The 70,184-nt window shown below is 51.4% G+C and overlaps 1 protein-coding gene across 1 annotated transcript; it reads right to left on the reverse strand.

Moving 5' to 3' along the window:
* Positions 1-15,048: 15,048 nt before the first annotated feature.
* Positions 15,049-53,923, reverse strand: FAM155B (family with sequence similarity 155 member B). The gene is made up of 3 exons (XM_031944552.1): positions 52,290-53,923; positions 17,809-17,980; positions 15,049-17,472 (listed from the first exon to the last, which is right to left on the reverse strand). Exons 1-3 carry the CDS (start codon positions 53,361-53,363, stop codon positions 17,108-17,110), a joined length of 1,611 nt encoding a protein of 536 aa, XP_031800412.1. The 5' UTR covers positions 53,364-53,923; the 3' UTR covers positions 15,049-17,107.
* Between the last annotated feature and the right edge of the window lie 16,261 nt (positions 53,924-70,184).

Genomic DNA, 70,184 nt, shown 5'->3' on the forward strand with positions numbered 1-70,184 from the left:
TCTTTTATACTTCTTTTATGTGAGACAACTAACCCCTTCTCCAGAGTATCCCTCTTTCTCACCCCTTAATTTTATTTTTTGAAATCATTCCATCATCGTGGACTCATACCCATACCCTCTTTCTATTTATATGCCTTCCGACTGTGCTAATAATGATAAAATTCTTAAAAGTTACAAGTATAATTATCCCATGTAGGAACATAAACAGTCCAACCTTATTGAATCTCTTATTTCTCTTTCATCTTTGACTTTTTATGCTTCTCTTGAGTCTTGTATTTAAAAGTCAAATATTCTATTCAGCTCTGGTCTTTTCATCAGGAATGCTTGAAAGTCCACTATCTAATTAAATGCCCATCCCTCTCCCGCTCCCCCAAGGATTTTGCTGGGGGGGGGGATTCTTGGTTGTACTCCTAGCTCCTTCGCCCTCCAAAATATCCTATTCCAAGCCCTCCACTCCATTCATGTTTTTCTCAATGCGATGTCCCTGGAGGTCTCCAAGCAGAGGCTGGATAAGTCCTTCATAGGGATGTTAGAGAGGGTATTACTATCCAGGAATAGCTTGGAGTTGACACCCCCGTCTGAGATCTCTTTCATCTCTAAGCTTCTAGTCTAGTCAATGACTTAAAGGAAGTCAAGAGACAAGAGTTAGCTGTGGGGGAGGGAGGCCTCTTCTTCGGTAAGTGGAGAATAGCTGGGAATACCCCCCCCCCATATTCCCTGGATTCATTTAAAAGCATCAAGACCTTCCTTGTGCAAGCGGGGTCATGAATCATGACTTACACTAATGTTATAATGAGTCTCATATGGGGACTCTTGGAATGTTTGGACCTTCCAAAGAGGGTCCTCGTTCTTTAAAAAATGACCACTTATCCTCTGGTGAGCCCTGAATTTCTCATGCCTTATTCTATAATTCACTATGAGTCTGTGATTTCATTCAATTCATTCCCATTCACTAGGCGTCTATGAAGCATCCAGCCACTGGGGAGAGATCTCAAAGACCAAAGGGAGACAGCTTGAGAAGCTGATAAACATATGTGTGTGTGTGTGTGTGTGTGTGTGTGTGTATAAACACTAAAAAGCTTGTCACCTTAACTTTGGCAGCCATATTGCCTCAAAAGCCCAGATTTCTTTGCTGACCCTTTGGTGCGATCCCTCATCACCTGGCCCTTGGACTACTGTAATGGCTGCTGGAGGTCTGCCTGCCTCAAGCCTCTCTCCACTCCAGTCCGGTCCCCAATGGGTCCCCAAGGTCCTAAAGCTCAGGTCTGACCAGATAGCTGCTCTGCTCCAAATCTGTAAAATACCGTTTATTACTTAACTGTGCCGGGATCCCGCCCACGGGGCAGTTCCTAGCCACAGAAATGACTTCCGGGCCTCTCAGACCTCCTGTCTGCACTGGGCTCGACTCATAAAAGGATCCTTCCACAAATCTCTCAGTAACTCCTCATGGCCTGGAGGACAGAATCCACCCAGCCTGAGTGGCAGTTGGTCTGCTGGCTGGCTTCCACCCCTCTTTCTGATCTGATTTCCCATCAGTCCCCCTGCATGAAGTTGGCACTTGTCAAAATGACCTGCTAGCTGTCTCGGTCCTCCATCTTTTCCTCTTCTCCTTCCTCTCACACATCCCATCCTTCAGCCTGGAGGAAAGCCCCGAAGCCACTTATGACTAGTGAAAATCACTGGTTTCTTTCAAGCCTTAGTTCAGGTGCCACTTCCTGCAGGAACACCTCCTGGATTTCCCCAGTGAAGAGGGCTCAGCTCTCACTTTCTCCCTCTCTCTCTCTCTGCTGACTCCAACCTTGCACATCAACAAGGACATCTCTAGTAGTCTTTAACTCTAGTTAAACTAGAGTTAAAGTTAAACTTTAGTAGTCACATCTTGGACATTTCTAGTAGTCATTAACTCAATATGTCCAAAACAGAACTCTCTCTTTCCCCTTAAACACTCCCCTCCTTTTTTTTTCCTTTGATACAGAGGGCAACGCCGTCCTCCCAGTTGCTCTGGCTTGAAACTTAGGAGTCATCTTGAACTCCCTCCTTCATCTCAGCTTCCACGTCCAAGCACTTGCCAGGGTCTATGGATTTCACCTCTGGAGCATCCCTCAAGCATACTCTCTTCTCTTCTGTCACACTGCCCTCTCTGCCAACAGGGAGCTGCTGAGGGCAACGGGCCCTCATTACCTCCCGCCTGGATTATCGCCATAACTTCTGGGGCAATAACATGCCAGCCTCGGGTGCTCTCTCTCCTCCAATCCTTATTATGGCCAAAGTGATTTTTCTAAAGTTTAGGTCTATCTCATCCCCTACACACACACACACTCTCTCTCTCTCTCTCTCTCTGCTCCCTATTATCTCCTGGTCATATACAACATGCTCTCCTTGTCATTCAAAGCCCTTTATAACCCACCCCCTCCCATTTTCCCAGTCTTCTGATATTATTGTTTGATCCAATGACACCGTCCTCCTGGGTGTTCCACAAACAAGACTCCCCCCCCCCCCAATCTTACAGCTCACAGCATTTCATCTGTCACCCCTGCCTGGGATGTTCTTCCTCCTGCTCTGACTCCTGACCACATTGGCTTCCCTTAAGTCTCTGCCGGGTGAAAGATGAAATGACTGAGGGAACAAAGGTTTGGTCTTCCAAGTATATCACTTTATTAAAGCAATATTTGGCAATGACCCACCAAGGCAGGGCCAGGCCTCCTCAGCTTAGTCCCGGATCTGAACACGGGGAAACAGACTTTGATACACAAAGAAGACCAATTAATTCAAAGAAAACTATTAACTGGGATACCAAATTGGGTAATCTGATTTCTATTCGGTAGAAAGATTAGGCCCTTTCCCAGTTAGAAGGGGACAGGGAACAGGTGCAATTCCCTGAAATCCCAAAAGGAGAAGGCCCTTTCCCCCAGGTGTCTGGGAACATGGGATCAATGACCGGTGTGACTGATGAGGGCCAGTTTTCAGAAAGGACTTCAGGGTTGTTAGAGATGACAATTGTGAGGAAACTCCTTGCATCGATCATTGGGTCCAACCAGGCTTCTGGTCAGCACCAGGGGGCTCCTTGGTTAAAGGTCTCTAAGCAGCGGGGGAGGTGGTCCAGCTTCCCAGTCACACAACACAATAAGGTTTTCTCCCAATTCCCACAGGTCTCACAAGTTGTCTCACTAGACAAAAATTGAACTAAACCCATAATTAAATAGAAACTAGCTCCAGAAGTGTCACATGGAGTCAGTGTGGTTCACTTAATTCTCACAATTAACCACTTGCTGTCCTAATCCTCCCAATTTCTTGGAGTTGCAGTTAAAATCCCACCTTCCACAACTCTTAATTCGAGTGTCTTCCATTTGTTAATTATTTCCTATTGATCCTGTGTTTATCTCGCATCTGTCGCCCCGTTAGATTGTAAACTCCAGGGAAGGGAGTGGTACTTTTTGGATCCTCAGCACTTAGGCCAGTGCCTGGCATATGGCAAGAGCATAAGAAATGTTTACTGATTGATTTGGGAGAGACGAATGAATTCGAAGCTAAGCTTCCTACAAAATGGCACATTTTGTGTCATTTTTATTTGGAAGTAACATTTGAAATAGAGAACAGTTTTCTAGTCATCCAGACTAAATGAGTTTATGCCCTAATAATAACAACAATCACAACACTAATAATGCAATGGCTAAATGTCTAATGCAGCTACCTAACTCAGCTGGGTTAGAACACGGACAGGACAGGACATGGGGCAGTGTGAGAAGGAACTAGAGGAAAAGGGTCATAAAAAGTTACTGGAGGAGATGAGGAAAATGAGAGGGGCTTGGGGAATTGAGCCAGTTATTCCACAAGCATTTATTTCTGATAGATTTTTATTTATATCTTTTGGTTTGACAGAACCCAGATTTCCGTAACCCTTCTGCCACCCCAAGTTGTCCCTTATAATGAAGAATTTTTTTTAATCAATCAACAAGCAATGACTAAGCACTTACTATGTGCCAGGCATAGTGCCAAGTGCCGAAGGATACAAAGAGAGACAGAAACGTGATCCTTGTTCTCGAGTAGCTCCCATCCCGATGAAGGAGAGAACATGCAAACACACGATCCGCAGAGTACAAAGGGAAGCTCATCTTTGGCCAAAGTGGGGGCAGGAAAGATCTGTGCGCGTGGGGAGATCTGGGCTGGGTCTTGGAAGAAGCTAAAGTGACAATGCCCAGAATTCAGTGGAAAGGCAGAGAGTCGGCGGATGAGCATCAGAAAACCTGCAAAGAGGAGAGTGGAAGTCAGCTGGGAAGGTGGTTGGGAGGGGCTTGAAAATGCCAAGGAGAGACTCTTCTCTTTGATCCTGAATGCAATAGGGAGCCACTAGAGTTTACTGAGTTGAAGACCCCCAGAGTTTGACTCTGGGTGACTAGAAAGATGACAGTTGTCTAAACAATAATAGAAAAGTTAAGAAGAGAGGAGGGTTTGGGGAGAAAGAACTTTTCATCTTTGACATGTTGAGTTAGAGATACTTACAGGAAATCTGATTAGAGATGTCTACAAGGGAGTGATAGAATGAGAGGAGAAGAAAAGGGGGGCAATTTAGGAGGTTTTTTTCCAAAGTGTTTAGCCAGGAAAGTTGGGATAGCCATGGTTATATCAGGGGAGGAGGCTTAAAGATGGAGAACACTTAAGCATGTTTCTAGCTAAGAGGGAGGCAGCCAGTAGGGGGGAAAGATTTAAGATTAGTGAGAGAGTGGGGATGACAAGAGGAAAAATCTGTTGGAAAAGATGGGAAGAAGTAGGATGACTTTGCACGTAAAGGTGGTTTCCTTGGAAAGAAGGGCCACCTCATTATGTGAGAGAGGGACAATGAGAGATAGTGGCAAAATCATCTGAATAAAGGGAGATGAAAAAGAGGGAGCTCTTGGTAAATACTCATTTTTTTTTCAGTGAAATATAGAGCTAAGTTCTCTGCCAAGAGGGTGGGATATGGTCATAGGAGGTTCAAGGAAGGGTGAAAATGTTTGAAATACCCACAGTGATGAGTGAGATAATGAATAGATTAGAATGGGCCATAGAAAAAGTCTGCCTTGCTGCAGTGAGGACCCAGGAGAGATCATGGAGCAGAAATTTGTTGTGGACCCAGTCAGCAAGCTTGCAAGATTTTTCTCCAGATCTGTTTTGAAGAGAGTGAGGGCAGCGGATCGTGAAAATAATCCAAGATTGGGGCTTAGCAAGGCATGATAGCAAGAGGATAAAGGGATCAGGTACTCAAGAATAAATGATAATATAGAGATGAACTGGTTCTCTCAGGGATTGAGATAGAGAAGGGTAGAGAAGGAAGGAGGGAAGGAAGGAAGGAAGGAAGGAAAGAAGGAAGGAAGGAAGGAAGGAAGGAAGGGAGGGAGGGAAAGAAGGAGGAAGGGAGGAAAAAGGAAGGAATGAAAGAAAGAGGGAGGGAAGGATTTATTAAATGTTTATATATGCTAATTATATAATATGCTGATATATGCTATTATATATGCTAATGTTTATGTATATGCTAAGCATTAAAAATACAAATACAAGTCAAAACCAAAACCAGTCCCTGTTCTTGAGAAGCTTACATTCTAATGGGGGAAAGATATCACAGAAGAGACCTCAAAAGTGGAGCGTTTGTGTGTGTGAAGGTATCAAGAAGCCAGCAAAGGGCCAGGAGGGGAATTAAGGCTGTCCTGGTTCCAGGAGGAACTCACCTATAGGAGAAGAGGGGAGATCTTATCGTGGATTTTCCGTGTTGAAAAGGCAGGTGATGAGACTGTCCAAGGGCCTCCCTCAAGGCCCATCCTTCTCTCCGCTGGTGATGGTCCGTCCTTTGGGGGACAGAAGGACAACCTTCCTACGGGCAGGAGCAGGTGGCGGTGTGGCTGGAAGCCTCCGGTCAGGAAACAGCAGGGAGCAGTCCCAGGTGGGCCGGGCCTCCTGAAAAAGTCCTGGGGGAATCGGGCTGACCTCTGGCAACTGGAGAAAGTCCAGCTTGAAAATAGAGGCCGGGAGGTGGGTGAAGGGGTGAAAAAAAGAAAAGGAAGGAAAAAGAAGAGTGAGCAGGAGACAATGAGGGCTTGGCAGGGGAGAAAGGGAAGAGAGGGTGAATGAAGAGAAGATTGTGAGAGTCCTAGAGGGCAGGGAAACATTAGCCAGGGTGTAGATTTAGAACTGGAAGAAAGGGAAGGGAAGGGTGAGGGAGGGGGCCGAGGGAAGCGGTCTCCTGTCCCTCCCCTAGACTTGCCCTCACCTTTCTGCTACAAATGTTTGCTTATTGGTCACCCTGCCGCCGCCGCCACCCCCAGCTCATCCCTTCTGCCCCTTGACTTCCCTCCTGCGGGGTCTGGATTTGGGCACCCACATCTTTTCTCTCTTTCTATCACCAACTGAGGCCCTCTTATTCCTCTCGGAGGGGCAGAGAGAGGAGTCCCTGTAGCCCTGCCCACACACATCTGTTCCTGACCTTCTGGGGACCCCAACTCCACTCATCTCCCAGGAACCTGGCCAGGCTGCCTTAAATAGAGAGGGCTGCCCCACGCCGGTGGCCACATGACCCATGCTGGAGTCAGTTCCCTGCCTGCCTCTGTGTTGTCCTGCAGCAGGGTCCCGTACCTCAGTGGTCCTCCTCCTCCTCCTCCGTGACCTTAGCGCTCAGCTCCAGAACTGGTTGCCCCACCCCACTGGACTCTCCGAAAGCCTTCTCCTCTGGCCTTCCCTCGGTGACCCGGATTCTCTGGGCCTGGCCTGCCCACCACGAGAGGCCCGAGGAGGCCTGCGCTTCCCTGCCCTCGTGGGCGGCCCGGGCTTCCCCTCCTTCACAGGCCCCAGGCCCCGGCCTGGCTCCCCCCTTATGGGCCTCTCCTCCTGCAGCTGTTGTGCTGGGAATAAGCAGAGCAAGAAAATTATCACATGGATTAAAGGAAAGCTCAAGTTGGATGAGCACAACTTTCCCTGGGCAGGATTTCAGTTTCACTTTCTGCTCCGGAGCTGGAGCCCTTGCCCAGCGTGGCCATGGCCCACCTGTGGGGCTCAAGAGCCCTCTCCTTCCCGGTCCGGCCTGGAGCATTCCACTGGGGGCTCCATCTGTGGCACCACCTTTCGTGCCAGTAGAAGGAACCCAGGAAGCTCAGAAGGCACAGAAGAGGCAGCCAAATGGGGCAAGGAGTCCAGGGCTTAGCTTGGCCTGCCAGGAGTGAACGGTTCAGGCGAGGCAGCCAGGCCCAGAACCAGGAGCTGGGAACTGGGAGTCTGGAGGTTAGCCCAGTCTCCAGCCTCCTCCTTGCTGTAGCCTAGAGTCTCCCCCTTGCTGTAGCCTCCAGCTTCCCCTTTGCTAGAGCCTCTAACCTCTCCTTGCTGTAATCTCCAGCCTCCCCCTGGCAGTAGCCTCCAGCCTCCCCCTTGCTGTAGCCTCCAGCCTTCCCTGGCAGTAGCAGTCTTGTAAACAAACATATCAAGTTGAGCAGTTGTTGGGAAGGGCTTCCAGGGAGGCTGAAGAGTTCTACTGAACCTCCGCTCCAATCCCCAGAGCTTCCCCAGAACCCTGCTCAGGGATTGGGCCCCACATTGCCTGGGGAGGGTCCCGGGCCACAGAGTTCCTGCTCTGTTCCTGTGAGGAGTCTTCACCCTCAGACTTCTCCCGTCCCCGGTGGCCCCTTCTCCGGGGCCTCCCAGTTCCCAGATCTCCAGGCATCCCCATCTACTTCTCCTCTCCTTGCCCCATCGGGGCCTTTTCCTGTTCCCTGGTGGCTCCACCCTCTGCTGTCTCCTTTTCTACTGCCCTTCCCCAGCTTGTGTCTCTTCCTTTCGGGGGGCCTTTATTTGCTCCCCTCCCTCAGTGAAAACCCTTGGGTTTGGGCTTCTCAGGAAGCCTAGGCCCAGCCCAGGCTCCAGTTCCCTGGCTCAGCCTCTTGAAGCTCAGAGCAGCCGGCCCTCGCAGGTCAGCCGGTCTAATTCTTCTCATCCGAAGTGGGGAGAGGGGAGCTGACTAGCTGAAGATCAGACGAGGAGGAGGTGCAAGAGTGGGCACTGATGCACGCTGGGGTCTCTGTTTCTAAAGCCAGGCTCTTTCCACTATACCGGGGGTTCCTGGCCTCCACAGGGCCCAGGGACTTAAATGGGGGGGGGGGGAGCGGGAGGAAATGGCCTCTTGATTTTCACTAATGTCTTAGAGAAATCAAGTACTTCCTTCCATTATAGATTTAAAAACCCAAAATCTTGTTTGGAGGGAGGCTCCGTGGCCGCCAAAGGGATCCGGGATGCCCAAAAGGAGAAGAGCCCATGCAAAAGACCAGCACGTCTGCTTGGAAAATGGTGGCGATTTTTGGCAGCTAATGGTGGGGGTGGCCAGGCGGGTGCAAGGGGAGCACGGCATCAGCTCCACCGAGGAGTCTGCTGGACTTTTCTGGGCAGCCTGGTCACCTCCAGGCTGACTTTGTCAGGGTGGGCCCTGGAGGCAGGGAAGGAACACTGGCTTTGGAAGGGGCCCTGCTGCTTTTAAGGCCGCCTCCGCCAATTTGGGACCAGAGTGTGGGGGCCATTTTGACTCTCAGGTTGTTCCTCTGGAGAAATGGGGATGTTAATACCTGTTGTGAGGAGAGCCTTCTGTAACTCAGAGCACTCAAGACACGTGAGCTTAGACATGTGGGAAACGATGAAGAGCTAGTCCATCGGGAAGTCCAGGCCCTTCACTCTGCACTCTCCAGGGCTGGGGTGAGAATGGGAAGAATACTCACACTTGGATGGCTCCCAGGCATCCTCCTCTAGTGGGGAGGAGCTAGGATGAGTCTCTAAGTCTGACTCCAACAAAACTGGGTACCGCTGCTTCTTCACCAGGGCAAAACCACGAGGAGAACAGAGAAGGAGTCTGGGAAAGAGAGACTGGGAAAGGAGGTGAGTGGCTAATCCTAAATCCTGGCTGAGCCCGTCTGCCTGGGCATCTCTTCCCTGCCACACATCTAGGCAGAGCCACACAGTGCTGGTCCCGAGGCACCAGGGCCTTTCTGGAAACCCTAGCCAGAGCTAGGCTGAGGGTGGAGGCAGAGGGTTAGGCGAAGCTGAAAAAAGGAAGACAAAGCTCTCGACACCAGTTCCAACTGCAAAGCTGGGAGTGCCGGCTCCTTTCTTCAGTGGGGGATTGCCAGCGGTGCTTTTGCAGCGTGCTAGGCCCATGGCAGGCTCAAGCGACCGGCAGAGCAGACTTGATTAGGACACAATTTGAGACCAGATCCAAGGACAGAAGTGTGAGAGGGGATGTTCCGGTCCCCTGAGCTGGGGCCATCTGCCGCCCTTCCTCACTGGAGGCTTGAAGATCAAAGCCACAGACATTTACAAGGGCTCACTCCGGAGAGAGGGGTGCCCCATACAGGGAAGATACTCCCCCTGCTCTCACGGGCCCACCAAACACAAACCTTAATTAAGCCTTCAAGCTCCAAGTGTCACGTCCTATGTGTGGCAATACTCTGGAATTACTATCCCAATCCCACCTCCTCCATTCTTTCCTTCCTCCCCCCCCACCCTGTTTTTCAGGTCTCCAGAACTAGGCTGGGGATTCTAGGGTTCTAGGAGCTCCCCTGAGCTAATGGCTCTTTGGGTTATTGACTCAAGCCTCTATTCCACTGAGTTCTAGCCACTAGTGCTTAGGGGCCCAATTCGAATTAACTAATGAATATCAATTAGCTTTAATGAAGGGCTATTTCCACCCCCACCAAGGTCCAAGAAGCCCAGGAGCACAATTGCGCCTCCCTGCACCCGCTGACTCGCTGACTCTCCCCCAAGTTCACTTCAGAATTTGCCACACACAGCTTTTGGTCCAAATGTTCTAGCTGTCTCTTGTTTGCCTTTGTTCTCTGAGTCCAAGAGGCTGCTGGGACTTTGCTTCTCACTGTCCAGCTTCTGCCAAATCTCTGACTCCCAGACCTTTGAAGGTTTGTCGTTCTGACCTTTCCAAGGTCACGAGAGAGCGGAGCCATCTTCGATAGCCCACCTAAAAGTAGGAAGAACAGACAACACAGAGGCAGCAGCAAGAGAGGGCCCAGGTCCTCATGGGCCACAGAGCCTCAAGGGAGTAAGGAGGGGAGGAGACAAATGCTTGAGACCTCTCTGGCATCCCAGGGCTCAGTCCTTGCCTCTGGCCTTGAACTCAGCCAGTTAAGAAGGAGCACCCATCTCCCTTTGGCTACTTAGTGCTTTTTTAATGCTCCTTGGAGTTACATTGGCCCACATGGCCGACAGACAGTCCGTAGTTACAGAAAATCTGCTCGGGTTCTAACCTGGGGAGCATCGTGCCTTTTCAAAAGCCTCTTTCCTGTGGAAGACTGAAAAGCTCACCAGAGATTTGGAGCCAGAAAGGACCTTGGAGGTCATCTGGTCTAACATCTCCATTTTACAGAATGGGAAACTGAGGCAAAGAGAAACTTCTTCTGGGTTGCCCACTTGTTAAGCCCCCAAGCCTTTGGACTCCACCCCTCCACCCCTGTTAGTTGAATCCCCCTCCCAGATTGCGGGACCTTGAATCCCAGGTGAGGGAGTTTGCATTTCCTGTCCTAGGGAGCCAATAAGGATTTCTGAGCCAGGGATGCATTGTGAAGAGCCCTGATAACATCAGCCTAAAGATGGCCCAGATCCACAATTGCTTCGCTGGCTTCTAACTCCCATTTCCACATCTCCCGCCCCCCAAAGAGAAGAAAGGGCTGCAAGAGGGCATCCAGTCACAAGCTAAGGACCAGAAGCCAATGGGGGGAACAAAGTGGAGCCAGATAGGAGTGAGAGGGAACGGGACGGTAGCCATCTGCCTGAGCTGACTGGCCTTAGCAATCTGATCCGGAAGAGCCCTTAGTAAGGCCATTGAAGAAGAGCTGGAAGTAGGCAGGTCAGGAAGCATGGAGGGCCCTGTGTGGGGAGCACATGGGGACAGTCAGGGAGAGGCTGACTGACCTTGTGAATTTGGCAGCTTTAGGCTCCCCCAGAGAATTCTCACCCTCCCCCCCCCCCAGTTAAGTCACAGTGCCAGACCCGGCCATCTAGGAGTGCTGGGAGAATGAGAGCTGGATAGGAAACTGGGAGACAAGGAGCAAAATAGAACTCCACGTGTTGCACTGGGGACAAATGTCAGAAACAGTCCCTCTGGGAGGCTGACAAAGAGAAGCAATACAGAATGGCAGCGTGGGGAATTGGCTTTTTGTTGGTTTGCGATTAGTCGCAAACCGGGATTTGGGAAATGTTTTATTGGATTTTTACTCGGTGAGGTAGGTGAGGCAGGGATGACCAGAGGAGGGAACAGGCTAAGAGAAGGAGTGTGATTGACACTAACTGCATGAGACAGGGCTCCACCTTGGGGCTTCTGATTCCAGTGGGCTTTCCCCCATTTTCCCTTCTCTTCATCATATGTGAAATGCTGAAAGAGCTCATAGAGTCTCCTTTTCCAAGTCTTTAAAACCCAAATTAGTCTCTTGGTGAGAGATGTTGGACTTGGGGTCCTTAAGTCTACCCCGGCTATAGACCAATTTCCTGGAACTGGGTTTGAATACTTAACTTACTGTCTGTTCTGTCCTGGGCAAGTCAGTTCACCTCTCTCTGTCTCACTTTCTACATCTGTAAAACGGCAATAATAATTGCATCTAGCCCTCAGGGTTGATGCAAAGGCCAAATGAGATACTTCACATAAAGTGCTTGGCAAACTTTAAGGGCTCTACGATGACCACTGGGCTGACTTAGATGAGTGTGGACTAAATGACCCGGGGAAGGAGCTCCCAACCAGGAGCCTGATGCTCTGATGTGTAAGGAAGGAGGTGGGCCACAAGGCAGACTGAGTCTGCACCTGTTGACCGTGGTCCCGTCCGGGAAGAGTCTGGGTCAGCATCTCAACTCATCTGCTTTCAGGAGAGTCCCCAGGAGTGGTGGCTGCTGAAAGGAGAGGATTACAGAGGACTTCTCCAGGACCTGGAGCCCTCTGTGATCTCCTAGTCTCAGGGAAGATGGATGATCTAGACTAGAGTTTACTCCCATTCCCTATCCCTCCATGGGAGCTCTCCATGGCCTCAAATCGAGCCTTGGCTGCTTGACTGTGGGTCAGGGTCCAGAACTGGAAAGGAGCCAAAAGTCCACCTTGTCTGCACATTTCATTTTCTCTCCAGTCCTATGGAAAACTGGTAATTCAAATTTAGCACTCGGGGGTGGGGTGTGCAATGGATGGCAGGATCCACTTGTGAGTCTAATAAATATTCTTAACACTCCCCCCTCATCTTTCTTAAGTCTTGACAATTAACAATCAAGCAAGCATTGCTTTTGATGGAACCCCGATTCTGTTAGAACTGGAATTCTGAGGTGTAAATGTTTATCCCCCAAAATTAATAATTAGTCAACGGGAGCTGGTTCTGACAGCCCTGCTTCCATCCCCCTCCAGCACATCTTTCACAGGGCATCTCACCTTGCCTTAATCCCCCCACTATAGGAAAGTCCCAACTGGGACAATCCCAGCATTGACCTCTAGCCCATCTCTGGAGTTTCCAAAGAGTTCTCCCACAAGGCTGAGAAGTGGGCAGAGTTGGAGTGTGAAGGGATTTGTCTACCCTTGAAGCTCCCAAGTATCCCCGTCGGGCTGGACTTCAGCTCTCCTGACTCCAGGAATAGTCAATTTTCACTTCCAGAGAAAAAAGCCATGGTCCTGTAGGATGGGGCTGGGCCCAAGCCTTCCTGGGTCTGGTACAAAACCTAAACCTCTCTCTCCACCTTTCTCTAACCTCCATCAATCTCTAGTTGGGCCATTGGACCCACGGACCCTTGTCTTCTGGGAACAGGATGGAGCCCATTTTTAGGTAGAGGAGGGAGAAAGAAGCTCTGGGGAAGTGGGAACCTCCTAAGCCAGCTCACATCAGTCTGTGCCATGGAGTAGGCCCATTGTAGACTGAAGCATGAGTAACTGAGTCAGCAAGGAGAGTGGGACTCCTGACTGACTCCCCTGAACTGTCTCCCATGTCCCTTGCCCCCCAGGACTGGCCCTTTCCCTTGCTCTGCCTTGCCTTCCCTCCACTGCTCTGACCAGTCCCGACTCCCCCTTCCCCTGCTTTGTCCTCCCTCACAGACCTGGCTGCAGTCATTCACTCAGGGCTACACCGGCCTAGAAATTATTGCCCCAGGGGCTCCCTAACTTGATCAAGACAGGCCAATTATCTACAATTTATGAGGCTCGATTGGAGTGAGTTCAGAAAACAGCCATGTACACAATTAAGGGACTGGAGGACCCGGCTTCTGGGGAAAGATGAAAGGCAGCTAGGTTTTCAGTGGCAGCAAAGGCCAGAGCCAGGGCCAGGGAGGGCCCGAGCCGGTGCACAAACAGGAGAGCCAAGGGCCCCTCGTCAGCTCTCAGGCCCTCCTCAGAAATCAGCAAATGCAAAGCAGGGTGGAAGCTATTGTGTTGGTGATTGTTTATACTTAATAAGGTGATGGAGAAAGTGAGACAAGGACAACTTCAACCAAAAAAGGGTATTGTGGGTATATTTTTCTACTCCCCTCACTGCCTTTCCCAAGCTGGTTGTTAAACATTTAGCAAAGCACTGCTGGAGTCAGGGAGAAAGTCTGCCACTTAGGGAGCAGTGTAACAGTGGGGAACACTTTGGAGTCAGGGAGGGAAGGAAGGAAGGAAAGGAAGGAAGAAAGGCAAGGAGAGAGGGAGGCAGGAAAGGAGGGAGGGAAGAAGGAAGGCAGAGAGGGAGGGAGGGAGGAAAAAAGTCAGGCAGGAAGGAAGGAAAGGAGGGTGGGAAGGAGGGAGGGAGGGAGGGAGGGAGGAAGGAAGGAAGGAAGGGAAGGAGGGAGGAAGGAAGAAAAAAAGGAAGGAAGGGGAGACAGAGGGAAGAAGAAAGGAAGGAAGGAAGGGGAGGAGGAAGGAAGGGAGGAAGGGAAGGAGGGAGGAAGGAAGGAAAAAAGGAAGGAAGGGGAGAGAGAGGGAAGAAGGAAGGAAGGGGAAGAGGGAGGAAGAAAGGAAGGAAGGGAGGGAGGAAAGAAGTCAGGCAGGCAAGAAAGAAGGAAGGAAAGAAGGAAGGAAGGGAGGGAGGAAGGAAGGAAGGGAAGAAGGATTCCAATGGAGAAGCTGATCCATTGGATTCCAGGCCTCTCAGAATCAAGCCTGGCCCTGTGAGCCCAGAGTCCTCGGGCAGCAGATAGATGAAAGCCCAAAGACCCGGCCTGAATTCTGTACTGCAAGGGGGTGGGGGTGGGGGTGGGAGGGGGGGGGCAGGGTGGCCATGACGCTTCCCCCTGGGCCTCACTCGGGAGTCCCGGTCCTGATTAGCTCAGAAGGATCCTCAGGTCTGTTTGTCCAGCCCCAAGTTCTTTCCTGAGCTTCAACCTTACATTTCCCAGTGCTTATGAGCCAGCCTGAATAAAATAATGCGACAATCAAACAAGAAACATTTATTGGGCACATCTGGGGGCAGCCTAGAGAAGCCCCAAGCTCGGGGTTCCTTGAACCCATCGAGGAACAGGGAAGAGAGCTCCATGGCATTGGGGTGGAGGAAGGAGAGAAGGGGAAACTGTGGGATCAGAGGAGATCAGCGCTGGTGACCTCCTCAAGTGACAGACAAGGAAACAGAGAATCAGAGAAGGTAAGAGAGAAAGGCCGGTGCCTTGGCAAGCAGGTTCCGCAGGGCAGTCGGGACCAGAGAGCTGACGGGCTAATCCAATCCCCAGTGTGACAGTAGGAGTTTGAGGCTTGGAGGAGAGAAGCATCTTGGGAAGGCAGATCTTCTCCGGCCAAATGCAACGACCTGCTCTGCCTCCGGCTCGAGCTCTGGCTTTCTTCCCTCCCACCCCGGCCCGTGCCTCCCCGAACCGGTCCTTAGGGCCCCCTTCCCGAAGACTCTGGGGGCAGAAAGGGCCTCCCTCGGCCGTCTCCGGGGCATCCGCCCGGAATCCTCCCCATTCCCCAAGAACCCCGGAACGTCAGGGCACAGAGAGCCAAAGCCAGGAAGTTATCGTCAAGTTTGAGGATTTTATTTTTTTATGGGGTTAACAGGGAGCTGAGGAGCTTCTGTTCCCACCCCCCACCCCCCACCCCTCACCCCCACACAACAGAAACAACAGTACACAGGTACACACACACACGCACACACATACACACACGGACTGAACACAGAGTCACGATATAAGAGTGAGGAGACAACTGAATTTTTAGCAGGAGGGCAGAGGGCAGAGGGCGGAGGGCAGCGGGCAGGCAGCGGGCGGGGGTAGCTCTTCTTAACTGGCTCAGAAAATGAATATCACAGGGACTAGTGCAAAAAAGTCCTACTCATGAAGCACAGTGTAGAAAATGGCGTTGGAGTCTGGCCAGCTTGGGTTGGAGGGAATAAGCTGGGGACAGGGGGGAGGAAGGGCAGCTCACAAAGGAGGGGGGCAAGTACGAAGGGTGACATCGAGGTTGACTTTGGTGCCTCCTGGCCACCCCCACCCCACAATGGACAAGGACCTAGGCTAGTCTGAGCTGGGCATCTCCTGGGCACTTGGGGTGGGGGAGGAGGTGCTGTTGGTTTCCACAAGCCTATTGCCCTGGGGTCTGCCTGCAGAGGGCACTTGGGAGGGCCTCCTGTGTCCCAGAGCCCCACTCCATTCTCTCTCTCGGTTCTTTGAGAAAAGCATCTCTGAGAGCCCGGTGGTGGAGAGTGCCCAGGGCTGACCGAGCCCAGGGCTGACCGAGCCCAGGGCTGACCGAGCCCAGGGCCGAGCGAGCCCAGGGCCGAGCGAGCCCAGGGCTGAGCTACAGGATGTCGGAGCCTGTTGGGCATGGGGGAGGGGCAGCACTGTTGATGAGAAATGAAGGACCTAGAGCAAGGACCCAGGCGGGGCTTCACCAGGAGTCTGTTGGGGCTCCAACGCTGGGCTTCCCAGGTCACCCTTGAACACCCAAGCCTCCCTCAGCCTGAATTAGCTGAATCCAGTTCCAGACTTCCTTCACTCCTATCCACTCTACACTTTAGTTCATAGGCCCCCTTACCCATAATCCTTCTGCAATCCCCAGGCCCCCAACCAATGGCTCCCAGTATCAGCTCTGAGGGGTCCTGGGTGAGAGAGGCTTCACTGACTGGGAACTGACCCCCTGCTCTGAAGGCAGCTGGAGTCACCCCGCTCTCTAGCCCAGCCTCCTGGGCCTCCTTCCTCCTTCGCTACTGCTCTCCTGGCCACGTTCCGCTGGCCCTCATGTGCCCCTTGAGTTGGCAGTTGGCACAAAGCCCTATTGAATCTGGTCTTTGGTAGGTCAGGTGGGAGGCCCCCCCGGGCAGCTCTTAGGTGTCAGTGGTAGTGCCAGGCCCCCCCTCCCCTGAAGATTGGGATGGAGCTCAAGAGGGCTAGCCTGTGTGGCCCCGGGGCTGCCCTCCCCGGGCAGCTGGGTGGGAAATGCCCGGCTAAGTCTTGGAGTTCTCTGGGGAAGAGGAGAGAGACCGGGGGGAAGGGGTTCGGGCAGCTGTTGCCTTACAGCCATATAACCTCCCCCCCAGTATCTCGGGTTTGAGCTGGTGCTGGTTTCAATGCTGCTGGGAGGGGGACAGAGACCCCCCCACATGAGGGCAGGCCAGCCTCCCAGGCACCATGAATCCCAACCGCTCCTAGCCTCTTCCCCACGTCAAAGGGTCTCCTCCCCCAACCCTGTATCCGTCATGGCCCTGTTCCTGCTGCCCCTTCTCTACCTCCCTCCTCTCCCGGACTGGCTCCTACGGGAACTTCGCCCCTTGTCCCTCTTCAGCTCGGGCAGCAGGGTGCAGTTGAGCTAGAGGAGCTGTTGGAGTCCTCATTCTGGAAGGAGGGCGCCAGGCGTTGCCAGCGAACTCCGGGGAGTGCGGGCCGGGGGGTTGGCGATGCGGGGGAAAAAAGGGTTTCCTGGGAACAGAAACCCAGTAGGGGAAGGGCTGGCTGCAGGCCCTGGGGGGAGGCTTGGGGAGCAGCCAGCTCTGTTCCCCTCTTTTTGGCTTAGGCTCCGGGGAGGGCGCTGGCTGCTGCTCCCTGCCGCCTCCTCCTGGCAGAGCCCCCTCCCACTGGGCTCGGGGCAGGCTAAGGGGGCTGGGCGTCCCCCTGCCTCCCCTGGGAGGAGGGCCCCGGGCAGGTGTCTTCTCCCTCCCTCCCTCCGTGGAGGTCATTCTTCTCCGGATACGGCTTCTTCCAGGGCGGGCAGCACCTCTAGGCCCAGGTCGCCCGCCCTCTGGCTGCTGGAGAAGGTGGCCACGGTGTGCAGCAGCATGAGCACGAGGACGCAGAGGCGGATCCTGCTGGGGCTGAGGCAGGAGCCCCCCGAGACAGGCAGCAGTGGCGAGGAAGGCCTGTATGCTGAGGGAGCCAGCAGATGGTGGTGGGAGAGGGGCAGCTGCTGGTGCTGGGAGGAGTCGGGGAACATTTGACCCCCCCAGGAGGAGCCCTTGCTGGCCCCCAGAGAGGCACAGGGCTTCAAGTCCACCTCACAGCACTCGGCCTCCTCTGGGCCCTGCAGGCTCTCCGTCACCCCTGCCAACAGACAAGCGGGCGGCTGGGAAGCGTTTCCCGAAGCCCACGAGCCCTGTCCTCTGCCCTTAGCTCTCCCTTTGCCCCCTAGTGTAAGGTGGGGATGGGGCGGGAGCACGGGGTGGGAGCACGGGGTGGGGGGGGAGAGGACGCAGCCACCCAGTGAGTCCCTTGGTCGGGTCCCGGCCCTGCTCCCGTTCCGAGACTTTCCCTGCCTTTGCCCAGTTTTTCTCCCCCCAACCCCAAGTAGCCTCGGTCCCCACCTCCCGCCGGCACTCCGCGTGCCCTCTGCTCTCCCCTCCCGGCTACCTGGTGCCCTCCGCGCCCCTCCCCCCTGACCTGGACAGATGAAGCCGGGGAGCCCTCCATAGATCAGCTCATCATTGTCGGGGAGCATAAAGGGGCATTTGGTCTGCACCTCCAGGCAGTATTGCTTGCATGGCACCCGGGGATGGCAGTTCTGTTGGGTCACACTGAAGTACTCAGAGCAGAGCCAGGCCTTGTAGACAGCCTGGGGAGAGAGGAGACAGTAGCGCCCTCAGGGGCCATCCCTCCCCGGCCCGAGCCTGTCCCGCCCCGGACAGAGGCGCCCTCCCCAGCCTCCCATTTACCGGGGTTTGAATAAGGGGTCTGGGAAATGGCTTTCACAATTAGGGGGAGGGGAGGGACGGGGACCGATGTGCTGCAGCCCGGGTCCTTCTGGGCCCTCATTCAGAAGATAATGCGTGGTAGAGGCAGACATGTTAGGACTGAGAAGGACCTTAGAATGTCAGAGCTGGAAGGACAAGCTCGGTGACCTTGGGCAAGCGACTTTACCTCTCGGCCTCAGTTACCTTCTCTGTAACATGGAGGTTGAATCTAAGTCCCTTCCAGCTCCAAATCTCCAATCTAAGAAAAGACCCGCTCCCAATGACGACTGCTTTCCTCAACTGTACAATAACTTGCCCAAGGTCACCCAGCTAATTGTGGCAGAGTGGGCACCTGCAATCCTAGTCCCACCCCTGCGGGAGCCTTACCAGGAACCCAGCAGCCACACCCTATTGCCCCGGAAATGACAGTTTCCCAGGACGGTGACGCTTCCTTGGGGACAGCCCTTATTTCCTTTACTTGTCTTTGTAACCCCGGGGTCTCAGCCAGTACATGGCGCACAGTAGGCAGTAGGTTTTGTCGGGTAGACTCGAGCTGGCGTGTGTCAAGAGGCCGGGGAGGATGCATCGGGGAAACGGATCGCCAGTGGCACAGACCAAAAGGCTGGCGCGGCTTCCCGAGCCGGGCCATTGCGAACCTCCCCGGGCCAGAGAAGCAAGCCCAGAGCCCCTTGGAGAACAAGGGAGAAGAGAGCTCAGGATGGGGAAAGGAAAGCGAAAGGAACTGGAGAAGGAAGCAGGACTCCCCAACTACCCAGGAAGCAAGGGCTCAGATCCCAGGGCCTCACCTTGAGGAGCTCAGTGCTAGCCACGTGGTTAAAAGAGAGAAAAGGGAGAATCTTCAGGGTTTACCAAGGGAGCCCAAGGAGTATACTTAGCTGTGTGGAGGTGGATGCCCCCCTCCCCCTTCTGGCACCAATCAGGACAAAGATTTAGGCTTTATGTCCACATTAGTGGTGGTGTGTGTGCGTGTGTGTGTGTGACTTTTTTGCTGGAAACAAAAGAGACTAAGAAGGAGCAACCAGAGAGGGAGGAGGAGAAGCAGGTAAGCCAGCGAGGACAGAGCAGTCCACAGTGTCCAAGGCCACTGAGGGATCAAGTGTGGGGACCGAGAAAAGGCCACCGGATCAGCCATGACCAACCCATTGGTGCCTTTACGGAGCAGTTTCATTTGAATGATGAAGTTGAAGGCTGAGGACCAAGTGAAAAGGGAGAAAACGGAGGCCTGAAGTGGAGGCTCAGTAGCATTCTATGACCTACCACGACGCTATGAGCCAAAGCCAGTCAACCTGCGGCCCACATGGGAAAATACTCCGGGAATTGACAGAGCCGAGCAATGGGAAGGCCCCATTGTGCTCCGGCCTGGCCTGCTATGGCAAAGGAAGTCCACAATACCGGGAGGCAAGAGAGATCTGCCTCGGCCGTCACTTGTATTATGATGGCTAAAGAGCTGAACTTTCAAAGCATCTTTTTCCATATCTGTAAAATGGGAATGATAACATAGAAAGGAATACTCTAATACTATCTGCGGTGCCCCCAAAGAGCTTTAATGAGTTTGGATGGACGGTGCTTTGTGGTTTAGGGGACAAAAGTACTGTTAACTTGGGGTCAGAAAATCCCCTCCATGAGCAGGAGGGAAGGAAACATGTTTATTTAGCACCTGCTTTGTGACAGGCCCTGTGCCAAGCATTTTTGACTAATAGCTCACTTGATCTTCACAATAGTCCTTCAAGGGAGGTGCTCTTATTATTCCCAAACTGAGACAAAAAGAGTTTGAGTCAAAAAAAAAAAAAAAAAAAGAAAGAAAAAGAAAAAGAAAGGAAAAAAAAAAAAAAAAAAGAGCTTGAGTTACCCACGTCACACAGCTAGTAAAATGGTGAAGGCCAAATATGAACTCAGGCCTTCCTGAGGCAGCACTCTGTCTACTGTACCATCTGGCTGCCTTCAGGTAAAAGATCAAGAAAAATGGAGCATGGCTAGGAAGATCTGGGGATCTTAGTGGGCCACACAATGAATCTGGCAGCCAAGAAATCGATAGCTTGAACAGAGGCCTGGTGTCCAGAACTAGTGTGGTCATAACTCGTGGTCTGGGCACATCTGGGGTATTGTAGTCAGTTCTTGGCAGGCACCTGAGAAAGGACGTTGGCGAGCTGAGAAAATTGACAGGGATGTGACCAGAATGGTGAAGGGCCTTAAGACAAGGCCACAGGAGGACGGTCGATAACGTCCCGATGCGTTTAGCTTGGAGAAGAGAAGGGGAGGTAGTGCCAGAGAAAGGATGAGATCGTTGGCTTCAGGTACTTCAAGGGTCGGCCCGTGGAAGAGGACGGAAACTTGCTGAACTGAGGGAACCAGATGCCAGTTGCAAAGATACAGCTTCCAGCTTGGTGTTGGGACCAACCTCCTCCTACCAGTGGCAGCTTCCTCCCAGAGGCCTTTGCAGACAAGCGGTGCCCACTCCTCAATCCATCCTAGCAGGGATTCCCTTTGGGCCATGGTTGGACTAGAAAGCCAGCTCTGATGGTGTGAGGACCTTAGGCCCTCCATGGATGCCGGCTGTTCTTAAAAGAGGAAGGATCACAGCGGGAAGGCGTGGGACTCTGGAGGAAAAAACCATCTACCTCACTGCTTGGGCCCTCCCCACCTCCCCTGCGCCCCACTCCCCATCGGCGGTTCCTTTGTGCCATTTGGCCTAGGACCTCTTAACTAGGGAAGGGGTTGAAACCGAAAGCAATCCCATTCCTGGGGGGGCAGGGATAGAAGGGCAAAGAGCGCCCTCCTGTGGACTTTTGCTCATTGGCGTCAAAATAAGTTCAGGAAGCCAGGAAGCCAGGGGTGGGGGGTTACACTGTGAGGGCCTAGGATGAGAGCCCCCATTCCATTTCTAGCACATACAAGCACCTCATTCACATACCCACTCACTGCAGTAATACCTAGCATTTCTATAGCACCTACTATGTGCCAGGAACTGTACTGAGCGCTTTACTGATATCTCCTTTGATCCTCACAACAATCCTGGGAGGCAGGTGATATCATTAGCCTCGTTTTATAGTTGGGATGCAGACAGAGGTTACCTGACTTGCCCAAGGTCACACAGTTAGCCAATGTCTGAGGCTGGATTTGAACTCATCTCTAACTCCAGGCCCAGAGCTCTATCCATGGTACCACGTAGCTGCTTCATATTATCGTCATCCAATTTCTCCCCAAGTGTCTCCAGTGTTGGAGAACTCACCCTTTCCCAAAGCATTCTGTTCCACTTTGGAATTGCTCAGAAAGTTAGGCTAGGAATGAATGGGTCTCTGCCCCTTTCCCCCATCTGCTCCTGGTTCCGGCCTCCAGGACCAAGCAGAAGGAAGATCGGTCCTCCAAACACCTGAAATGCTCTAACCAATGGGGGTGCTTGCACTCCCTGCCTCTCAAGGCTGCTGGGAGAACTTTGCCGCCATAACCAGCTCTCAAAATTGGACGTTTTGTGTAACTGAAGAAAGACATCGTGTCTTCTCCCCCTCCCCCAAGTCTGCTCTTTTCCCCGGTTAAACATTCCCTGTCCCTTGGGCAGAGTCCAGCGGCTTGGTCTCCAGCACTCGCCCGCTCTGCGGAGCTCTTCCCAGACCAGGAACTTTCCAAGATCTCTGGACACCTGCTTTTCCAGGGCCGTTCTTTCTGTCTCTGACAGCTTTGCCCTCTTTTGCTTTGGCTCCAATTCCTTGCCGTTCTCTTCCTTCATTGTTCTTCTTTTCAAGGTATCCATGCCTTTATTCAAGTTTTCCAGCTACTGTTCATTCCAAATCATCTATTTCCCTTCCAGTTTTTCCTTCAAAATTTTAATTGCACTCTCATTTCTTCTTTTAGCTCTTTCATTAAGTCTTCTAATCAACAATTATCTGCCCTGGGTCAGGGGCTCGAGATACAAGACAAACAATCCAGAAGGAAGCTCATCTGGGGGGAGCACAGTTGGACTATCATTTCCCCCATTCTAGGAGGCCAAGGTGTCCCGGCACCTCACCGGGCTGCAGGATCCAGCCCCTCCTACCTCTTGCCCATTGCCAAGAGAGCTTGTTGGGATACAGACTGGGGTAATCCATCTCGGCAGAAAGACAGAGGGAAGAAGAGACTTAGCTCCCTTTAGGTGCCAGCTTCTAGAGGGAGCTGAATACCCATTGGAAGCTAGCATAACAGCAGTGGGAGCCACAGCGCCCCCTCTAGATTTAGGCTGGTGGGGGTGTGGTAGGGGGATTGCAGCCAAGAGAAGTTTGTGATCAACTGAACTGCAAATTTTCACTCTACCTACTTTTCTCTTTCCTTGGCATTTCCTGGGAAGGGGGAATGGGGGGGGGGGATAGTCTGAGCTTCTAGTCCATCTTGCAATGGAGGCTTTGGTATCGACTTGACAGTTAACCTCGGTCTGGGCAAATGGAGAATCCACGGGGATTCGGTTTTCGTGGGTCCTAAGGCAGTGACCTCTGGTTTTGGGGGAGCTCTACTGTGTTCCATTAAAATAAGTTTGGATACCTCTCTCTCTCTCTCTGTCTGTCTCTCTCTGTGTCTCTGTCTCTCTCTGTCTGTGTGTGTGTCTCTTTCTCTGTCTCTCTGTCTCTCTCTCTCTTTCTCTCTGTCTCTGTCTCTCTCTGTCTCTGTCTCTCTCCTTTTTTTCCTTCAGCAATTATATATACACATCCCATTGCACTAGTATATTATGGACATTATCGAACACGAGGCAAAGTAGACATTGAGATAAAGAAGAAATAACAGTCTCTTCAAGTGAGTTTTTGAGAGCACACAAACTTTTACAAAGAGGCCGGATTTTCACGAGGTCCGTGGGAACGGATGTTTCCCGATTTGTGAAACTTTGGCTTGGAATTAGCTTTACAGTTAGAGCCTTTCTAGCCCCAACCTTGTGACCTATTGATTGGAAGGGTTGATTCGAAGCGAGAAGCTGCATTTTCCAGGGCTCACTAATCAAGATGACTCTGTGCTAATATCCCAAGGCATAACTAAAACCCATCCAGGCGAGCTTCAAGCCTCCTATTTGTGGACGGAAATCGTTATTTCACATCCTCTTCCAGGTGATTGGGAATACTCGGGGTTGCTGCCTTGGCAGACGGCTTTGGGCCATATTCTTGGTTTTAGCCAATAAGTGACTGATCAAGAACTCATACGGAGCCGAAGTATCAGCCCTGAAGCTCCCGTGCTCCTTGCTTTGTCTTCCACCCACGGTTTGTTTCCGGTGGGCCCTGGTCTATTTTATGAAGGGGAGTCTAGGGCAAAGTAGATAAAGGCCAGGCTGTTTCCCCTTTCCAAGGTTAAATGAACTGGGAATGGTTAGCCTGGAAAAGAGATGACTTGGAGGTTGGAGAGTTGGCTCCAAGTCTTTCTAAACTGAGGAGCTGTTGCAGAGTGGAATTAGGTTACCCTGGCGGGGCAGCTGGGTGGCACAGTGGATAGAACACTGGCCCTGAAGTCAGGAGGACCTGAGTTCAAATTTGACTTCCGACACTTAACCCTTCCCAGCTGTGTGACTCTGGGCAAGTCACTTAACCCCTATTGCCTCAGGAAAAACAAAAAGGTTAGGCTGATTCCGCTGGCTCCTCCTTCCCTAAGGCAGAACTACCTCTCCTTGGCCAACATCCCCCTAGCTCTGGGAGCTCTTCAATGTGGAGTCGTGCTAGTGGCAGCCAAAGTTCTGGCCCCTGCCCATGTTCCTCCTGAAATTTTCCAGAGGGGAACCTACCAACCTGGAGATGTCCTTTTTCTCTCCCCACACTGGGAGGTTGGAGCATCGTTCCCTGTAACCTAAGCCAGAACTTGGGCTCGGCAGAATCCTTTGACCATGTCGGTCCTTCCTTGGGCCCCCCGTTACCTCCCTGGACCAGGAGCAATGGAGGGAAGGGGGTTTGCTGGGAGACAGATGCAAAGGCATTATGGGAATAACTTCCTCACAATCAGAACCGTTCCAAATGGAGGTGGCGAGCACTTGGCTACTGGAGACCTCCAAGCACGGGGCGCATGCCCACTTGTGGAGGATGTCCAGGGGTGATTCCTGCTCAGGTAGGGCCCCTCTGGATGCCCTCCCCACTCTGAGATCGTGTGCTCCCGCCTGCCGCCCAAGGTCAGCCAGGTCCTGGGGCTTGGGCCCCCACCTGGAGCCTCCGGGAGCTCAGACCGAGCCAGGGGCTCAGTTCCCCCTCCCTCCCCGGCAGCTGCAGGGAAGCCTAATAAGTTTGTTCATCTGCTAATGGGCAAGGGGAGGGGGTGGGGGGATTAGTGGCGGCCTGCAGAAGGATATATAGCCTTTCTCCTTAATTAGTCGACCCTCCCTCCTGTCTTGCCAAATCTTCACAACCCCCCCCCCCATCCTTGGTCTCCATGGCAACTGACTGGGAGAGCAGATTGCCTGGGGAGGACACCAGGTCTGTGGGTGGAGAAGCAGGAACAGGCAAGGAGCTAATGAGGGGACTGGAAGAAGCAGGCTGCCTTTGGGCCGGCTCCAATTCCCCAGCTTGCCGCCGCCACTGGTGCTCCCATGTCCACTGCCCCCATCGCCACTGCCGTCCCTGCCACCGGCACAGCTGGAAGCCTTCCCCTCCTGCAGCTGTGAGACGAGGGCTGAGTCTTTACTGGAATGCCCCGCCCCCCAGGAGGAAAGAAAGTGGTCTAGTGTAGAGTACCAGATTTGGGCATCCAAGGGCTTGGGGTTTCCATCTGGGTTCTGCTGCTTGCTGCCTGAGTCAACTTGGGCTAGCCCTTTCCCCATCGGCCTCAGTTTCTTTACCTGGAAAATGAGTGGGCTGAACAAGATGGCCTTCGAGGTTCCTTTTAGCCTGAAGTCTGTGATCCTATAAGAAGACTCAACCATCCCAAGGAAAGTCCCAGTTGCCAGGACTTGTTTCCATTGGGTGTAGACCGTCTGAGGGTCTTTTGCTCCCTAATACACAGTGTGCTGCGGGCTCTAGGCAACCACAGGGGAATCTTTCAGCGTGAGTCGGCAGTGGAAGGGGAAGTGGAGGCCAGATTGGGGAAGATGCTACGGGTGGGCCCGGGGTGGGAAGGCCGAGGTCAGCCAGCCTGCTCTCCTGAAATTCGCTAATGAGAGATGTCATGGTAAAACTTCGACATGGTCTAGTCCAGCTCCCTCATTTTACAGAGGGGGGAAACTGAGGCTCCAAGAGAGGAAGGGACTTGCCCAAAGTCCCATAGCTGTAAGCGATGGACCTGGGAACCCAGCTCTCTTTGGCTGGTTGGTGACTTCTGACCTCTTGGCATAAGAGTTTGGGTGATTACGAAGGCCCATGGCTAAGGGAAGGTGCTCTGAGGAGGAGGTAGGGAAGCTAAGCCTCTTTTTGGTGTCCCAGAAGCCATCATCGCCCAGGTGGAGGAGGAAGAGAGAAAGACGTTCTCTGGCCCTCCCCTCTCGGAGGTGAGCCCTGACTCCCGTGTGGGTACAGTGGTGGTAGTAATTGCGTGTGTGGGGGGGGGGTGTTCTGCTCTTAGCTGTCCATTTTCTGCAGAGCTCCTTCTCCAGTCCAGCCTAGGCCCTGGCTCCTACAGCCCTGTTGCTATGGGAACCAGGAAGTGGGAAAGCCGGGAGTAACTGGAAGAAACATCAATTAGCCCCAAAAGAAAGCTGAGAAGGCGATCTGGCCCTACCCCCACTCCTCCCTGCTGTGCCATTCCACCTCGGTCCCTATGTTCTTCTGAGCCGATCGGAGACGGCAGGAGGATCCCTTCCTTCTGCCCTCACCCCAAACTTCTTCCCAGCTGGACTTGGTCAAAGGGGACCTCTCCCCCGAGCTTAGAGCGGACACCATTAAATCCAACCTGACCCTCCTGTGACATACCTGACAAGCGGTCATCCGGCTTCTTCCCGAAGACCTCCAGCGATGGGGAAGCCCGAGGTGGCCCCCATGCCCAGAAAGTGCTCCCTCCTCATCTCCGACCCTCGCCACCGGCCAAGGGTCCCCTGAGGGCTGTCTCTCCCTCCCGCCCAAAGTATCCCCGTGCACTTATTGGGGTTGTTCCTCCCAAGAAGCTCCTTGAGGGCAGGGGCCGCTCTGATTGTATCTGCTCCAATCCTTGGCACATAATGAATAAAGACCTCTAAAGGAGGCCCGTTCCACTTTGGGAAACCCTGCCCTTCTCTGGAGTTCCTTCATGGCTCCTGGTTCCGCCCCCTGCGGCAACACGAATTTCTCTTCCACACGACTGTCCTTCACAAATGTGAAGGCAGGGATCACCCGCAAGATTCTCCTTTTTGGTTAGTTAGCCCATCGACATTAAGTGCCTACTATGTGCCAGACACTGTGCTCAGTGCCGGGAGCGCACGTGGAGGCAAAAGACGGTTCCTATTCTCAAGGAGCTCATGGCCTAAAATAAATAGATCATAAGCAAAGAAATATGTATGAACAAGCGCCAGACGGGAGAAATGGGCGTTAAATAAAGGAGGGAAAGCACTAGAATTTAGTGGGGCTGGGAAAGGCTTCATGGAGAAAATGAGATTTTAATTGGGACTTAAAGGCTGCCAGAGAAATCAAGGAGTGGAGATGAGGAGGGAGCACCATCCAGACATGGGGGACAGCTGGAGAAAGTGTCTGGGGTCAGGAGATGGAAGATCCTGTTTGTGGAACAGACAGGAGGCCAGTATCATTGGACTGAAGAGCCCGTGAGGGGAGCAAGGTGTTAGAAGACTGGGAAGGGGGCAGGGGGCAGGGCCTCTGAACGCCAAGCACAGGGTTCTCTCTTCTTACGTATTTTGTGCTCTTAGTGCAAGCAAAACACCCCCAGTTTCTGCAAGTGATCCTCTACGATCTGGCTTCCCGTCTCCACCCCCTGCCTGCGCACCTCCCATGGACACATCCGAGCTCCTCCGCCGCCAGTCCCTGCCACTACTCCTAACGTGGCCGCCATGTTTCCGGGCTCTAGGTGCCATACCCGCAGTCTGCCTGAACCCGTCCCATTCCTATGTGTACTCCCCTTTACGGCCCAGGATTTAATACGCTTATTCTCCACCAAGCCTGGCGCCCACTCTGCCTTGGAACATGGCCTTGATAGCCGCCAGATCCACAGGTAGAACTTTTGGAAAGAGCCGTTCACAGCTGTGGCAGGAGGTTATTGAGGAGCAGCACTCCTGGGAAGGACTCGAGTCCTAGCCAGTCAAGGAGCTTGTGGTTTCCTGTTGGTTTGCCGCCTACTTCCTGGAGCCCAACTCCTTTCTCACTGCAGGCCCTCTGTTTTCTCATCTGAAAAATGGGCACAATCACTCTCCTGGTAATCTGAAGACCTCAGACTTCTGATCAGTATCATTAATTGCATGGGCGGTGACGGCCCAACTGAGCAATATGCTTACACGGCCCTGCCTCCCATCCTTCTTCAGTTCATCCTCTGCATAGCTGGGAAATGCGGTGTTCCTAAAAGGGCCGGTTGGACCCTCTTGTTGCCCCGCGCCAAAAGCCACGACAGCAGGTCATAGAAAGGCCCTCCAGCTTGCCTACCCACAGTGCACCTTTTCAGGCTGATGACATCCCCTGGGTCCCCAAGCCAAATGGCCTACTAACTGATCTCTGTTCTTGACATCCCATGTTCCCCTTCCATGTTCTGCAACAGGTTATCCCTCCCCCTTCGTCTTGCTTACACTCTGAACTCTATTCAAAGCAATTCCTGGCTTTCCTCCTCTGCCCCCCTTTCCCCCACAGCCGGTCTTGATGGTATCTGATCATTTCTAAGGTGACTTTGAATTCTAGAATTTGATAAAATGGATGTCTCCTTCCACATTGCCTGATGTGCTCAAACAGCCAGAACACGGCAGCCTCCAGGCCCCTCCAAGCTGTACCCAGAAGCCCCAGAGCCACCTCTAGATCCTGCGGCTCTCTGAGGAGCCCCTCCTTGTAGTTGCCCCGCAGCAGCACAAGAGACTCCTGCCCTCCCCTCTCAGTGTTTCTCCTCCCACTTTCCCCATCCCTCAGCGTTCTTCCCTGTTCCATCTTTCCTCTAAAAAGCTGGGAAACTTCCCTGGAGGAAAGATGCGGCCCCTGTCCCGGGGTAAGAAATGAGGATGGCGTCCGGGTCAGGGTGGACGACAGCGGAAGACCCGGCACTGTGCAGCTAGGAGATAACGGCCCCTCTCACCGGAGTTGGGCCGGCTGAGCTGGGGACTCACAGAGGGGGGATTATCTCTGGAAGCATCACGGGTCTCGACACAGTCCGGCAAAAACGCAAGTGTGATGAGAACGGCCACGTCTCCAGGGGCAGCGGTCCGCAGCCCACCTGTGCCCTCCCAACTGTGCTTCTGAGGAGCCCTAACTTCCCGGCAGACATGAGCTGGAGGCAGCAGCGGACAGTATGAGTGGGAGCCCTCAGCCCCACAAGCGGAGGCCCCAAAGGCCAGAAGTGGGAGCCTCCGGTGCAAACATGCCCCTGCTGGAGAGGGCTAGGCACGTGCCCAATGGCAAACGCTGTGGTGGAGGCTCGGTGAAAGCCATATTCCCCGGAGCAGGACGTGCAGGGCAGGCCCTCTGCCAGGACGGGGAGGGCACAAGTCAGAGACAGAAGGATCGCGGGCCATAGATTTCGATGTTAGCTTACTACTCAGAATCTTCAACAGCTCTTTCCTGCTTCACAACAAAAGTCCTGGGCCTTGCATCCCAGGCCCCTCGCCACGCCTGTGTCTCCTGTTATCTACTCTGTGCTACTCTGCTTCAAATGCCACCCCCCCCTTCTCTGGGAGGATGTGATAATGACCTCTCCTCCTTAACCTCTCTGGAAGGCTATGATAATGACCCTTCCACCTTGACCTCACTGGGAGGCTGGTGATAACGAACTTCCCACCTTGACCTCACAGAATAATTTTGTCTGTATCTTTTCAATGTGTTTTCGTAATATTGTGTATCACACTTCCTCTGACCGTCCTATCTCCCTACCAAATGATAAGCTCTCTGAGGGCAGGGACAATGTCTTGTTTGAGGTTGAATTCCACCACACCCCCCAGAACTGAATCGACACTTGCTGAACAAATGAACTCCAAAGAAGGGGATTTGGGGATCGACTTCAAGGCCCGCTCCTTGCCACTAGGTGGGCTGGGGAGGGGGTGGCAGCCCAGATGCATTTGGGATCTATTCAATTTGTCTTGTGAGCCAGGATTAAGAGGAACCCGCCATCCAGGGGCTCATTGGTTGGGCCTCCTGAGAGTCCAAGAGAACCTCAGCCCCGGGGGCCAAAGTCAGCACTAAGGACAGCTGCCCCCCATACACACACGCGTCCTCACAATACATACACAGTGCAACACAATCCACAAACATGCACACATACCACACATACGTGTTCACCAACTTGCACACACACATGCAAGGCAACGATAAATAGCCATACACACAACACACACGCACACACACCTCATTTGCGGTGAAACACAGCACACACCACACACTTATTACACACACAGCACACACATGCACAGAGTATACAGACACGTGTGACACAATATATATGCATACACCACACACACGTGCTACACATGCACACAGATGACACCACACACACACACACACACACACACACACACACACTCTTTTCTCCATTTGATCTCCATTACGGGGGAGGGCAGTCGGGATCAAAGTCAGTCACGGCCGACGTGATGGGCTAGGTATAAACACTACTGGCGAAAGCAGCCAGATGATAGATAATTAAATGACAAAGAAATAATAGCCAGTGTGAGGCTCCTCAGCTAGGAAGTCATAAACTTGAGCCTGGCCTCGGTAGCTACAGACCTGGGGAGCCCAGTGCCCTGCCTCGGGGTCGGGCCCTCCCCTTCTCTGCTAATGTACTCGGCCTTAGCCCAGAAGGCGGGAGCCGGACAGACTCAAGATGGGTAGAGGCAGCCTGGCTAACCGAGAAAGCAACAGGTCCATGTCCCTCCTCGGTGAAATGAGGACATCAAGAGGGGCCTGGGAAGCAAGGATATGAGGAAGTGGTAGAGGTTGGCCAGGCACTGCTGAGTGCCACATCAAAGGCTCAGAAGAGATCAAAGTGTCAGCGCTGAGCTCTTAGAAATCACTAAATAACCTTTCTCTCCCGATGATCCAAGCTCAGGCCTGAGCACCATTACAATCGGATTCATTCCCACAGTGCACCTTTGCCCCAACAGCCTTGGCCATTATTAGCCCCGGCCTGGCTTATTGAAACAACCTCTGATTGGACTCGATTTCGATTCTCTCCCTTCTCCATCCATCTTCCCCCAAACTGCCCAAATCCCCCTTTTAAGGCAAGTCACCCCCTTGCCCGGGAAGCTTCAGGAGCTCCTTAGAATGAGCAGTAAAAGAAAACACAAAGTCCTCCATCCAGTATTCCTTCACAATCTGGCTCTCACCCACCACACATCATTTCCTCTCACACGTTCCAGCCAAATGATCCTGATGGCTGTTTTCCACTCCCAATATTCCATTTCTCACCTCAGTAAGCTTGGACAAGTCCTTCCTACTCCAAACGAATCCCTAATTTCATTCAAGGCCCAGTTGAAGTGCCGCTTCCTCTAGGAGACAGCCATGGCATGCCCTGCCCCCAGTCTTAGTGCCCTTCCCACCCCAAACTACTCGGTATGTGCAGGACACACGTGACACTTGCTTCACTTTGTCAATGTTTCACCCCGGTAAAACGTAAGCTCCCCACAGGGAAGGACGGCTTCGCTTCCATCTCCATCCCAGTTCCTGGCACGGTGTCTGCATAGTAGGGGTTTAATAAATGCTTGGTGGTATGTTTGATTGTACAGAGTGAAGGATTGCTCTGTTCCAGAGGGAAGATGAAACTCGTCCAGGGCCGAGACCGGGGTTGGGTATTCCTGCTGGCCAGTTCCCAGCTTGGGCTCGAATAGAAGAATTAGTATTAAAATCCTGAATGGGGGAGCTCCGGGATATTTTATTCCCTCTCTTTAACCTCTCTCAAACCTAGGCAGAGATTTTGATGATCACCTTAAACCTTGCCGTGAGCTGAGCCAGGCAAGACAGAACCTCTCAAGAGGTAGACTAGTGACTGGGCCAAGGTTTCTTGACCCTCGGGAACATAAGGAATCTCCCCTGGTTCCTTTCTGAGTAAGAGGCTATTTAGAGCAAGGATCCCGGGAATCTCCTTTGAGGTATAAATCTGGAGTTATGGCCACTGGTTCCAAGAATTTGGTACTTGTCTCTTGGTTCAGGGGACTTTCTACCTCTGTATCACCCTTTCACCTTACTTTGACCAATTAAGACTTCCCTATATCCCCCTCAGGGGATCCAAGTCCACAGGATGGCTGGTGGTCACGTGGAATAAATCATACGACTCAATCTTGTTTTCATTTGTGAAAAGCATCGCTAGTCAAGTAGACCTGGACAATGGAGTGAGAACAGTAATATCTAGAGTTCGGCAAAGTGGCCAAGAAAGACTCCCGTGGTATCATGGGACATATTGAGATCATTGAGGGATCCTTGGGAATCAGATGAAGATATGGGGCCTGGATGATGACCCCCAAGGGGTGTCTCTGAATGCCAGCAGGTCAGATCTCAGGCTGGGGGGAATCAGCTGACCATGTTCTGGGCCCCCTATTCAGGGACACTAATTGGCCTTTTAATCAGTGATTTGGATGACGCCAAGATGGTGTATATATGTATATACAAAACAAAGTCTGTAAACCTTGACAGGTTGTAATGATGAGGAGCTTGAAAGAGCTAGCGGAACATGAGTAAGCATGAGTATAAAGTCCTACACGTGAGTTAAAGGGACAAAACCCTTTGAAATCAAAAACATGGTGTAGGAGAGTGTTAGAATCCTAATGTTAACTCAATGGAATTGATACAATACTTATTGGTTCACACCTTAGAGCAAATCCTTACAAAGTGATAAATCAGTTGCCTAATTTAGCATGGTACTTAGCAAATTCTCTAACTCACTAAAGTATTTAAGTACTCATTGGAGTTCACAAGTATGGGAGATTCACAGAGTTAACTTTGTAACTTTGTGAATTCACAGGAGCACTCTGGGAGATTGAGAGCCAGAAGCCCTCTCTTGGAGGCAAGACAGATTCATTCCAACTTTCACCTTGGTGCTGGCTGGAAACATTTGGAGTTGAGCTGGAGGCAAAAGACTAGCAACAAGAGCTCTTGGAACCAAGGAAAGCTGAGGCCTCTAAGAAAGCTATCCGAGCCCAAGGAAGGAGAAAATAAACGTTTGAACATTTATCACCTGGCTGCGTTTGGAGTGATTAGTACTTGTAACTGAAACTGAGGCTGCCTCCAGAAAACCTCCCCGAGAAACCTGCTCTCCCCCAGAGAACCATTATATTTTAAAGAAGAGAATACCACATTTTGGCACCCAACGTGGGGCCAAAGAGAATAGAGGAGGAAGTTGAAAAGAATTAGGGAGATAGAAGTGAGCTACAAACAGTATATGACAAGGTATTCATAGTAGGCTACAATGACAGAAGAGTAGTGCCCCAAGGGAGAGGGGTGGTCATTTCCCTGTTCCCCTGTCCTGGCCAGATGGTGATCTGGTCTGGGAGCCCAGGAAGAAGACTGGCAAACTGGAGCACATCTGTGGTCAGAGGGGACTGGCTACCAGGCCATCTAAGGATCAGAAGGATCAAAGGATGAGAAGACTTACGGGAAGGATGATTCCATTCCTCATGGGAAAAATAAGATGAGGCTTCTTTGTCTTGGCCCTACAGGGAGGTGGATATTTGCTCAGTAGAAGGAAAACCCTAGTAATTGTTTGAGCAGTATCAAAATGGAGATTGTTCGTGTCCTTAGAGGGCTTTGAGCAGAAAGATGGTCACTGCTCAAGGATTGTAGATGAGATTCCTTGGTTTGAGGTTTAATGATCTGAGATGGACCTCTCGGCTCTGGGTTTAAGGGGCCAAGATGGACTTCTTTGACTCTGGGTTTCAGGAACTGAAATGGGTATTTATGCTCTAGATTTCCCACATCTCTGCTCTAAGTTTAAGGGGCTGAAATCAGCATCTTTGCTGTAGGTTTCCGGAGCTGAAATGGGCTTCCCTGCTCTAGATTTAAGGGACTGAAATAGACTTCTCGGCTCTAGGTTTAAGGGACTGAGATGGGCTTCTCGGCTCTAGGTTTAAGGGACTGAGATGGGCTTCTCGGCTCTAGATTTAACAATCTGAAATGGGCTTCTCTACTCCATGTTTAAAAGGCTGAGTAGGAGTCTCAGTTTGATTTACATAACTGAAATTTTTTTTTGCTCTAAGATTCAAGAGCTGCAATGGGCATTTCTGCTTTAGGTTTAAGGGGTTCAACTGGTGTCTATTTGAGGAGCTAACATCTATTTAATAGATGTTAGAAGGAGCTAACATCTCCTCAGCACTAGGCTTCAGGAGGTGAAACGGGCATCTCTGCTCTAGCTTTTGCGAGCAGAAATGAGCTTCTTGGTTCTAACCTTAATATCTGAAAGGGAATTCTCTGTCTGCTTCGGAGGAGTTGATATCAACTTCTCTGGTCTAGGTTTTAGTACTTGAAATGGACTGCTTGGCTCTAGGTTTAAGGATATGAGATGGGCTTTGGGGCTCTAGTTGAAGTAGCTGAAGAGGGCTTCTCTGGTCTAGGTTTAAGGGGCCAAAATGGGCTTCTCCACTCTAGATTTCTATAGATAAAATGGGTGCTCCTGTTCGAGGATTCAGGGGTAGAAAGAGGCTTCTCTGTTCCAGAAGCCAAAATGGGCTTCTCTACTCTAGGTTTGTGTGGCCAAATGGGATTTTTCTGCTCTAGGTTTAAAAGGCTGAATTAGCATCTCTGTTCAAGGTTTTGGGAGTGGAAATAGGCATTTTGGCTCCATTTTGGCTTCTCTGTTCTACATTTAAGGAGCTGAAATGAGCCTTTCTACTCCCAGTTGTAGGAACTAAAATGGACTTCTTGACTCCAGTTTTAAGCAGCTGAAGTAGGCTTCTCTACTCTAGGTTCAAAAGGCTGAATAGGCATCACCGTTTGACATTTAAGGACCTGAAATGGATTTCTCCAGTCTAGGTTTCAGGAAGTAAAATGGGGTTCTGTGCTTGAGGTTTCAGGAGCCGAACCGGGCTTTTCTGCTCTGTATTTAAGAGGCTGAATTGACCTCTCTGTTCAAGATTTCAGGAGTTAAAATCAGCATCTCTGCTCTATGTTTAAGGATATGGAATGGGCTTCTCCACCCTAGGCTTCAGGACTAGAAATGGGCTCTTGTGCTCTCCATTCTAGGAGCTCCTCCTCTAGACTTGAAGAGCTGAAATGGGCATCATTGTTCTAGGTTTAAGGAATTGAAATGAGCCTCTGCTCTGGGTTTAAGGGACCCGATATAGGCTTCTCTGCTCTAGGTTTAAAAGACAATCGTATCTCTGTTCAAGGTTTCAGGAGATGAAATTGGTGTTTCTACTGTATTTAAGGACCTAGAATCCCATTTTAGGTTTGAGAACCTAAAATGGGATTCTTTGCTGTATATTCCAGGAGCTGAAACGGGCTTCTCTCTTGCGGGTTTCCACGACTGAATCGGGATCTCTGTTCAAGAGTTCATGAGTTGAAATTGGCATCTCTGCTCTATTTTGAAGGATTAGAAATGGGTATCTCTGCACTAGGTTTATGCGGCTGACTGGATCTCTCTGTTCTAGGTTTATGGGGTTGATTGGGCTTCTCTGCTCTAGTTTTCAAGCGTTGAATCGGCATCTCTGTTGGATTCAGGAATTGAAATCGGCCTCTCTGCTGTATGTTTAAGGAGCTACAATGGGCTTCTCTGCTCTAGGCTTCAAGAACTGAAATGGGTCTCGATGTTCTAGACTGAAGGAGCTGAAATGGGTCTCTTTGCTCTAGATTGAAGGGCTGTTCTAGACTTCTCTGTTCTAAGGTTTAAAAGACTGAATCTGTTCAAAGTTCCAGGAGTTGAAATTAGTGTTTCTACTCTTATGTTTAAAGATCTCAACTGGGTCTCTGTGCTCTAGGTTTCAGGAATAAAAATGAGCTTCTCTGCTCTCTGTTCCAAGAAGTGAAATGGGTTTCTCTACTCTGGACTTAGGGGGCTGAATGGGCTTCTCAGTTCTAGGTTTAAAAGACTGAACCAGTCTCTTTAAGGTTTCAGGAGTAGAAACGAGCTTCTCTGCTCTCCATTCCAAGAAGTGAAATGGGTTTCTCTACTCTAGACTTAGGGGGCTGAATGGGCTTCTCTGTTCTACGTTTAAAAGATTGAACCAGCATCTCTTTAAGGTTTCAGAAGTTGAAATTCGTGTCTCTGCTCTTTGTTGAAAGATCTCAAATGGGCATCTTTCTTCAAGGCGTTATAAGCTCAAATGAGCTTCTCTGCTCTCCATTCCAAGAGGGGAAATGGGTTTCTCTACTCTAGACTTAGGGGGCTGAATGGGCTTCTCTGTTCTAGGTTTAAAAGATCAAACCAGCGTCTCTTTAAAGTTTCAGGAACCGAAGTCAGTGTCTCTCCTCTACATTTAAGCAGCTGAAATGAACTTCTCTGCTCTCCATGCCAGGAGCTTAATTGGGCATGTCATTCAGGAGCCACAATAGGCTTCTGAATTCTAGTTTTACGTAGCTGGAGTGGGCTTCTGTGTTCTAGGTTTAAAAGACTGAAACGGCATCCCTCTTCAGGCTGTAGGAATGGAAATCAGCGTCTCTGTTTTTTTTCTAAGGAGCTGAATTGGCGTCTCTACTCTGGGTTTCAAGAGCTGCAATGAACTTCTTGATTAGTTTTAAGTGGCTGAAGTGGGCTTCTGTGTTTTAGATTTAAAAGACTGAAGAAGTGTTGCTGTTTGATATCGAAGGACCTGAAGTGGGCTTCTCTGCTCTAGGTTTCAAGAGCTAAAATGGGCTTCTGTGCTGGAGGCTTCAAGAGCTGATACGTGCTTTGGGGCTGTAGGTTTAAGGAGGTGAACTAGGCTTTTCCGTTCTAGGCTTCAGGAGCTGAAATGGGTGTCACTGTTCTAGGTTTAAGGGTCTGAAATGGACCTCTCTGCTCTAGGTTTCAGGAGTCGAAATGGGCATCTCTGCTTTTGTTTTATGGATTTCAAATAGGCATCTGTTCTCTAGGTTTAAGGACCTGAAATGGGCCTCTCTAGGTTTAAGGGGCTGATAGAAATTTCTCTGCTCTCTGTATATTTGTGCTAAACAAGCTTCTCTGCTCTCCTCTTCAGGAGCTGAAATGGGCTTCTCTCCTCTAGGTTTCAGGAATTGAAATGGGCTTCTTGACTCTAGGTTCAAAGATCTAAAATGGGTTTCTCTGCTCTCCTTTCATGGTCCTGAAAATGAGCTTCTCGGCTAGTTTTCAGGAGCTGAAATGGACCTCTCTTCTCTCGATTTCAGGAGATGAAATGGGTACCTCTGCTCAGGTTTTATGGAGTTGAAATCGGCATTTCTTCTTTAGGTTTCAGGACCTGAAATGGGCTTCTTGAATCTAGTTTTAAGTATTGAAAGTGGGTTAGAAGGCCGACTAGGCCTTGCTGTTCAAGATTTAAGGACCTGAAATGGGCTTCTGAACTTGAGTTTTCAGGAGCTGAAATGGGCTTCTTGGCTCTAAATTTCAGGAGCTAAAATGGGCTTCTTGGCTCTAAGTTTAACAATCTGAAATGGACTTCTCTGCTTTAGGTTTAAGGGTCTGAAATGAGCTTCTCTGCTCTAGGTTTCAAGGGCTAAATCAGCATCTCTGTCCAAGGTTTAAGGAGCTAAAATAAAATATTCTTGGCACCAGGCTTTAGAAAGTAAAATGCGCATTTCTGTTCTAGCTTTCAGGAACTGACATGGGCTTCTCGGTTCTAGGTTTCAGGAGCCTAAATGGGCTTCTCTGCACTAGATTGAAAAGGCTGAATTGGCTTTGGCGTTCCAGGTTTCAGGAGCTGAAATCAATGTGTCTCTGTTCTGTGTTTAAGGATCTGAAACAGGCAATGCTGCTTGAGGTTTAAGGACTTGAAATAGGCTTTGGGGCTCTAGGTTTCAGGAGCTGAAATGGGCTTTTGGTCTCGGTTTATGGGGCTCAAATGGGCTTCTGAGCTCTAAGGTTAAGGGGCTTCTCTGCTCTAGGTTTAAAAGGATGAATAGGTTTCTCTGTCCAGAGAAATGGGATTCTTGGCTCTAGCTTTCAAGATTAGAAATGCAGCTCTCTGCTCTAGGCTTCGGGAGCTGACACGGCCTTCTCAGCTGTAGGTTTAAGGAGCTGAAATGGACTTTTTGACTCTAGGAGCTGACACGGGCAGCTCTGCTCTGGGTTTCAGGAGCTGAAATGAATTTCTCAGCTTGAGGTTTTAGGAGCTGAAATGGGCGTCTTGGGCACTAGGTTTCGAGGAGCTGATATGGGCTTTTTGGCTTTAGGCTTAAGGGTTTGACATGGCCTTGTCTGCTCTAGACTCCCAGAAGATTGCCCCTATTCTGAGCTGAAATGTGCCCGATGCAGCTCTTCCCTTGACTCTGAGTTCTGCCTTCTGAAGCCAAAGAAAGGGACCAATTCTCCCACATGACTGTCCGTCCGATACTTTCCCACAATCCCCATTTGATCTCTACAAACCTGTAATGACAAGTAGAGTTGGAACAGTCGAGTTGCACGAGAATTCCGAGTTTGCACGTGCCCTCACTTGCCAGTTGAAGACTTGGTCTGTTCTCCCCTAAAAGCTCTTTGCTGGGACTCAGAAGGTATGATTGGCAAGGCTGCCTTCCCGCTACTTAAGAGCTGAGACCATTTGACTCACCCCAGGCTCTCTTTCTCCCCCTCCCACCTCTCTCTTCCCACCCCCCCCCCAGAGGTGGGCACATTTCGTGGCTTCGGCCTGCCTTTGGCACAAACGTGCCCTTCGTCCACTCCGAGATCCCGGAGCCTTGGAAAACACCCCTCTGGGAGCGCCTACAAAGAAAGAAGGGACCTCCGGGGAACCTCACCAGCAGCGATTCAAATGGGAAGAATCTGTGGCAAGCCGAGCGCCATCTCAGAAACCGCAGATCTAGAAATTTAGCGTCCTAGTCCCTGGTGTGCCATCCTTTCTTGCCAGTCCTATTCACCAAACTTTCCACAACTCTACAGGTGGTAACGGGGGCGGGGTGCAGGGATGGGAGGAGGTTGATATATCTTGCATTTCTAGCCTCACAGCACTGCAAGAGCCACACCATTCACTTCACTAGAAAGGGAGCCTCTTGGTCTCTCAACTGCAGCAGAAATCCCCAATGCTTTCAGCCTCTACTTCTCTGATTGCCCCTTGGGATAGTGGTCAAGTCAATGCTAGCCAGATGGCCAAGTAAACTGCAGTAGGAGCCCTAACCCAGCCAGCCTCCTACAGTCCAGTGCCTCCTTGCTAGCTTAAGAGGTTGAAAGGCACAAAGCCTTGACCCTCTTTTCTGGTCAACTGGCAAGTTCTAGCACTGGCAAATGACATCCCAAGACACTTGGACCAAGGGAAGGACATTTACAGCCAGCTGCTTTTATATTTTCCCCTTACCTGGAATGGTTAACCTAAGGGATCCCTTTGGATCCTCCAATAACTGGCTAGTGCATTGGGAGCAGCACCAATGGCCTCAGTGAGGGCACTGGAGTCACATTCCCAAAGGGGATCCCCTTCATCCATCCATCCCTCCATCCCTCCACTGATCTACCCGCCTATCCGCCTATCCATTCATCCACCCACCTGTATCCATCCATTCATCTATTCATTTATTCAAATAGTATCTGATAAGTGACTATTATCGCAGGCCCTGGGGACACCGAGTCAAAGACAAAAATCAAGCCATCCCTAATCTTAAGGATTTCAATAGTTAGGAGACTATCACAGGCCAACAGCTAAATCACTGAAGAGAGAATGCAAATCGGAGGAGGAGTAAGGAAGGTGGGGAGGGAGAGGATCAGGGGGTGGGGTTAGCGTAGGGTTACCTGGACCTTGAGGGAAACTTGAGACTACAAGGTAGAGGTGAGGAGGAAGTCCAGCATTACAAAGGCTCAGGGATGGGGAGGATAGCTCCCTTTGCACACGGCTTGTCTCCCTCCATCCCCATCAAGGCGTCAGAGCTGCTGTTTGACAGCATCTTTTGGGCTTGTGAAACCTGGGCAATTTTGAGATTCTTTAGAATGAATCCAGCCCTCTGCTTCCATCGCAAGCATTTGGGGGTCTGCGAGTCAGGCTTCCCTGCCTGGAGGGAGCATTTGGCAGGAAGAAATGTGGGGAGGTGTCTATTGGATTCTGGGAGAATCCACACGCACATGCTTAAATCACCGTGGAAAGAACTGGAGAGAGTTTGAACTCGGGGTTCATAGAGTCAAGCCCAATGGCTTTATCTCCCAGCCAGGCAGCCAGCCAGACCTTCAGCAGTCATGGCCCACATGGATTGCTCGAGGGTAGCTACGCCGGCACATGTGATCATGGTTCCTGCCCTCCTGTGCAGATGGAAGTGGCCACCAAGACCTTGTAGGCTTCATTCTGCCCACTTCCCTACTTTCTCCTTCCAGGGAGAAACTTCTCTGCTCAGCCTAGAGTTCTCTTCACTGGGATTCATCTTTTGATGGAGGAGCTGCCGTTTCTGCCCTTCTGTACCTCTGGGGTCTCTAGTTGGTAAAGGCCAGAGTGGCCACGGGCAGCTTATTGTCTTCAGACCCCTTGCTTGTCCCTCCTAAGGTCTCTATCATTAGTAGGCCAGCAACGCCAACTTCCTGGGAGTTCCTCTGGCTTCCGATGACCCGTTTTCCTCACCAATCAGCTGAGGTGGCCTAAGGGGCAGAAGGTCTAAAGACTGACACCGAGGGAGAGCCCAGACTTGAATAATGGGTAACCTGCCACCTTAAATGCCACAAAAGCAAGCCGGGACCTCTCTGGTTCCTATACATCTCTAGTACCAGCCTATCCAGGCACCTGTGGAAAAACTGCCTCTGTCAACCTTCATGGCCCTCTCAAAGGCCTCAGCCCTCTCCCCACCTCTTTATGTTATCCTTTGTTCATTCAACAATCATTTCTCAAACTCTGGCTGGATTCCAGACACTCTGCTAGGTGCTGGGGATACAGAGACAAGGACAAGCCGGTCCCTGCCTGCAAGGAGCACGTCCATCTTCTTGGCGTCACCGGCTGAATACAAAACTCTAATTTCAATGCCTGTTTCTGCCAAATTTCCACTAGGAAGCCTTATATTCTAGCTTTAGAACTGTTTTTCTTGACAGGAGGGAAAGGCCTTAAGTGGCAGGGGAAACCTCTCTATGGTGGACCAGTACGGCTGGGGCAGGGGTGGGGGGAGGGGGAGGCAAGAAGAGTGTAGCTTTTCCTGGGGGGAGGGCTTTCCCTGGGATCTTTGAATCACTACTTCCCTGGGGAATACCTGTGTACCAGACTGGGCTATGAGTTGCCCAACGTCTTGGGCAACTGGGTCCCAGAGCCATTTGCAATACCACCTGGTCCCTTCTTTATTCTCAAAAGCTGGTTCAGAGGTCAAGGGAATCTTGTAATCCCAATTTCTGAGAAGCTGGAGAGGAAAATCTCTAAGATGAGGCTCCCCCTGCGTCCTCCATCCATCACTTTCCTGAGAGGGTATGGTTTCTATCTCTTCTCCAAGTTGCTCCTATTAAGCAGAAAGCTAGCTAACTGGTCACCTTGCCATCCAGTTCCCCTCGTGCTCAAGATTCTGGCCTCATATCACCCATGTCTTACCAGTGCCACGATTAGGGATCCAGTTTGTTGATCCAACTGTCCACCCTCTGGTTCCTCTTGTCCCTTGGCTTGTTGAAGAGCTGGCTGCCTCATGGCTTTCTCCACTGACCATCCAGGGGTTCTGCCCTCACAAGCCCCTCTGCTCCATTGAAAGGTGGTTCCTTCTTTTTGCTTTTGCGGAATGTTAAAGTTGAAGGATACTTCAGAAGCCATGAAGACTCACCTGGACCTAAACAAGTAACCCGGAACCCTCGACCACAACACACCCTCCAGGGCCTCGTCCGACCTCCGTGTGGGGAGCCCACTCGACCTCCCAAGTTCCCTCGGGCATGTCCATCGGGTGATCTGTAACTGCTAGTGATGCAGGCAGGGGGCAGACGAGGGGTGGAGAAGAGTAGGGAAGTACTGATTAAGAGATGACTGGAGAGGAACAATGATAGCAGGAGCTTGTGTTTATATAGTGCTTTAAGATTCGAAAAGTGCTTTACATCTGTAATCCCAATGGTTCCTCACAACAATCCTGTGAGGTAGGTAGGTGTTATCAACCTCCTTTGACAAAGGAGCAATCTGAGAGGCAGTGAGGTTTTGGTTTGCCTAAGGTCACGTTCTGCCCCTCCCCCTGTTCCCCTACTTCCTAAACATGTTTCTGGCCCAATGAGACACTTTTAGCAGCTCAGCTCTTGGCCCCTTGGGTTGCTTGATGAGCACTGGCCGATCTGACTTGGGTTTCACCTCCCATGGAGTGGTGAGCTCTTTGCTTCTCTTCCTTTCCATCCCACTGTGTCCCCCAAGCAGCCCTGAGGCCACTCCGGGGTCCAACTGGGCTGGCTGGCCCTACTACTTTGAGATAGGAGGGGGTTCAGGTTAGGAGCTGGCTCTGCCTGGCCTTTGGTAGATCTCTGGGGTAGACAGGCCTCCCACAGGGACCCTGGCAGTCCTTTTCTTACATAGCCCTTGGGGATGCAAACTTTCTCCTTTAGTCCCTTTAACTCTTATTTTGTACTCTACCGACCTCAAACTCCAGATTTCCAACCCTGTTCTTGTCTCTGGTCCCTGCTCACAGGGTTCATGACAAGGAAAACGCCTCGTCTGGGAGGCAGATGACCTGGATTCAAATCCTGCCTCCACTCCTGACTCAGTGCATTGCCTTCGACAACTCTCTCCCTTTTTCTGGCCTCAGAGGCACCTGAAAAGTGAGGGGCTTGAACCTGGTGATCTCCAAGGTCTCTCTGCCAGTTCTAAGCCCACGATATTCCACAGAGGCTCCTCAGCTGTAGCCCTTGGCCGAGGCTGCTCTGAGCCCAAGGGGAACAGTGGCTAAGGAGAGCTGTTTCAGCTGCTGAGCCCCGTCCTACTTTCTGAGGAAGGAAAACTCGGGCTCCCCTGCCTGTTAAGGTCTCTCCCATAACCTGGCAGAAGTCTCTCAGCATAGGCCCAGAGCTCTCTGAGCAGGAACAGAAGGCAACTGTTCTTTCTCAGCCTTGCTCAGTGGCCCTGGATTCAAGGGCCAGTCTAAGGAGCCCCACCTGCAAGCCTGCTTTTCCATCTGGGAGCATTTCCTGTCCCCCAGAACGTGGCCAACCCAGGCACCTCTTGGGAACTAAGCTAAGTGCCGGCCTCAAGTAGAACGCAAGAGGAGCCGAGTTTGGCTCTTGAGTTTGGCTCTTGCTCGCTAGTCCACCGCTGCTCAGACCCAACATCTGTGAGCTCATGATCATTGGTCGTCACGGCCACTTGGAGGGGAGCTCTCCATGGTCCCAACGCCAAAGTGCCCAATTTGGGCTCGGGCCTTGTCACAAATGTAAGAAATCCAGGAGAACAGGGGGCTGCCCATCAGAGCGGGAGAAAGGAGGGCAAGCAGCCCTTCCCACCCAAGGGAAAGTCGAGCCACGGAGGCCTTTAGGGCCTTCCCTCAAACCCGATATTCCAATTCAGCTCCCAGCCCTGCGTGGGCTCGGCCCATATGGCCACAGGGCCCCAGGAGCCGCTGCCAAGCCTGTTGCTCTACAAGTCTCTGAGGGCGCGAGAGCCATCACTGCTGACTTCTAGAAACCAGTTTCAGTCTGAAAATACCAGTGGCAGCGAGGGGCGTTGGGAACCATGTTCTAGGATGGCAGAAAAGTGAGAGCCAGAAAAAGTGCCCTCCAGAGATCGGGCCAGCCCCGCCCCAGTTCAATCTACAATAGCCTTAGCTCCCTCACAATCACATTCGGGTGTGGTACCCTAGAGGCTCCCCCCCACCCAGTAGAAGCCATTTTAGTTCCCTTGTCTACCTGCTCTCCCCTCCAGCCTCCGCTTCCTTCTCTCCCCTACTACCTTTTCCCACCTCTCTCCTCCTGCCTGCTCTTGCCTCTTCCCCTCTCTTCTTCTGTCCTCCTGCCTCCTCTTCCAGCCTCCTTTCTCTACCTGTCTCCTTTCATCTCCCTCCTCCTGCCTCTTCTTCTTTATCTCTTCTTCTCTCCCTCCTTTTTCTTCTTGCCTCTTCTCCTCTTCTGCCTCCTCTTCCCTCTCCTCTCTCCTCCTGCCTCTACTTTCTTCCTGCCTCTTCTCCCTGCCTGCCTCCTCTCACCTCCCTCCTCCTGCCTCTTATTTTATCTCCTCTCCCTTCCTGTCTCCTCTTCCTTCTTTTATCTCCTCCTGTCTCCTTTTGCCTCTTCCTCTTTCTTCTTCTGTCCTTTCTCCTTCAGCCTCCTCTTTCTTCTATCCTCCCTTCCTGACTCCTCTTCCAGCCTTCCCTACCTGCCTCCTTTCATCTCCCTCCTGCTTCTTTTCTCCTCCTGCCTCCTCTCCTACGTCTCCTCTCCTCTTGCCCTTTCCCTTCCTGCCTCTTTTCCCCACCTGTCTCCTTTCACCTCCCTCCTCCTACCTCTTATTTTATCTCCTTTTCTCCTGCCTTCACTGTCCTGCATCCTCTCTCCTCCTGCCTCTTCTAACTCTTCACCCTTCTTATCTCCTCCCTCCTTTCACCTTCCCTTACTCCTTCCTTTCCATCTCCTCTCTTCTGCCTTTGCTGTCTTCCTGCCTCCTCTTTCCTCTCTCCTCTCACCTCCTCGTCCCTCTGCCTCCTCTGTTTTCCTGCCTTCTCTTTCAGCTTCTCTCTCCTGCCTCTTCTTCTTTCTCTTCATCTCTCCTATGTCCTCCTGCCTCCTCTCTACTCCTGCCTTCTCTTCATCTTCTCCCTCATTCCTCTAATTCTATTTATTCTCTCGTCCTGCCTCCTCTCTCCTTCTTCTCCCCTCCTACCTCCCTTTCCATCTCCTCTCCTGCTTCCACTGTCCTCCTGTCTTTTCTCTCTTACTCCTTCCTCTTCTGTCCTCCTGCCTTCTCTCCCTTCCTGCCTCCTCTCACCTCCTTCCTCTGCTTCCTTTTTCCTCCTGCCTCCTCTTCCATTTCCACTCTCCTCTTGCCTCCTTTCCCTTCCTGCCTCCTCTCACCTCCTTTCCCCTGTCTCTCTTTCATCTCCACTCTCCTCTTGCCTCCTCTCCCTTCCTGCCTCCTCTCCCCTCCTTCTTCCTGCTTCCTTTTCTCTCCTGCCTTCTCTTTCATCTCCTCTTGCCTTTTTTCTCCTTGTGCCTCCTCTATCCGCCTGCATCTTTTTCTACCTCCTCTCCCCTCCTGCCTCCTCTTCCCTCTGACCTTTACTCATACTGGCCACTGTCAGAAAGGCACAACTAGCAGAGAGGTTAAAAAAAAATCCTTTAGAACAGGAATGGGGAACCTTTTTTTTTTTTTTTTTTTTTGCCAAGGGCCATTTGGATATTTATAAAGTCATTCAGGGCCATCCAAAATGATCAACTTAACATCTTGAACAGTAGGCGGTCGTTGCGCCTAGTTTTCAGCTCATCAGCAGGGCTGGCCCAAATGATCCTGCAATCGCCTGCCGACTGGACCTGCCCCAGCCCTGTCTTGGGGGAACGCCAGCTCAGTCCCTGTCTCGATTCATTCCGAGGAGGATTTATTGAGCGCCTTTGTGTGGGGAGCTCTAGAGACCCTAAGACCCAACTCCGGCAGCTAACTCTGTCCTGAAGGAGCTCGCGGGCCACTTGGGAACCCTGCCTGGAAACAGCCGTATGAACACAGGATCGTCGGAGGAGAGAAAACCCAGACCCATTGCCGGTAACTCTATAAGCTTCCTTGGGAAGGTGCCAGATGGACGGAACCTAGAGAAACTCAGAGTACTAAAAAGGGAAGGGCACAGAGACGGGCATTTGCCTCCCAGGAGACCTGGGACTGGCACTTGTGGACCTTGCAGAGTCGGGAGGCAGAAGGCCACAGAGAGGGGAGCAGCGGAGAGATCAGTTTGGCAGAAGGCAACATGGCGGAATGAGCAAAGATGCCATGTGAACAGAGGAGGGTGTCGGCCTATGAACGGACCAAAGTGCTCGCTGAGGAGTTGATAATGGACCCTAGAAGCTTCAGGGATCCACTAACTATCCTGGAGCAAGGGAGCGGCAATCAGACCTTGTCCTTTGGGCAGCTCTGGGGGGAACAGATGAGGGACAGGGCAGACTGGAAGCAGGGACGCCACTTCAGAGGATCTTGCAGTGGTCCAGGCTGCACGATGAGTGGAGTGAAAAAGAAGGGCAAGAGCCCCAGAGGGATGGGGGGGAGGTTTGAGCTGAGGATAACTGCAAGTGTGGGTGATGGCAGGGAGGGCCACATCCTCGCCAGGAAGAGGGTGATGTGGAATTGGGCCTGGACACAGAACTTGGGCTTGGAGGAAAGGCAAGTTCAGAGTTGGGTTTGGGGACATGCTGAGTTTTGGAGGCTTGCAGACCACCCAGAGGGAGATCTCCAAGAGGAGATTTGAGGATAAAATTCAGGAAAGAAATGAGAGCTGGATATATTGAGAGACAAGAGAAAGAAAGAAAGAAAGAAAGAAAGAAAGAAAGAAAGAAAGAAAGAAAGAAAGAAAGAAGAGAAAAGAAAGAAAAAAGAGACAGAGAAAAAGAGAGGGGGGGGAGAGGGAGGGGAGAGAGAGACAGAGAGAGACAAAGAGAGACAGACAGAGCAATGATACAAAGAGAAAGGGAGGAAAGAGTTTGCAGGCAGAGGCAGTCAGCAGGATCAAGAGCTGCAGCAAAGTCCATAAGGGATGAGGGCTAATCAAACGCCATCAGATTTCGCAGCTGAGGCATCTGTTGCTGGTCTCTGAGGGAGTGGCTCTATTTAAGTGCCCGGCTCAGCCGTCAGATGGCAAGGGGCTGAAACGCGAGTGGGGCAGTGTGCAAGGAGGGCCACGGGGTCGGATTTTGGTTTCGTTCTGTTGTTTTCCGGGAGTTTGGCTGTGCAAGGAGGGGGTGCACAAAGGATCACCCGGAGAAGGGCCGAGCGCGGTTCCCGGACCAGGCCCATCCGGGCACATTTGCAGGTGGCGGCGAAGAAGCCAGGACTATATAAGAGAAATTAGGGCACGATGGGGGAGGCTGCTGGCAGGGCTCGGGAGTCAAACATAGAGGGTTGGCGTGGTAAAGAAGAAGAGACATCCCTGCATCCGAGACCGGAACCAAAAGGGGAGGCTGGGGGAGCCGTTGTGCAGCTTGTCTCTGAGAATGCTCGGCTGCCTCCCCCCCAGGCAGCCCCTTTCTCTTTAGGACACTTCGAATGGGGAAGAAGTTTTTCCCCTGAACAAGATCACATGTGTTTGTCTCCTTCCAGTGGCTAGCTAATTGCCTCTAGTCCTGCTTTCTGGAGTCTAGTGGAACCCTTCTAATCCCTGCACCTCTCTAAGACTTGCTTTTCAAATCTGCAAAATAGAGATAGAAATACCTGGCCTCCATCCAAGGGCTGTTGTGAGGCCCAAATGAGATCATGGGCACGCAAGCGCTTCCTAACCCTCTGGTGTTCTAGAAGCAGAAAAGACTAATCCGTCATGTCCCTCGCTCTCTTAGTTCCATAAACAGCTTCTCTCCTTGAGCCTGTAGGGAAGCGCCCTCAGTTCTCTCCCTGGCTGGCGCTGAATTCTCATTCCAATTTCCATCCCCAATCCCGAAAAGAATGGCTCAGGGGGAGGAGGCCGAGCCGAGCTGCCATCTTGCCCCTACTACAAAGATTACTTAGGGGCTGGGGGTAAGAGGACAGGAAGTGGTCCCGGGTGGGATAAGACATGGAGGAAAACTGGCCCCCAAGGGCTAGAGGGATTTGGTAGCCGGGAAAGAGGCAAAAGATTTGGCTTTTCCAGGTCCCCACGTGCAGCTTGCTCAATGCAGGCAGTTGGGCCTCCCTCCTCTCTCCTTTCCTCTAAGGGGATGCCCAGGAGGCTGACACGTGTGGAAGGCAAAAGTGTGATGTGTCCAAGCTCCCCCCCTCCCCGCCCCAGGGGAACTGGGAGGCTGCCCAGAGCAGGGGGCTCTCTGACTCAAGCAGGTGGAAAAGAACTATAACAAGATGAGCCGAGGCCCACCGGGGCAATCTCACTCACTGCAGGCCGATTTCCCCAAAGCCCATCCATCGAGAGGAAATGACAAAACCCATTTGTTGGAGGAAACCTGAACGGGAGCCGCATACGGTTTGGGGAAGTCGGGTGTCCTCCTAGGCTGACAAGGGCCCGGGGGTTAAGGGAGGCCTACTGCAGAGCTCTGCTCATTGGTGCCTTGAAGCCTGTAGTGCAGCAGGAGGCTGATGGACAAGAGGACAGGGGTTAATCTCTGCAGGAAGCTGCCTTTGAAATTCTAATCAGAACATGTACTCCTGGTGCCCGGCAGGCGTGGTGCCAGGGCACTGCCACAGAGAAGATAGGCTTTGAAATCCCAGAGTCTCTTGATTGGGAGGGACCTCCAGTCCAACCAATACCTGAGCAGGAACCTCTCCCTACAGCATTCCCTAAAAGGGGCTATCCAGCCTTGTTTAGAATTGCCCAGACATTTGGGCAAGTTCTCCTTGTCCCCAGGGTCTCCCTCACATCAAGCCGAAATCTTGCCCTCTCTGGGCACTGACTGTTGCTCCTAGTTTTGCCCTCCAGGGGCCAAGCAGAACAAAACGAATCCCTTTTCCACAGAACAGCCCTTCGGCCTCAGAGAAAGCTTATTATGTCCCCAATCCCATCTCCAGTTTGTTCTCCTGGCTAAGTGTTCTCCGTTCCTTCCGCGGGCCTTCCTATGACAGGGTTCTGGGTCTCTATAACCAGCCTGCTTGCCCTACTTGGAGTGCCCTTTACTTTGTTAATGTACTTCCTAAAGTGTGGCACTCAGATGCGAAAATGATTCCCGTTGCAGATGTGGTACCCCGCCCCCGGGCAGAGGGCAGCAGGGCCACGGCATCCCTCGCTCCGCCAGTCTGTACTAGGCTGGCACACAGGCTGACCGAGAGCCCGGCGACCGGTGGCCAGGGCTGTTTGGCTCTGGGCCATGGAATCCTGCTTAGCAGGGAGGGGGAGGCAGAAGGCACCCATCACTCAAGGAACCTGCCATAACGGTAGCCCCAGGTGACCTGGGCACGTCCGGTTTGGGGCACAAGGTGGCAAATCTGCCCTGCTCCTTCTCTGACCTTAGCCTAGCAGGGAAGGAGAACTGAGGCTTCCTTCCCATTCCTCCGAACCAAAAGTGTCCAAGCCATGTAGTGTCCCCCTGTGCAAGCGTTCAAGGGATCAAGGCAGGAACGAGACTGAGGACTGAGGGGAGGACTCTGGACCCAGAGTTGCTGGCCAGAGGGCGATACCAAGGCCCCAGACGGACAGCTGGGAAGCTGCCTCTGAATTAAGAGAGTACAAAGAAAATAGAGCGGCCCCCAGATGAGGCCGGTTTCCGAGAACCACCAAATAAGCCAGAGTGCCAGGGCCGTGGACCAAGCTCTGCGAGGGCGAGGCCCTGGATGGCTGTGGAAGGAGGAGGCCGAGGCTGGGGGCAGGGGGCAAGGGGAGCTGCAGGCCCTGAGTAAGCATCGTCTCTCTGCTTTAAGAAAGGAAGCAAGTATCACATTAAGATGTTGCAGTTGGTCCTAAATTAGCAGGTGTCACAGGCAACACTGAGACAGGTATGATCGGTGGGGCCTGAAACAAGGGCAGAAGGGCTTTGGAGGCGGCACAACATGGCTGCCACCCGGGGATCCTGGCGCTTGAGCAGGCTTGGCTGGCGGCGGAGGAAAAGCTCTCTGGTCTCGGGGCCGGCTGGCGTTCCATCCCCCAGAAATTAAACGTGAGGTTACGGGGTCTCCCGGGGCAACTGGGAGAGGAGGGGACAGGCTGAGTCTGGGGGTGAACGCTCAAAAACAGCCCCAAGGTTGACATGACAACCCCCAGGGATCTGCATCTTTGACTTCTGGAATACAAGGATGCATCATGGGGGTGGGGGGTGGGGACTCTGCCGGACATCTCTCATCTCTCCATCTTTCATCACACTTGCAGCAGGAAGAGAGCAGATGGGGGGGGGGGGGGGAGACAGAGGAAAGCAAGCGAGACTGCGGGAAGTTTGGGGGGAACTAGGGATCTGGGGCTGGAGAGCAGACGAACCAGGCGGCTTTCAGTGGCCCATTCGGGTAGGCCTCAATTAGTGTTCCTAATGAATCCCTTGACGTGGCCGCGTGGAGTTGAATTTAAAGCCTGAAGTTATTATAAAACCGCAGCCATCAGCCCCAGCCCCATGGAAATCTGCAACGTGAAATCCAGAAAAGCGACCGGCCCCACGGGATTCGGTCCTGGCACTAACGGAGTGGCCCCCGGAGCCCCCCGCCCCCTCCCATCTCCACCTGTTGCAAGCCCACCCACCCTTGGAGGGCCAGCTTCAGGGGCAGCTCTTTCCCAGCTATGGCGACCCCGGCTCTCTGGGCTCCTAGGCTTCTCTCTCAAATGGACTCCGACACTTTCATTTGTATTCGAATTATCCGTACACACGGCTCTCTCCTGGCCCAGCCTCGGAGGTCCCAGAGCCCCCGAATCCTGCCTTCTTTATTCTTCTGTGACGCTTGCCACCTCCCTTCGTGCCTGCTCAGCCTTCTATACATAACAGCTGCTCAATAAATGTTTGTTTATGGAATGAATTCTGGGGTTTGATTTTTTCCAAATCGATGCTGCCGTGGGCTCGGGGGCGGGGGACCCATTTCTCTGCTTGGCTAGCCGTGGGGCTTTGTCTCCAGGATACATCATCGGTATAGGAAGCACTCCCCAACGGACTGTGGTTGGGCGCCGGGGGGGGGGGGGGGCGCCAGGGACGTGTGCCTCTTCCTCTCTGAGACAAAGTGTGTGTGTGTGTGTGTGTGTGTGTGTGTGTGTGCGCACGCTTCTGTCTGTGCCTGTGTGGATGGCACTGTGGGTGTGTCTGTAGCTTTCTGTGACATTTTGTCTGCTTCTGTGACACTTTTGAAGGTGTGTGTATGGGAGCCCGGAGAGAGAGAGACAGAGACAGAGACAGAGAGGCAGAGAGACAGGGAGAGGGAGAGAGAGGGAGACAGAGAAGAGGGAGGGAGAGAGGAGAGAGGAGACAGGGAGAGGGAGAGAGGAGAGAGGAGACAGGGAGAGGGAGAGAGAGGGAGGCAGAGAAGAGGGAGGGAGAGAGGAGAGAGGAGACAGGGAGAGGGAGAGAGGAGAGAGGAGACAGGGAGAGGGAGAGAGAGGGAGACAGAGAAGAGGGAGGGAGAGAGGAGAGAGGAGACAGGGAGAGGGAGAGAGGAGAGAGGAGACAGGGAGAGGGAGAGAGAGGGAGACAGAGAAGAGGGAGGGAGAGAGGAGAGAGGAGACAGGGAGAGGGAGAGAGGAGAGAGGAGACAGGGAGAGGGAGAGAGAGGGAGACAGAGAAGAGGGAGGGAGAGAGGAGAGAGGAGACAGGGAGAGGGAGAGAGGAGAGAGGAGACAGGGAGAGGGAGAGAGAGGGAGACAGAGAAGAGGGAGGGAGAGAGGAGAGAGGAGACAGGGAGAGGAAGAGAGAGGGAGACAGAGAAGAGGGAGGGAGAGAGAGGGAGAATGAGGGAGGAAAGGAGAGAGAAAGGGAGAGAGGGAGGGAGGAAGAGAGGGAGAGAGAATGTGCGTGTGTGTGTGTGTGTGTGTGTGTGTGTGTGTGTGTGTGTGCTTCTGTCTGTGCCTCTGTGGATGGCACTGTGGGTGTGTCTGTGTCTTTCTGTGACATTTCGTCTGGTTCTGTGACACTTCGGCAGGGCCGTGCGAGTGTATGCGCCAGTCTCCAGAGCTGGAGGTCTCTCTGTGACACGCCTGGAGGGGGGGGTCAGTCTCTCTAGGTGGCTGTGTGCCTTTAAGGGGTTGCATTTCTCATTTGATAGTGTGAGTGAGGCAGTGAGTCAGCTGAGGCTGAAGGAGGAGGGAGGGAGAGTAGCAGAGAACGGGAAGTCAGGAGCAGAGACCTCTCCCCCACCCCAACATCGCATCCATCCTCTTGCCCCAGAACTGCTGGAGCGGCTCTTGGCCGCCCGGTGGCTCCACGGGGGCTTGGAGAAGAGAGGACTTTCCAGCCCCAAAGGCTCACTTGGTGGGGATGTGTCCGGCCCCCATGCAGCTCCTTGCCCAGCCCCAGCACCTACGCCTGTGACCATCCTGGCTGTCCCCTCCCTCCCTGCTTCTTGCCGAAGAGGGAGTAGCTCGGGGGTCCAGACCGGGCCCCCCCTGTCCTTGCTGTTCAGACTCAGCCACTGGGCTCTCAGTGTAGCTACTTCAGTTCAGCCTAGAAGCAGCTCGGCCCCTTTCTCCAACTCGGGCTTTTCTGTCCCTCTCCTCTCATGAAAGGCCAGCTTGGGGGGTTCTGAGTTTTAATGCACGAAAGTGGAGGGGAGCAGCCGGGCTCTGCCCCATCCTCTGGCTCGGCGGGACACAACAGAAGGGCTGGGGGGGGGGGCTTCTGGAGCAGGATGGGGAGGGGGCAATTCTAGGGGAACATGCCAGCAGTCTCCTCGGAGAGCCGCCTCACCTGCCTATTTCCGTCCAATCCAGGCCTCTGGGTCACCAATGGCAGTCTGTGCCCCCCCCCCTCCCTGGAGCCCCCCCCCTCTCATCCTTCAGAGACCAGAAAGCTAAGATGCCGAGGGACCGTCCTCTGACTTGCCCGGCCCTTGGCTCCTCCGGGAAGACCCCAGTGAAGCGAGGAGGCTGGGCGGGGGCCAGGGGCCCTCTGGGCCTCCACCTGGCAGCGCCCCCTTCCCCTCACTAGCCAGACCCCGCGGCCCGGGGCGCGGGGATCCCGCCTTTCCCTCCAGTCCCTAGCACTGTCTCCAAGAATTTGACAGGTGGGAGCCCGGAAGGAGGAAGCCTGAGTCTCTCCCGCGATGGCTCCTGGAGCCGGGAAGGGCCCCGGCCTCCTTTTGCTTCCAAGACCCGGCTTCAGATCCCAGCTCCGGCCCAGCAGCCGGGGGCCCTGGCTACCCGCCGAACCTTTACTTGAGGAGTGGGTGGGGACCCGCAGGCGGGTGGCCTAGACACCTAACCCGGCGGAGGGCTGGGGGGGGGGGGGAAGGGATCGACGCCTGCTTGGAGTAGGGAGCAGGGGCGGCGGCGGCGGGGCGGCGGCGGCGGGGGAGCGGCGGCGGGCTGACCCCCTCACTGTGCTGCTGCTGCGGCCCCGGCAGCCCTCCGTCCGAGGGAGCCGGCAGCTCGGCTCCCAGGGGCCCCGCCCCTCATCCCCGGCCCCTACCTTACAGTCTCCTATGCAGGACCGGACGGAATACTCCTCGGCTTGCAAGTATTTCTGCAGCAAGCAGTCAAACTCCTCGTATTTTTCCTGAGCGTGTTGGTCCAGTCGCTGGTACAGCTGGACGCAGCTCAAGCACGCCTCCCAGGCCCCCGGGCCGGTGGCCAGCAGATCCGCCAGCAGGGCGTCCAGGCTGCAGTCCAGGCTGTCCTGGTGGGCCATGCCCAGCAGCAGGTCCGCCACCGAGTACGAGTCACAAAAGGCCAGGCTGTAGTTCCGAAAGTGGCCTCGCAGCAAGTTCGTCTGGGAAGCCGGGGGCCGGCCCGAGGGGGGCAAAGGCGCCACGAGGGGCCTCGGGGGCGCGGCGCCCACGAGTCTCTGCAGAGCCTGAGGCTCCAGGCAGGCTGCTTCGGGCCCGGAGGGGCTCCTGCCGCGGCCGCTGTCGCCCCAGCGCCCGCTGCTGCGGCCGCTGCGGCCGGCCCCGTCGATGCTGCCCGCCCGGCCGCCGCCGCCGCCGCCCCCGTCGGGGTTGCTGCTCCGGCCGCGGCCGCCGCCCCCGTCGAAGCCGCTGCCACAGCCCGGCGGGGGGGCCGCCGCGGCCGGGGTCAGGTTGCCCAGCAGAGCCCCGCAGCCGCCCCCCGGGGGCGGCGGGGGCGGGGGCGGCGGCAGCAGCAGCAGCATGGCGGGGGGCGGCTCGGCCTCGGACCGGGGCTGGGGCTCCGGGCCGGCGGCCCCCCAGGGCGGCCTCACCGCCCCACTCCTCTCCTTGGCCCGCAGGCGGCCGCCCGCGCACAGCCACAGACGGTCAGAGAGCAGCACCGTAAAGAAAAGCAGCGAAGCCAGTGACAGGCGCCATCGCTGCGCCCTCTCTGAGTCAGCCCATGGCTTGTCGCCGCTCGTGGCCCCCCGAGGGGGCCGGGGAGCCCAGCAGCAGCCGCCGCAGCCGCAGCAGCAGCAGCAGCAGCAGCCGGAACAGCTGTAGCAGCAGCAGCAGCAGCAGCAGCGGCGGCGGCAACAGCAGCAGAGCGTGAGCGCAGCGGCATCTCTCCGGGGCCACGTCCACGCGCCCCTGATCATATTTCAGGGGGGGTTCGGGGACCCTACGGGCGAGAGGACTCGGGCCCACCGACCCGAGGGATGGGACCGGCCGGGTGGACCGACGGGGCAGGCGGGAGGGCGCTGCGCTGCGCCCGGCTCGGCTTAGGCGGCCCTCGGCGCTCCTCCTACAGTAGCCGTCCGGGCGGGCTCTACCTGAACCGCAGCATGGCTGGGAGGCGCCGGGCTGGAGCGGGGCGGGCCCCTCTTGAGCCCGAGTCGTGGGGTGGGTCGCCTGGGCCCCCGAGCCCGGTCCCCGCACCCCTCGCGCCCCGCTAGGCTCTGTCTCCGGCCGGGGCGGGGACCCACCGAGGGTACCCCGGCGACAGCCGCCGGCGCGGCCCCGAGCTCCTCATGATGTCCGTCCGGCCCCGGCCCCGGTCCCGGCCCCAGCCCCGGCTTCCCGCTCTGGTCCCGGCTCCGGTTGCTCTCGGGTCCCCGCTCGGGCCCCGACTCCCGTCCGGCCCAGCCCGGCTTAGCGCTCTGCGGGCCCGGCCGCGGGCATCACCGGCTACCTGGCTCGATCTTGGTCGTGCCCCCTGTCCGAGCCCGGCCCCGGCCCCCGGCCGCTCTCCCCCCCCCCCCTCCCCAGCCGCGCTCCCGGGCTGCCTGCGCCTCCCGATCAGCTCCGGCGGCTGCTCTCCGGCTCCGGCGGCTGCTTCCCCGGCTCCGGCGGCTGCTTCCCCGGCTCCGGCGGCTGCTTCCCCGGCTCCGGCGGCTGTTCTCCGGCTCTGGGTGCTCTCCGACTCCACTCCTTACTTCCTCCGGGCCGAGCGCGCGGCTTCAGGGCGCCTCTCCCCACTGCTCGCCGTGCGCGCCGCTCTGGCTCCGGCTCCGGCTCCGGCTCCGGCCGCTGCCGCCGAGCGGGACGGCCCCGTGGCGCGCGCTGGCCATCCCCGCTCAGTCTGTCGCCATCTTCCGCTGTGCGGAGAACACCTTGAGAACCCCGGGGAGGGGGGGAGGGAAGGGAGGCGGGGAGAGAGAGGGGCAGCAAATCGAGAGAGGGGGGAGGGGGCCCCGAATGCGCCTGCGCCGGTCTCTTTCCACCTCCCCCCCTTCTCCCCTCCCCCTCCCCCAGTCCCATCCCCACCCCCTCTCCGCTGCAGCCTGTACTCCTTGGTGGCGGGGACGCTTTCAGCCTTCCACTAGCTGCATTCACTTCTGCGCTTCGGTGCATCCGCCCGCCTCCCACCCACCCCTTCCCCTGCTGCCCTAGGAGCTCGGGGGCCCCAGACACCTCTCACCCTCACCCCGCCTCTCCCAAGTCCGAATCCAAGCCCCCGCCACTTTCCCCATCCCGGGATCCCGCCCCACTCTTTTGGAGGGGGTGGCAGCAGATGCCCCAGCCTTCTGATCTTTCCTCCCGGGGCCCGGGTCTCGAGGGACTTTGGACCCCGTGCTCGCCCCCACCTGCCCCGGGCCCTGTCGGCGGCGTCGCCGCCGCCGCCGCCGCCGCCGCCGCCACCACCGCGGCCGCCTCCCTCGGTGCCCAGTCCTTCTAAGGCCGGCGTGTGGTGCTGAAGGACAGCTCCCAGCGGGGCTCTGACCGGGGCGGGACTCGCCGAAGCTCCGGAGGGGGCAGCCCACGCAGGGGGAGCCTAGCCCTGCCCTTGGCTCGCCCCGTTCCGCTCCGCTGCGCCCAGTTTCCTAGCTACCCTCGAGGGACCTTGGGCTGGGAACTCTCCGAAAGAGAGCCAGCCGACCAGTAGGGAGCGACTCCCGAAGCTCCTCCGAGTGCCCCCTAACCTCCCCTCCTCTTGCCCCACCCCGGCCCAGCCCCTCCACCGAAGCTCCTGCTGTTGTCCAGACTCGGGGTGCAGTGCGGGGAAACCACACGAGCACCCCCACGCCACATCTTCGGGAACCGAGCCCAAGTGGCCGGAATGAGTCCCCAGAAGTTCTCCGGCCCCAAGTTGGGACGGGTCAGATCTACTTTTCCCTCTTGCACTTTCCCTGCTGCTTCCACGTTCTGATTATACGAATTAACCCACTTTTCTTCAAGTGTCTACTACAGGAACACAGTTGTTCGAGATGCCAAGGATCCAAAGAGGAGAAAGACAGTGCTCGTTCCCAAGAGCTGCCATTCCAACTGGGGGAGCGAAACTCTACGTACAGACGTACAGACGTACACACACACATACGGCCCTGATTCTGAGCCGGCCGGACTGAGGGAGGCCCAAAGGAGAGCGGTCTAGGTCAGAATGTGGACTTCACAGGGAACGCCCCATGTTCTCCATCTTTGAGCTGGCTTTTTATCAACGGCAACAGCTTCTATTTAGAGGGCGCCTTAAGAGTTACAAAGCACTTCTCTTTCGCCTCGTGGGGTCCTTACAACAGCCCCGAGAGGTCTGTAGGGAAGATACTTCGCTCATCCCCATGGCAGAGGTGAGGCCGGTAAGGTGTCTCGTCCCATTTCACAGCCAGTAGGGCAGTTCATCAATGAGCGCTTATTCAGTGCCTATCATGAGCCAGGAACTGGGCTGAGCACCGAGAATACAAATAAAGCAAGCCAGTCCCTGTCCTCGGGGAACTTATGATCTAACGGAGGAAGACAACACCCAAAAGGAAAAGGAAAAGAGGAGGAAAAGGAGGGGAGAGAAGGAAGGGACCAGGTACAGGAGCGGGGCAGCCAGGGAAAAGATGAGAGCACCAGCCTGGCCGCCCTCCCTAAATGCAGGGTCTTGAAGGGGCTCTACAAAGGCCATTTTCCACCCTCCAAATTAAAGGGAGGGCGGGGCCCCAGGGGCAGAGGGTAGGAGATGATCGGCTAGAATGAAGAGGTTGGGGGGGCGTCAGACTCCTGTCTGCTACAGGAAGGGTAGAACTTAGATCCAGAGGATAGGAAGGAGGAGTGATGCTAGCAAAAGCAGGAGATCTGTGAATAGCCCGATGGGGAGGGGGAGGGGGGGGAGAAGATCAGATTTGCTGGAACCTAGGAATCGGTAGGAGGAACAGGGAGAAAGAAGACCATTAGGCTGAACCCTCAGCCTCAGAATTGCCAGAGCCAGGGGGACGATGGGCTTCTTAGTTCCTAGAGCACGGTCTGCCAGCCCTGAACCTCCCCCTTTTCTCCCCCCCCCCATATAATACAGGCTTTTCTCCTATTTGAAAATGAAAAGATAAAGAAACTGGAGGAAAGCAATGTGAGAAGAGATGCACAGAACTTCTTGAGGGTTTCCTGGTCCAGGACCAGGTGCTAGACTGCCTACGGCTTTGATTGGGCAGACCCTGTGGTTGAGAAGCTGTCCAGAGAAGGGCCTTTCCTAGTTCAAATTCATCCAAAGAGCTTTGATTAAGGACTGGATGGGGATCCAAATGCTGGGGTGGGGAAGACACATTTGAAATTCAAAAGTAGCTTCTGCCTTGATATTGAGGCAGTCTCATAGAAAGACATGAGATATGCAGAGCTCAATAGCCAGCTAGCCAAATAGTGCATGGTAAGTGTACGAGTATGAGAGAAGCCAAGGTGTGGGCGAATTCCCAAGAATAAGTGACCATTAATTACTGAAGGGGGGGGGGAGGGCAGAGGCCATTCTGGAAGACGGGCCATTTGAGCTGAGTTTTAAATGATGGGTTGAAGTGATTCAGTCATCAGGCAGGACTAGAGGTTTGGGGGTTGGCAGAAGAGTAGAGGGGTGAAGGCATGGAAGGGGTAGGAAAGTGCCAGGTATGTATCAATTGCATGAATCACGAGTAAATTAGACAATTACTCCCTTCCCCACTTGCTCCATAATCCCTCCAGCCATCGGAAGAAGGGGGAAGGAAGGGTGATGGATGGATCTGGAACTGTGCAATGATGAAAAGACTTCCAATTGACTGTGATGTCTGATGAACTCATCATCAGGTTGTAGATCCAGCTGTCAGGAGGTGCTGAGCCCGAAGTGCCCATGCTTTTTCTTCTTGGCTTGATCTGCCTTGTAGGGGGAAAGGTGGCCCACCTCACAGCTAGTCGCTGCAGCCATGAATATATGGGGTCCTTCCTTCTATAGGGTTTCTTCTTCGCACATCTTAACCAGATGGGTATTTGGAGATAGGACCGCCCAGGTGACTGTGGGAATTTGGGAGGCCCATCAGAAGGGCCACTGCCCTGGACGCAACAGCAGTGCCCCTCAGAGCAGTAGCAACCAACCTTCAGAGGAGGGGGTACCCGAAGACGGATGTGGAAAGACAGTCCCCAGAAGATGGTAGCAATTTGAAGGATTGTGACCCCTTATGACAGAGAGAAATACTCTAAAAGGCTCTAGAAAGGTCCCAATCCTTAGAGCGTAGCAAAGAGCTATACCTAGGGGGAGTTTCATGAAACTTTCACTGAAGAAGGAAAGGACCCTTTCTGCCCAGAATCAGAGAGTATCCCTTGGCCATGTGTATTAACTACATGCCACGTTCACAATGACCGGATTTGAAGTTTGAGTTTATTCTCCCCAGGAACCTTCTATATATGGAAGGGGAGAGTGCACCCTTGGTTTAGAGGGACTAAACCAACCATTCTTGAAATATACATATATATATATATATATATATGCCCTTTGATAAAAGATAATGGATTCAAATGATTGATTAATAATGGGTAGAACCAGTTTTAGAGGGAACCAATTTTAGAAGCTACAATCCCTCAAGACAACCTCCCTTTTGAACTAGTGAAAAAAAAAATGTAAAGGACTGGCCTAGCAGTATCAGACCCAAAACTCTATTATAAAACAGCAGTGATCAAAACCATCTGCTACTGGCTAAGAAATAGAGTGGAAGGTCATTAGAATGGGTTAGATACCCATAACACAATAATCAATGACTATAGTAATCTCCTGTTTCATAAACCCAAAGACTCCAGCTTCTGGGATAAGAACTCCCTATTTGACAAAAGTTGCTGGAAATGCTGGAAAATAATATGTCAGAAACGCAGCATAGACCTACATCTCATCCCCATAGTAAAATAAGGTCAAAATGGGCAGATGATTTAGGTGTAAAGGGTGATACTTCAAGCAAATTCGGAGAGCAAGGGATAGTTTACCTATCAGATCTTTGGAGAAGGGAGCAATTTATGGCCAAAGAAGAGATAGAAAACATTATGAAAAGCAAAATGGATCATTTTGATTAGATGAAATTAAAAAGGTTTTGCACAAACAAAACAAGACAGCCAAGATTAGCAGGAAAGCAGAAAACTGGGTGGGGCGGGGAGGATTTTACAGCTAGTGTTTCTGATAAAGGCCTCATTTTTTTTTTTTATTAAATAACTTTTTATTGACAGAACCTATGCCAGGGTAATTTTTTACAACATTATCCCTTGCACTCACTTCTGTTCTGATTTTTCCCCTCCCTCCCTCCGCCCTCTCCCCAAAGATGGCAAGCAGTCCTATACATGTTAAATAGATTACAGTAGATCTTGGATACAATCTATGTGTGCAGAACCGAACAGTTTTCTTGTTGCTCAGGGAGAATTGGATTTAGAAGGTATAAATAACCCGGGAAGAAGAACAAAAATGCAAGCAGTTTACATTCATTTCCCAGTGTTCTTTCTTTGGGTGTAGCTGCTTCTGTCCATCCTTGATCAATTGAAACTAAGTTAGATCTTGTCTTTGTTGAAGAAATCCACTTCCATCGAATACATCCTCATACAGTATCGCTGTTGAGGTATATAATGATCTCCTGGTTCTGCTCATTTCACTCAGCATCAGTTCCTGTAAGTCTCGCCAATCCTCTCTGTATTCGTCCTGCTGGTCATTTCTTACAGAACAATAACATTCCATAACATTCATATACCACAATTTACTCAACCATTCTCCAATGGATGGGCATCCATTCATTTTCCAGCTTCTGGCCACTACGAACAGGGCTGCCACAAACATTTTGGCACATACAGGTCCCTTTCCCTTCTTTAGTATCTCTTTGGGAGATAAGCCCAGTAGAGACACTGCTGGATCAAAGGGTATGCACAGTTTGATAACTTTTTGGGCATAGTTCCAAATTGCTCTCCAGAATGGCTGGATGTATTCACAATTCCACCAACAATGTATCAGCGTCCCTGTTTTCCCACATCCCCTCCAACATTCTGCATTATCTTTCCCTGTCATTCTGGCCAATCTGACAGGTGTATAGTGGTATCTCAGAGTTGTCTTAATTTGCATTTCTCTGATCAATAGTGATTTGGAACACTCTTTCATATGAGTAGTAATAGTTTTAATTTCATCATCTGAAAATTGTCTGTTCATATCCTTTGACCATTTATCAATTGGAGAATGGCTTGATTTCTTATAAATTAGAGTCAATTCTCTCTATATTTTGGAAATGAGTCCTTTATCAGAACCTTTGACTGTAAAAATGTTTTCCCAGTTTATTGTTTCCCTTCTAATCTTGCCTGCATTAGTTTTGTTTGTACAAAAACTTTTCAATTTGATATAGTCAAAATTTTCAATTTTGTAGTCAATAGTGATCTCTGGTTCTTCTTTGGTCATAAATTCCTTCCTCTTCCACAGGTCTGAGAGGTAAACTATCCTATGCTCTTCCAATTTATTTATGATCTCATTCTTTATGCCTAGATCATGAACCCATTTTGACCTTATCTTGGTGTACGGTGCTAAGTGTGGGTCAATGAAAGGCCTCATTTCTAAAATATATAGAGAATTATTCAAATTTATAAGAATACAAGGCATTCCCCAATTGACAAATGGTCAAAGGATATGACTAGACAATTTTCAGATGAAGAAATGAAGTCATTTTATAGTCATATGAAAAAATGCTCTAAATCACTACTGAGACAAAGTAAACCAACTCTGAGGCAGTACCTCACATTTCTCAGATTGGCTAAGATGACAGGAAAAGATCATGGGATGTGGGAAAACTGGGACACTCGTGTATTGTTGGTTGTAAACTGATCCAACCATTCTGGAGAACAATTTGGAAGTATGCCCTTTGAGCCAGCAGTGTCTCTACTGAGCTTGTATCCCAAAGAGATCATAAAGGAGGGAAAGGGACCCACATGTGCACAAATGTCTGTGACAGCCCTTTTTGCAGTGGCAAGAAATTGGAAACTGAGTGGAGGCCCTTCACTTGGGGAATGGCTGAGTAAGTTATGGTATATGAAAGTCATGGAATATGGTTGTTTTATAAAAATGATGAGTGGGTTTATATTAGAAAGGCCTGGAAAGATATACATAAACTGATGCTGAGTGAAACAAGCAGAACCAGGAAAACGTTGTACACAACAACAGCAAGATTGTATGACGATCAACTGATAGACTTGGTTCTTCAGTGATCCAGGGCCATCGCAATAAGCTTTGGATGGAAAATACCATCTGCATCCAGAGAGAGAACTATGGAAACTGAATGTAAATGGACACATGCTAGTTCACTTTTTTTCTTCTGTTTTTTTTCTCATGGTTTTTCCCTTTTCTTCTCATTTTTCTCTCTCAACATAATTCATATGAAAATATGTAAAAATGAATATATATATATATATATATATATATATATATATATAACCACCCAAAAGTTGTTTTACATGTAACTGGAGAAAATAAAAAAGAAAAGATCACTCCTCTTTCTAGGGAGGTGGAGTAAGAGAAGTTGTTATCCACTTTGGGGACTCCAGTCTGTATGAGTATCCCTCTAGGGGAGCAACTCTAGAGGGGGTATTAAATTTCCATTTTCAATACCACCTCTTGGGATAGGAAGTTCTATGAATGTCTTAATCATTCTGCAAAGTAAGCAAACTTTTGATTTATCCTAAATTCACCTCTCTGAAGCTGTGGGGGGCAGAGGGAGGAGGAGGAAGATGTTAGGGTTCTCTGTTTTTAATAAGTAGGATTTGGCGAAGAAGCCAATATTTCTCTTCTCCAACACTTCCCAATTATATAAATTTCAAACCCAGTCTCTGTGGCTTTCAATTCATTTGGAAGTCTGCCTTCCCAAGTTTGCTCTTGTCCTTCTACATCCCCTTGATCTTAGCTATCCTTTATCTATTGTCCCTTGGCCTGGCTGATTTGTGATGTTGAGCCAAGCACTGTAATCCCTAGAGTTTTACGCAAGGAGAGATGGAAATCCTGGAGGCAGGGAGGCCAGGAAGAAGTCTGACAATAATTCAACAGGGGTGAAGGCGATGAGGTCTAGAAATAGGATGGTGGCCATGGCGGGGAAAAGAAGGATACAGACACAAAAAATGTTGCCGAGGCATAATTGTCAGGAACTCTAAAGTGTAAAGGGAAACTGACAAGACTGTTCTAAACTACCATTTTTCTAAAACTAACATTTCTAAACTAAAAGGTCCGATCATGTCTCTCTCCTTCTCCCTTGTCAATGAGTTGGGTCCCTATCATTTCCAGGGTCAATATAAGCTCCTCTGTTTGGAATTGAAGACCTTTTGTAACCTGGCTCCTTCCTGCCTTTCTGGTCTTCTTAGATTTTACTCTCTTCCCTCTACTGTTCAATGTAGCTACATTACCCTACATGCTGCTCCAGAATAGGACATGCCCCCATGTCTTGGCATTGGGGAACTCCCATGATTGGAAAGTTCTGCCATCCTAGCTTGGTCCTCTTCCCAAGACTTAGCTCAAATCTCACCTTCTGCAGCTTTCCCCAGTTCCTTCTAGTTGCTAATGCTTTCCACCTTCACGTCACCATCTTTACCTTCAGATCACCATCTACCTGCTCTGTCAGGGGTATATGTTATCTCCTCCATTAGAATGGAAACTCCTTGAAGTCCAGGACTATTTTGGCCTTTATGTCCCCAGCATTTTGCCTAACATATAGTAAGTGCTGAATAAAAGCTTTTGACTGATTTGTCAAATGAATGTATGGAGAGAGAGGCGGGGGGGGGGGGGAGAGGGAGGGGGAGAGAGAGAGAGAGAGAGAGAGACACGAAGGGAGGGAGGAAGGGAGAGGGAGGGAGAGAGAGAGCAGTCATCTGACAGCAACAATGGTAGTACAGTAGCATGACTTGATTACTGAGTACTAAGCTATAGAGGTGATAAGTGGGGGAGGGAGCAGAAGCAGATTTACATCTGGGGTAGATGTAAATCAGGGGATATGGCAGAGACAGACATCTGGGGTGGATCTAAACATGATCTATTCTGCCATTTTAAGGCTGGCTAGATATGATGAGTTTATTGGGTATGCTCACTCTCATCCACTTAACAAGTTGCTTTGACCCAAGGTGAGAGTTACAAAGCAGAGTTGATTGCTTGGGGGCATTTTTTTGAAATGCCAGTCCAGAGGGACTGGTATGGGTGGGAAGAAGTGAGGAAAACAAATGAACGGGTGGAAAGGATCTAGTTCATCGACTCTAATTTCTCTCCTGAGCTCCAGGCACAATTCACCAATAGCCTCTTAGATATTTCAAAGTGATTATACCACAGACATCTCAAACTTAATATGTCCAAAACTAAACTCAGGTTCTTTCACCAAAAACTCTGTCCTTTTTTTCCACTTTTTAAAATCACTATCAAAGATCGAAATGGATTCATAATTTAGACATAAAGAGTGATACTATAAGCAAATTAGAAGAACAAAGGATAGTCTACTTCTAGGATCTGTGAAGGAAGGGATTTATGGCCAAAGAAGAACTAGAGAACATTATGAAATGCAAAATGGATAATTTTGATTTTATTCAGTTTAAAAGATTTTGTACAAACAAAACCAATGCAGCAAGATTAGAAGGGAAGCAGAAAACTGGAAAAACATTTTATATCCAAGAGTTTTGATAAAGGCCTCATTTCTAAAATATATAGAGAACTGACTCTAATTTATAAGGATACAAGCCATTCTCCAATTGATAGATGGTCAAAGGCTATGAACAGACGATTTTCAGATGAAGAAATTAAAGCCATTTCTAGTCATATGAAAAAATGCTCTGAATCGCTAGTGATCAGAGAAATGCAAATTAAGACAAGTGAGGTCCCATTACACATCTCTCAGATTGGCTAACATGACAGGAAAAAATGATAAATGTTGGAGGGGATGTGGGAAAACCGGGACACTGATACATTGTTGGTAGAGTTGTGAACTGATCCAACCACTCTGGAGAGCAATTTGGAACTATGCTTAAAGGGCTATCAAACTGTGCATACCCTTTGATTCAGCAGCATCTCTACTGGCTCTGTATCCCAAAAGGATCACAAAAGAGGGAAAAGGAACCATGTGTGCAAAAATGTTTGTGGCAGCCCTTTTTATAGTGGCAAGAATCTAGAAACTGGGTGGATGCCCATCAGTTGGAGAGTGGCTTGAATGAGTTATGGTATATGAATGTTATGGAATATTATTGTTCTGTGAGAAATGACCAGCAGGAGGATTTCAGAAAGGTCAGGAGAGACTTATAGGAACCCATGCTAAGTGAAGCGAGCAGAACCAGGAGAACATTGTCCACAACAACACTAAGGTTATGTGATGATTCATTCTGATGGATATGGCTCTTTTCAACAATGAGGTGGTTCAGGCCAATTCCTATAGACTTGTGATGGACAGAGCCATTTGCATCCAGGGAGAGGACTGTGGGAACTGAATGTGGCACATCACAATATAGGATTTTCATCTTCATTGTTGTTGTTTGCTTGATTTTTGTTTTCTGTCTCGTCTTTTTTTCTTTGTTGATCTGATAAAATTACCATCAAGGGTTTCACTATGTCCCCAGTTCACAGACTCATAACCTCTGAGTTGCTCATGACTTACCCCATACATCTAAACAGTTGTTACATATTGTCATTTTTCACATCCCCTAGTCCAGGCCTTCATCATCTCTCTTCTGAACTATCTGAAGTAGTCTTCTAATTGGTTTTCTATTTTAAGTATCTCCCTGTCTTTCACGTAGCTGACAAATGGATTTTCAGGCATTCTCCTACTCAGTTGCAGTGGCTTCCTATTCCCTCTAGAATCAAATATAAACTTTTCTAGTTGGCATTTAAACCCCTTCCCACCCTACTTTTTCTAGCTTTATTACACATAACTCTCCTTCGAGGATTCCAGGATCCAAGAAACTGAGCTACTTCCGATACCTTATAGGTGATATTCCACTTCCGTTCTTGGGGTCTTTGTACTGGCCGTTACTAAAATACTCTCTTTTGTCATTTTCTTCTTTTGGAAACTCTGGTTTCCTTCTAGAGACCTCACCTTCTAGGCTCATATCGTCTCATCAATCACCATCACACTGTAACTTGGGTCTGACATAGTGATGTCATTTTGAGAAGGAAGAACAGCAAGCAATCAACCTCCTTGGGAGCAGTCCCTTGGGTTTTTTTTATCATCATATTCTCAGTACTTAGCACACTGCCTGGCATGCAGCAAGGGCTTAATAAATGTATCCTGACTTGACTAAGTGAAGAACAACCTGGCCCAAATAAGCCAATCATGCTATTTTTGAGCTTGAAGGAAAATGATAATGCATCTCCTTTAGCTCCATCTTTTTACTGAAAGGAAACAGTCTTGGAGTGAGAAAGGAAGTTGCCTAAGGTTACCCAAGTAGCAATTGTGCAGTTCAGCCCAAACTTCAGGCCTCCAGATCCAGGCTTCCTTCCACAGTCCCTTGCCTCTGAGGACATTTCAGAAGGAATCATGGGACAGCTCTCCCAAGAGAGACCAGCACGGGTGTGTTCTCCAAGTTTCTTATATATTAATCTTTGGGTCTTCTGATCGTCTCATGTAGGGTGATATTGGAACTAGTGCTGCCGAGTCAGTTATTAAAGTTTGTTAAACATTGACTTTCAAACTCCTATTTTAAGGGTGAGAATTTAACTAAAATATTGAGGTGAATCCCACAGAGAAACAAGGCAGCTTTGGGCAACCATTCTAAGCTTTCATTATCACGTGCCAGGCCCTGTGCCAAGCCCTAAGAATATCAAGAAAGGCAAAAGCTAGTCCTTACTCTCAAGGAACTCCCAGTCTAATGGGGGAGACAACGTGCAAACACTATGTACAAACTATATGTGGATAAAGATAGATTAGTTGATATTGATATCTATATCTATATGTATATATATTTAGTTATATCCATATAGATATATATTTAGTTATCTATATATCTAGTTATCTACATTTATATGTGTATGTATATATGTCCATATCTGCATGATAAGTTGGAGATACTGAAAAAAGGGAAGGCAGCAGCATTAAGGGGCACCTTAAAGGCTTCTTGTAAAAGGTGAGATTTTAGTTGAGATTTGGGGGCAAACCATTTTGGAGAGTAGTTTGGAACTATGCTCAAAAAGTTATCAAACTGTGCAGACCCTTTGATCCAGCAGTGCTACTACTGGGATTATCTCCCAAAGAGATTATAAAGAAGGGAAAGGGACCTGTATGTGCACGAATGTTTGTGGCAGCCCTCTTTGTAGTGGCCAGAAAATGGAAACTGAATGGATGCCCATCAGTTGGAGAATGGCTGAATAAATTGTGGTCTATGAATATTATGGAATATTATTGTTCTGTAAGAAATGACCAACAGGATGATTTCAGAAAGGCCTGGAGAGACTGACACGAACTGATGCTGAGTGAAATGAGCAGGACCGGGAGATCATTATATACTTCAACAACAATACTAGATGATGACCAGCTCTGATGGACTTGGCCATCCTCAGCAACGAGATCAACCAAATCACTTCCAATGGAGCAGGAATGAACTGAACTAGCTATGCCCAGAAAAAGAACTCTGGGAGATGACTAAAAACCATTACATTGAATTCCCAATCCCTCTATTTATGCCCACCTGCATTTTGGATTTCCTTCACAAGCTAATTGTACAATGTGTCAGAGTCTGATTCTTTTTGTACAGCAGAATAACGGTTTGCTCATGTAGACTTATTGTGTATCTAATTTATATTTTAATATATTTAACATCTACTGGTCATCCTGCCATCTAGGGGAGGGGGTGGGGGGGTAAGAGGTAAAAAATTGGAACAAGAGGTTTGGCAATTGTTAATGCTGTAAAGTTACCCATGCATATATCCTGTAAATAAAAGGATATTAAATAAAAAAAGAGAGATTTGGGGGCAACCAGGGAAGCCAGGGGCTAGAAAACTGGAAAGGCGGGAGGAGGCCAGGTTATAAAGAGCTTTAAAGTCCAAACAGAGGAGTTTATGTTAAATTCTAGAACTATATAATAAGGAACCACTGAAGTTCATTTTACAGGAAATGATGGGGTCAGATGGACAAAGAGATCTCAGATTCTTCTGCATTAAATGAATCCATGGGAGCTGGTGAGATCAGCCAGTGAGTAGTACAGAGGGAGAAGAGGGCCTGGGCCAGAGCTTTAAGGGACACCCATGATAGGTGGCCATGATCTGGAGGAAGATTCAGCAAAGGAGACTGAAAAGGAGAACCAGAAGGGAAAACCCAGAGAAAGGGAGGTGATGGACGGTGGTAAAGGCGGCATGGAGGTAAGCTACCGGATCAGTAGTGGCTTTGGAGAGAGCATTCACTTAAATGATGAGGTTGGAAGCCAGTCTGCAGAAAGTTAAGAGTAAGAAAGGAAATCAGTCAGTGGACATTTATTAAGTGCCAACTGGTAGGGAGTGCTGAAGATTCAATGAAAGGTCCCACAATCCACAAGGAGGGGCGGTGGGGAGGAAGGCGATAATATGCATATAGCTAGGTATGAACAAGCTAGATGTGCACAACTGGAAAGAAATAACTAAGGGAATGCCCTAGAATTCCGAGGAATCAGGAAAGGCTTCCTGGAAGGTGAGCTTTTAGCTGGGCCTGGAGCCAGGAGGCTGAGCTGAGAAGGAGAGGAGGGTCTCCTGTGAATGGGAGACAGCTAGGGAAAATACCTGGAGTCAGAAATGGAATTAATGTGTAAAGATCGGAAAGGGGAGGAGCAGGCAGGACAAGGGAGACCAGCCAGCACAGGAGCAATGAAGAAGAAAGATGAGATGATAAGACGATGATTGTACCCAGGGATTGGAGAGCTGATGAACATGGAAGGGGAACGCTTGCGGGTGATGGCAAGACCCAAGGTACGGTATTCCCCATGTGTAGTGGAGGTGGGGCAGAGGAGGACTCCAGGAGAATGGAGTAAGTGGAGGAACTGGGAGATTCAGGTGTTGCAGGGACTCCCAATCTGCATGCTGAAATCCCCTGGCATGAGGCGTGAATTGGAGAGGAGAAAAAGGCCCTGAATCTGGGGAGGAAGGAAGGGGACTGGCCTGGATGTGGGTTGATAACAGCTATCAGACTTTGCATCAGATTGGAAATATGAGTCCTTGTGTACACTAGAGAGCTCCTGGGTCAAGTTGGAAGTTTAGTCAGAGCCTTCAGTTGCCTGCCAGACCTAGTGCCCGTTCATATTGCTAGTGTGGCCTGGGGGAGGGCTAATGGTGCCCATAGCATTTCCAAGGCTGCTCCTTGTGCCTCACACACTCAAAGAACTTCTGGTGCTTCTGTTGCTGGACTTTATTGTAAGGGGAGAAAGGAAGGGGGAAGGGAAAGGAAGGGAAAGGTGGATAGGAGATGGGGAAAGAGAAGGAAAGGAAAGGAGGAGGGGGAAAGGAAAGGGGGAAGGGAAAGAGAGGAAGAAAAAGGGGGAAGGGAAGGAGAGGAAGAAAAAGGGGGAAGGGAAAGAGAGGAAGAAAAAGGGGGAAGAGAAAGGGGGAAGGGAAAGAGAGGAAGAAAAGGGGGAAGAGAAAGGGAGAAGGGAAAGAGAGGAAAGAAGGAGGGGGAAAGGAAAGGGGGAAGGGAAAGAAGAGAAGGAAAGGGAAAAGAAAGGAGGGGAAGAGAGAAGGGAGGGGAAGGAAAAAGAAGAGTCCATCCTCTCTTTGTCTAGAGCAGAATAACAGGTTTCATCATGAGTCCCTTGGATTTGTAATAAAAATCCCTCAATCTTTCAGTGGTGAAATCTTTGGGTTTATCAAACATTAGGTTACGGCTTCAGTATACTATCTGTTCCAGTGATTAAGCTCTCTATTTTTTTATACAGTTTCAAGTTCTCTAGATAATTATGTCTTTGTTTGAGATCCGGTACAGCGAGGCCTCCTTTCTTCCCACTTTTTTCATTAATTTCCTTGCTATTCTTGACCTTTTGTTCCTCTACATGAGTTGTTTCTTCCCACTGACACTAGCTTTCTGGCTATTCCATGAACAAGATACTGAGGAGACCTTGTCACTGCCGTTCCTTTGGATCCCAGCCAGAGTCTAGTCCAGGACCAACAATACCCCTGACGATGCAGCTCCACAAACTTGCAGGTGCAAGGGGAGGAGGGGAAGGGGGGGAAAGTCCAGGGCTCCTGAAATGCCTGTGTCCTCTTCCATCCCCTTTCCTTAGAGCAAACCTAGGAGTCCCACATCTCCTTCAGAAAGGATCCGTTTGGCTTCTCTGAGAACAATTCAGCCCTCAGAGGAATCAACCTGCTCCATTTTCACAGCAGCGACATGGAGAGGATGTCCAAGGTTCTCTAAATTGGGCACCTGTTTCCTGCAAGCTCTCCCAGCTGTTTCTCACCCTTCTGCCTGGCTGCTTCCCTTGTCTCAGCATCTTCACCCCTTCAAATCAACAACTCAAAATACTTTTTGAATTCCTAGGCTATCCCAGGGATGCCCAAATCCACAAAGCGCATCAAAAAGAAGTAATAAATTGAGATGCTTGAGATGATCCTTTGCCAGCTAGAATTTAAGCTGCTTGGGGCCTGGCAAGTCCGGTTCTCTGAGATCTCGAGTCTCTGACCCTTCTTGCCAGAACCACACCTCCCTGGAGCGATGGATGTGGTGTGTGTCACAGGAAATGATGAGGATGGGTGATGGGACCTTGGAGCCCTGCTGGCTTATGAAGCCAGCTCATTGTTTTTAATCAATCTCTTCCTTTAATCTTTGAGTGCAGTGAGTGGTTGAAGCCTTTCTCTCAGTCATTTAGGTAGGCACTTTATCGTGCCGGTTCTTCACCAGCCTTGCCCTCAGAACTCTGGTTCAAGGACATCCACATCAGAGCAAAATGTTGCAGGGTCTTGCCTACACCAATTTTATTTCCCCCAATTTAGCCAGAGATGCATCAGCTGATCATGTGCACTCAGAGCAGGCAACTCTTGAAAGACTAGAGCTCTTTCCTCTAATGGATCAGGAAAGGTATTTCACTGCCCACTTGATAGCCAAGCCTCGTGGCCCTGAAAACCTTGATAATTTGGGCCCAGGACTTTGAAAGCTTTTGAAAAACACGTCATGTTGGATGATGTCCAGGCAGTAGGGCCAATTAGCTGAGTCAGAGTTCTCCAAAAAGGTGATATGAAACACTCCTGGCTGTTGGTCCCTCTGTTCGGTTTCTGTCTCTTGGGAAGCACTGATAGGGTTTTGGTCTTCTTCACAAGGCTCGCCTCTGGCGTCCCCTTGGCAAGTTGACTTGGAGCTAGGCTTCTCCTCGTTCTCATTTCAGGTGAAATGGTGACTTAAATCTCCACGGATCGGACAATTCTAGAAACTCTTGGAGCTCAGAGATCTGGGACTGGAAAATGTAGCCGGCCCCGTGCCTATCACCTCAGCCAATCACACGGGCAACAGGCTGCTGGATGACCCGACCTCAGATCTTCTCCTCCAATCCCGGACCCATTCCAACCCCCTTGGCAAACCGATGGTTTCTTTCTTTCCTCTTCTTGCTTTTTTCCTTCATTTCTTTTTAATTCATTCTTAAAACGTTGAGTTCCAAACTCTCTCCTTCCCTCCAGCCCTCCCCCATCCACTGAGAAGGCAAACAATATGACATTAATTATACATGTGAAGTCATGCAAAACATATTTCCATATTAGCCATCTTGCCAAAAAAGGCAAGAAAAATAAAGAAAATGAAAAAAGTCTGCTTCAATCTGCACTCACAGTTCATCAGGTCTCTTCTGGAGATGGATCACAT

The sequence above is a fragment of the Sarcophilus harrisii genome, chromosome X (assembly GCF_902635505.1).
Source record: "Sarcophilus harrisii chromosome X, mSarHar1.11, whole genome shotgun sequence".
Lineage (NCBI taxonomy): Eukaryota > Metazoa > Chordata > Mammalia > Dasyuromorphia > Dasyuridae > Sarcophilus > Sarcophilus harrisii.

Coding starts and splice junctions, on each gene's coding strand:
- FAM155B (XM_031944552.1), bottom strand. CDS start 53,363: ATGATCAGGGGCGCGTGGACGTGGCCCCGGAGAGATGCCGCTGCGCTC. Junction 17,981..52,289: donor CCTGCATAGGAGACTGTAAG/GTAGGGGCCGGG, acceptor CTCTCTCCCCAG/GCTGTCTACAAGGCCTGGCT. Junction 17,473..17,808: donor CCCCGGCTTCATCTGTCCAG/GTCAGGGGGGAG, acceptor GTCTGTTGGCAG/GGGTGACGGAGAGCCTGCAG.